Source organism: Neovison vison, chromosome 12 (assembly GCF_020171115.1).
Source record: "Neovison vison isolate M4711 chromosome 12, ASM_NN_V1, whole genome shotgun sequence".
NCBI classification, from domain to species: domain Eukaryota; kingdom Metazoa; phylum Chordata; class Mammalia; order Carnivora; family Mustelidae; genus Neogale; species Neogale vison.
The window spans coordinates 95,389,508-95,454,582 of record NC_058102.1 but is presented as its reverse complement, the minus strand read 5'-3'; the positions used below and the strand labels follow the sequence as shown (position 1 = coordinate 95,454,582).

At 43.9% G+C, this 65,075-nt stretch overlaps 2 protein-coding genes across 3 annotated transcripts; one reads left to right on the top strand and one right to left on the bottom strand.

Annotated features, from left to right (window-relative positions):
• Positions 1–4,900: 4,900 nt before the first annotated feature.
• C3AR1 (complement C3a receptor 1) lies at positions 4,901–11,583 on the top strand. Its single transcript, XM_044227078.1, has 2 exons — positions 4,901–4,952; positions 10,069–11,583. The coding sequence occupies exon 2, from the start codon at positions 10,081–10,083 to the stop codon at positions 11,527–11,529; it is 1,449 nt and encodes a 482-aa protein (XP_044083013.1). The 5' UTR covers positions 4,901–4,952; positions 10,069–10,080; the 3' UTR covers positions 11,530–11,583.
• Positions 11,584–14,103: 2,520 nt separating this feature from the next.
• Positions 14,104–34,510, bottom strand: FOXJ2 (forkhead box J2). 2 transcript variants are annotated; one of them, XM_044227076.1, is made up of 11 exons: positions 33,446–34,510; positions 26,732–27,078; positions 25,382–25,456; positions 24,171–24,239; positions 23,877–24,017; positions 23,229–23,427; positions 20,142–20,528; positions 19,685–19,786; positions 18,913–19,122; positions 18,193–18,291; positions 14,104–16,864 (listed from the first exon to the last, which is right to left on the bottom strand). In XM_044227076.1, the coding sequence occupies exons 2-11, from the start codon at positions 27,062–27,064 to the stop codon at positions 16,776–16,778; spliced, it is 1,704 nt and encodes a 567-aa protein (XP_044083011.1). In that variant the 5' UTR covers positions 27,065–27,078; positions 33,446–34,510; the 3' UTR covers positions 14,104–16,775. The 2 variants fall into 2 exon arrangements, with proteins under 2 accessions (XP_044083011.1, XP_044083012.1); XM_044227077.1 differs by lacking the exon at positions 33,446–34,510 and adding an exon at positions 26,358–26,571 and having other exon boundaries at positions 26,732–26,796.
• Between the last annotated feature and the right edge of the window lie 30,565 nt (positions 34,511–65,075).

Sequence of the window (65,075 nt, the reverse complement as noted above, 5' to 3'; positions counted from 1 at the left end):
AAAAGGCTCAAATACAATACAGAAAAACAGGTAAAAGAAAGACATCAAACAGCTATGAAAAAATAGTGTGTTGTTAACAGGATTTACTTCCTTCGTTTCTGCTTTTTGTTATCCAACTAAAATAGTTCCCTGTTCTCTAAAAATGAGAAAAGATAATTTTTGCTCTTAAAATATTTTTATTATAGCACAAATATTTATGGATTTAATTGCAAATTCTCTGTGAAAAGCTCTCATGGACTTTCAGTGATCTGTACTTAAATAATGTTAAGGGATTTATTATAAATTGAGTTGTGACTTGTTTAATGTAAACTACCAATGAGAAATCAGAAAAACATTACACTAATGTATTTACTTTATATACAGTGTTTTTTAAGAATAAAGGGGGAGAAATTTATAGATGGACGTAAGCCTCAAAGCTTCACACTAACCAGCCTAGTTTATTCAGATTTCCTTGGCTGTCTCGGCTGGTTCTATTATAAACCCCCAGGGAAGGGGCTGTGTCTGTTCACTGTCAGCACTCAACGAATAATAAATAGTACTATTAACAGCTGTAAAAAAAAAAGGAAGAAGAAGAAGAAGAATGCATCATTATCATACTGCTCACTTCACCCTATACTCCTTAGGAATCAGTATTTTGGGAAAAATAAACAAAAGTTTATAAAAGTAAAAAAAAAAAAAAGAAAGAAAGAAAGAAAGAGAAGCCCTCTGAACCTTTTATAATCCTGAATGTAATTGTAGTGATGCTGTTCAGACTCATTAAAGAAATTTTCCTTGGAAGAAACGTTGGTCAAAATTTCAGTTATACAAGTTCTGGGAGACTGAATATACAATAATGGGACTATAGTTAATAATATTGAGTATATACTTGAAATGTGCTAAGAAGATAAATCTTCAGTGTTCTACCATAATAAAAATAATGCTAATGGGTAGTAGGGGGATGGGCAAAATGTGTGAAGGATATTGGGAAATACAGGCTTCCAGTTATAGAATGAACAAGTCATGCAAAGGCTTGGCATAGGGAATACAGTTAATGATACTGTAATAGCATTGTATGGTGACAGCTGGTACCTACTCAAGTGGTGAGCATAGCATAATGTATAAAGAAGTTGAATCGCTATGTTGTACACCTGTTACTAAAGTAACATGTGTCAACAATATTCAGATTGTATAAAAATGTAATTATATGAAGTGATGTATTAAAAAAAAAAGAAACAAAGTCATGACCTCATAGGGCAGAGAAACAGATAAAATGTTATTTTTTCTGCACTACAAGGGCCTGTAAAATTTCTACTCATCTTTAAAGTCTAGCTTAAGGGGGCGCCTGGGTGGCTCAGTGGGTTAAGCCGCTCCTGGGTGGCTCAGTGGGTTAAGCCGCTGCTTTCGGCTCAGGTCATGATCTCAGGGTCCTGGGATCGAGCCCCGCATCGGGCTCTCTGCTCAGCGGGGAGCCTGCTTCCTCCTCTCTCTCTGCCTGCCTCTCTGCCTGCTTGTGATCTCGCTCTGTCAAATAAATAAATAAAATCTTTAAAAAAAAAAAAAAAGTCTAGCTTAAGTGCTACCTCTTCAGTGGTCTGTTTGCTTCAGTAAGAATTAGTATTTCTCTCATGTTTCTGGGCACATTGGGAACCTCCCAGCAGCCCCCCCCTTTTTTTACTGGATAAAATATTTTATTTTTCTATAGAAAGATTTTTAAAATATTTTTATTAACAGATAATGTATTATTGTTTCAGGGACACAAGTCTGTGATTCATCAGTCTTGCACAATTCACAGCACTCACCATAGCACATGCCCTCCCCAATGTCCATCACCCCGCCACTCCATCCCTCCAGTCCCCTCCACTACAGCAACCCTCAGCTTGTTTCCTAAGATTAAAAGTCTCTCATGGTTTGTCCCCCTCTCTGGTTTTGTCTTGTTTCACTTTTTTCCTCTCTTTCCTTATGATCCTCTGCCTTGTTTATCAAATTCCACATATGAGTGAGATTGTCTGATACTGTCTTTCTCTGATTGACTTACTTCATTTAGCATAATATCTTCTAGTTCCATCCACATCTTTGCAAATGACAAGATTTTGTTTTTGATGGCTGCATAATATTTCTCTCTCCTTGTGTGTGAGTGTGTGTGTGTGTGTGTACACATATATACACATCTTCTTCATCCATTCATCTGTTGATGGACATCTAGGCTCTTTCCAAAGTTTGGCTATTGTGGACATTGCTGCTGTAAACATTAGGGTGCACATGCCCCTTCAGATCGATACATTTGTATTTTGGGGGTAAATACCCAGTAGTGCAATTGCTGGGTTGTAGCTCCATTTTCAACCTTTTGAGGGACCTCCATACTGCTTTCCAGAGTGACCCAGCAGCCCTTCTTAGGTTATAATAATGTATATCTCTCGTTGTATCTGTATCTCCTACAGCACAAAGCATAGCGTCTGTGGTAGGAGCAGAGTACATGTTTATGATACTGAACTTAATGATAAAGACCTTACCTTTTGCAAGTGGAAAAGATGCTCTCAAAAAAAAAAGATATTCTCACCACTATCAGTGAAAGTATAAATTGATGGAATCTCTGTAGTAGGAAATTATATATCTTTCAAAAATATAAATGCACATACTCTTAGACTTAGCAGTTATAACTCTCGGAACCTATTCTACAAAAGTGTTCATGGATGTGTAAAATACAAAAGTAAGGTACTCATTGGAGCATTGTTTGTAACTGCTTTAAAAGTTGATTTTAAAAAATAGGGCACCTTGTGACTCAGTCATTGAGCATCTGATTCTTTGTTTCAACTCAGGTCATGATGTCAGGGTGGTAAGATCAAGAGCCAGTAGGACTCTGATCTCAACAGGGAGTCTGCTTGAGATTCTCTTTCCAACTCTCCCTTCCCCTTTGCCCCTCCCCCTGCTCATGTTTGAACTCTCTCTCTCTCTCTCTCTCTCTAAAATAAATAAATCTTTGAAAAAAAAGAGTTGATAAAAAACAGACTATTCATCAACAGAGGACTAACTGATTAAAAGGATAATATGGACCAATTTAAAAAATATTATGCGGGGGGCACCTGGGTGGTTCAGTGGGTTAGGCCTCTGCCTTCAGCTCAGATCATGATCCCAGGGTCCTGGGATCGAGCTCCGCATCAGGTTCTCTGCTCGGCAGGGAGCCCTCACCCCCCACTCCTGCCACCTGCTGCTCTGCCTACTTATGATCTCTGTCTGTCAAATTAATAAATAAAATCTTTTAAAAAATGATGTGGACTACTATGTCCAGATATGAAAAGGTAAATAGAAAAAGCATAAGACAATATATGTAGTGTAATTGCATTTATATTTATGAAAGAGTTTCCTCCAGGGAGTAGCAATAGGTAAAAGTCTTTAACAGTACAGCCAAAGGGCTGATATCCAAGGTCTATATCAACACACACAAAACAGATAATCATGCCAAAAAATGGGCAGAAGTCATAAACAGATACTTCTCCAATGAAGACATACAAATGGCTAACAGACACATGAAAAAATTGTTATCATCACTTGCCATCAGGGAGATTCAAATCAAAACCACATTGAGATACCACCTTACACCAGTTAGAATGGCCAAAATTAGCAAGACAGTAAACGACATGTTTTGGAAAGGATGTGGAGAAAGGGGAACCCTCTTACACTGTTGGTGGGAATGCAAGTTGGTGCAGCCACTTTGGAGAACAGTGTGGAGATTCCTCAAGAAATTAAAAATAGAGCTACCCTATGACCTTGCAATTGCACTACTGGGTATTTACCCCAAAGATACAGATGTAGTGAAAAGAAGGGCCATCTGTACCCCAATGTTTATAGCAGCAATGGCTACAATCACCAAACTGTGGAAAGAACCAAGGTGCCCTTCAACAGACGAATGGATAAAGAAGATGTGGTCCATATACACTATGGAGTATTATGCCTCCATCAGAAAGGATGAATACCCAACTTTTGTAGCAACATGGGCGGGACTGGAAGAGATGATGCTGAGTGAAATAAGTCAAGCAGAGAGAGTCAATTATCATATGGTTTCACTTATTTGTGGATCATAAGGAATAACACAGATGACATAGGGAAATGGAGAGGAGAAGGGAGTTGGGGGAAATTAGAGGAGGAGACGAACCATGAGAGACTGGACTCTGAGGAGCTAACTGAGGGTTTGGGAGGAGAGGGTGGGTGGGTGGTTGGGTAAGCCTGGTGGTGGGTATTAAGGAGGGCACATATTGCATGGAGCACTGGGTGTGGTGCATAAACAATGAATTCTGGGAAGAAATTTAAAAAATAAATAATTTTTTTTTTAAGTCTTTAAGGATCTACCCAGATCTTACTTCTACCTTAAGACTTTCCTAGATTGTCCCAGGCTAAACGGAGCCTTCCTGTTATGTTGTACTATTTTACTTCTACTGGCACTTCTGCCATCATAGTCTGGGTTGTATTGAAGGGGGATCTTGGGTGTGTATAGGTGCTTACTCCTACTAGATTGTGGACCTCTCAATATTAGAACATAGTTTAGTTAATCCAATTTTGGAATGGCATGTTTCTTTACACATAATAAGCATTCAGGAGATGTTATTTGAGGTTCTTATATCAGGATTATGCCGGTCACGCCTTCCAGCCACTCAGCAACCCCACCCTCACATAGCATAGGGTCATGTGTATGTGTTTCTAAAACACAAACAAAAACCTACCAAGTAAGAAGCTTATGTACTGAAATACTCTCTCTTTAGCCATATTCTGTGTTCTGCAGAAAACAATTATGCCTTCCCACTTCTGCTTTTTTTTTACTTTTCTTATCTGAAACATTGAGGAGTGACTCACTTCAAAACTCATCCTGTGAAGTCAGATAGTAGTCAAAAGTGTGGAGTTTCCTCTATCACCAGAAGCGAAGAGAGGGAAGAGGAAGTGCTCAGCAAATTTCCTAAACATTCTTCACAGCTTGATTGTGGGTAAGTGTGAGACCCACACCGGATTTGGGGGGACCTCCAGACCTGTGCTGAGGCCATCAGCTACTGTCTCAGGGTTTTGGTAAGAAAACCTACATTCACTGGACAACTTGTGCTGCTTCTGCTTATTACTGATAATGATTTGAGGGTCATTAACTCCTCTTCCCCCCATTCCTTCCCCAACTTTTCTTTCTTTTGTTTTATCTCCATATCCACCTTTCTTTTACTAAATATCCCATGTTCTAAATTATTTTCATTCTAGAACAAATAGTGAATTTTATGCCATTTTCCCTCTTAAATCGGCTGTGTGTCTCTTTCTGAATTTTGAGTCCAGCTTTTCACAATAGCTAATTCTTCAAGTCAGTTGCCTTTTTATATATATTTTTTTCTCACTCCTATTTCTTCTTTTTTTATTATTCTTTTGCTTATTCTTTATTTTAAGATTTTATTTATTTATTTGACAGACAGAGATCACAAGTTGGCAGAGAGGCAGGCGGGGGTTGGGGGGAAGCAGGCTCCCTGCTGAGCAGAGAGCCTGATGCGGGGCTTGATCCCAGGACCCTGAGATCATGACCTGAACCAAAAGCAAAGGCTTAACCCACTGAGCCACCCAGGCGCCCCTACTTGTTCTTTATTGTTACCAACTCTGTCTCCCTATCATTAGTATTTGATTCTGGAATCTACTTTCTTGTCCTGTTACAACTGAATTTTAGTTTCAGGAATGTCTTTATCCTTTTAACTACTTTTGGCCAATGTAGTATTGAAAACTAAAAAAGAAAGAAAGAAGGAAAGAGAAAGAAAGGGTTCTACCAGTCGCAAATGTAGAGGTATCTTTCAGCCAAACACTTGGAGAAATGTAAAAAGTGATCTTGTTCATTCTGAAAGATTTTTAAGACTGATTTATACATACTTTCAAGGCATATGTGATATTTAAAATATAGTTCATACCTATGGCTCTATTTATATGGAATCTTGCTCTTTTTAATCTTTTTTTGAAAGATTTATTTATTTATTTATTTATTTATTTTAGCAGGAAGAGAGAACAGAGGGGGAATGGGCAGGGGCACAGGGAGAGAATCTCCAGCAGACCCTGCCCAATGCGGGGCTCGATCCCATGACCCTAAGATCATGATCTGAGCCAAAATCAAGAGTCAGTTGCTTAACAGAATGACCCACCCAGATGACTTTCTCTTCAGTCTTTATTACTTCAGTTTGTGCAGCTCTCGGTAACTTTCCCATGTTATTGTTAATAATAACAATACTGAAGCCTTTTTAGTTCTGTGGTTCTTTGTAGTAGAAAGACTATTGGACTTAAGATCTTACAACCCTCCTCATTGTGAATATGTGACAGTCCCCTAATTTGCTGAGTTTCTGTGTCAAAAACCGCAAAATAAAACTAGAGACAAGGAAAAATAATTGCTATGTTTCTTTTCAGTCCTAGCTTTTCTGATTCTATCCTTCTCTCAATACTTCACAGATGTTGGCATGACTATATATACTGGAGCAGGACAGTGGACCAGGGTAGCTTCTGTGCCCAGCAAGGAAAGAAGGGGTCTTGATAAGACTTGAGTATTTGAGTGCATAAGGCTACAGAAAGGGAGAATGAGAATCACTTCTTTTCTATTATTTTGTTGTCTCGATTATTTTAACTTCTGCTAATCATGTAAGACCCTATGACAGCATTTGGTTAGCTCAGCAGAATTCCAAGTCATGAAAATATTTTGGGACTCTATGAAAGGAAACATAAAATGCTATTATAGCCAGTAAGAACTGGAAACTGGAAACCAAAAGGGAAGTTAGAAGAGACAGCATACTTAATGGATTAAGTGGACGATAATAAAAATTTTAAATTTAGTTGAAAAAGAAAATAAAGTAAACCCCAAACATGAACATCCATGCACTGAAGTCATCTTTGATCTTTATGTCATGGAATCCATTGTGCTAACTTTGATAGAACAAGCACTTAGGTAGAAGACTCATTTTTACCACTCTGAAATTTAAGGCCAGAATAATAGATAAGACAGCCATGACAATAATTATATTAAGGAGCGCCTGGGTGGCTCAGTCGCTAAGCGTCTGCCTTCGGGTCAGGTCATGATTCCAGAGTCCTGGGATCAAGCCCCGCATCGGGCTCCCTGCTCAGTGGAAAGTCTGCTTCTCCCTCTCCCACTCGCCCGCTTGTGTTCCCTCTCTCGCTGTGTCTCTCTCTGTCAAATAAATAAATAAAACCTTTTTAAAATAATAATTTTAATAATACAAGGCAAAATGCTTCACTGCACAGAGAATATGAAATGGAGATTCAACACATACACACACACACAAATTTAAGAGGTTGAAGAACTAATTTCTTTTTTTTTTTTAAGATTTTATCTATTTATTTGACAGAGGGAGAGAGAGAGAGAGATCACAAGTAGGCAGAGAGAGAGGCAGAGAGAGAGGAAGGGAAGCAGGCTCCCTGCCTAGCAGAGAGCCCGATGTGGGGCTCGATCCCAGGACCCCGGGATCATGACCCGAGCCGAAGGCAGAGGCTTTAACCCACTGAGCCACCCAGGTGCCCCGAAGAACTAATTTCTTATTGAGACTTTAAGAGGAGGTTTTGAAGAAGAATAACATTTGAGCTTATTTTGAGGAATGGCTAGAATTTCAACAGGTAGAGATTAAGGATGCAGGACAAAGGAGGTGAAGGTGAAGGACATAATTCCCGACAGAAGTAAACAGCATTAGCCAAAATAGTGAGTTGTTCAAAAAAGCTATAAAGTAGGGTATATTTATGGGAGTCTTTGGAATTAGGGAACGGTAATGTCAAGAGGCCAAGAGAATGGAGTTGTGGATAAAGACAGAGAAAACGATGTTTGGATTTGTTATCTAGAAATAATTTTAGAGGTAACTTTAGCCCAGTGATGGGTCAGAAGACAAATTACAAAGTGTTAAAAGATTACAAATTACAAAGGTTAAAAAGTGAGTGGTGAGAACAACAGACCCTGAGACAAGCTAGCATCCCTGACAAACTATGTTAAAAAAGGAGAGAGAGAGAGAGAGACTTAAACATAACATTTGGATGCAAAGTGTGATCCTAGATTGGCTATAACTGTGGATCAATCAGCTACAGAAGATGTTTCCGGACGGTGAGAAAAAAACTACGTCTAGAAAAAACTAGGCAAAGACTGAGTATTCCTTAAGGTAAAATATTACTGCATAATGTGGAGACTAGCTGAAAAAAGGAAATCAGTTTATACAACAGTATGCATGCCAGTTCATAGCAGCACTGTTCACAAGAGCTAAAAGATGAAAGCAATTCAGATGTCCATCAAGAGATGAGTGGGTAAGCAGAATGTGGGGTTTACATACGATGGAATATTATTTAGCCTTAAAAAGAAAGAAATTCTGACATATGCTACAACATGGATGAGCCTTGAGAACATTATGCCAAGGGAAATAAACCAGACACCAGAAGACAAATGCTGTACAATTCCATTTATATGAGATGTCTAGAGTAGTCAAATGCAAATAGTAACAGAAAGTAGCCCGGTGGTTTGCCAGCAGCTGGGGGAAGAGGGAAGTGGGGAACCATTGTCTAATAGAATTAGAGTTTCAGTTTTACAAGGTGAAAAAACCGTGGAGGTTAATTGTACAATAACGTGAATATACTTGATACTGCTGAACTTTTTTTTTAAAGATTTTATTTATTTATTTGACAGAGAGAAATCACAAGTAGATGGAGAGGCAGGCAGAGAGAGAGAGGGGGAAGCAGGCTCCCTGCTGAGCAGAGAGCCCCATGCGGGACTCGATCCCAGGACCCTGAGATCATAACCTGAGCCAAAGGCAGCGGCTTAACCCACTGAGCCACCCAGGCGCCCAATACTGCTGAACTTTATACTTAAAAAAATGGTTAGAATGGTAAATTTTGTGTTATGTGTATTTTCCCATAATTAAGGATTTTTAAATATGCACAGACTAATCAAGTTTTGTTAAATTTTAATTAAGAAAAATATGGTTATACATATACATATATGTATATATGCAAATATATGTGTATATATATTCATGAATAACATTTTTAAAAAACAAGAAAGAAATGATGGGTATTGAGGGAATCGATGCTGAAAGGGTAAACAACTCGTGAGAAATTTGAAAGCAAAAGGAAAAGATGAGGTTATATCTAAAGATGTAACTGGGGGCGGCACCTGGGTGGCTCAGTCGGTGAAGCAGCTGCCTTCAGCTCAGGTCATGAGAGAGTCCTGGGATTGAGCCCCACATCGGCTCCCCGCTCGGCGGGGAACCTGCTTCTCCCTCTTCTCCTTGCTCATGCTCTCTCTCTCGTTCTCTCTCGCTCTCTCTTTCAAATAAATAAATAATATTTTTTATCTTTTTATTAAAAAGTAAAGATACAACTGAGTCTACATTACCTTTTTTTGTGGTAGTGAGTCATTGAAAATCTGGTGGAGGGATTGGATGGCCTTTCTGCCCTCATAGAAATGGGAATATGCAACCTTAAAATCTTACACACTGTTCGAGGTGGTGATGGAGCTCCATAAAGCCCTCTTGTGGATCGAAAGCTGGGAACCTCTGGTCTAAAGTTATTGTTCATCCATTTCGCTTGCTTTTTTTTTTTTATTTTGACTTGTTTTGTTTTCTAAGATTATTTATTTATGTGACACACAAAGAGAGAGAGAGAGAGAGAGCAAGCACAAGCAGGGGGGAGTGGCAGGCAGAGGGAAAAGCACAATGTGGGGCTTGATCCCAGGGCCCAGGGATCATGACCTGAGTCGAGGGAAGACACTTAACCGACTGAGCCACCCAGGAGCCCTGCTTGTTTTTAGTAGGGAACACTGGGTAAGGAAAGGAACGACTGCAGAATGTGATATTGGAATTGCAAGAAAGAGGAGAAATGTACATTGACAGGGACTTCTAATGAAATTATGATTTCAGTACACATTTAAATTGATATGGTAGATTTTAATGATCATAGAATGTTTTCGTGTGGTCCAGGGTGAAGTTAAGGAATACAGACTAAAACAGGAGCCTCTGTAGTCTACAGTGTTATGTGGGAGGGTGGTAATTCTAAGGATATGCTTTTTAAGAAAAAGATAGTTTTTAATATTATTGCTTATATTTTTAGAGAAGTTCAGCAATGGAGCCTTCCTCTGCTGATAACAGTTCAACTGACCTACCCTCACAGCCCTGGTACGAACCCCAAGTCATTCTCTCCATGGGCATTCTCAGCCTCACTTTCTTGCTGGGGTTGCCAGGCAATGGGCTAGTGCTGTGGGTGGCTGGCCTAAAGATGCAGCGGACAGTGAACACCATTTGGTTTCTCCATCTCACACTGGCCGACTTCCTCTGCTGCCTCTCATTGCCCTTCTCCCTGGCTCACTTGGCGCTGCAAGGACACTGGCCCTATGGCTGGTTCATGTGCAAGCTCATCCCCTCCATCATCATCCTCAACATGTTTGCCAGTGTCTTCCTGCTGACTGCCATTAGCCTGGATCGTTGCCTTTTGGTCCTCAGGCCAATCTGGTGCCAGAATCACCGCAAGGTGGGGACAGCCTTCGCTATCTGCGGATGTATATGGGTGGTGGCTTTTGTAATGTGTATGCCCGTGTTCGTGTACCGGAAAACATTCGCTGTAGATGACCATTACGTGTGTGGCTACAGTTTTAGTCCCTACAGCTCCTTTGGTTATTCAAACTTCACCAGTGATCTACTGGAAAATAAGTCTCTTGACAACTCCACTGTGCACCTGCCTGGAGAAATGGATGAGGGATTAGAGTCTTTCTCTTTACAAGCAAATGATCTTCCTTGGACAGCCACCACTATCCTCTATTCTCAAACATTTCAAAGAACTTCTGGAGAGTCACCCCCTGTGGATTCAGCTAAATTGTCTAGTCAATATCCATATTATAATTTTCTTGCTAGTAAGGTCTCATCTATAAGCCCCAGTGGGTTTCCTATTGAAGATCACAGAACTAACCCACCAGATAACTCTGAGAGTTTTCTCTCTACCAATTTAGACCTTTACTCTGGTACTTCTAGCAACTCCTTATATGCACATGAGCTATTCCAAAATCTCCAGGATTATGATGTAGGCCAATTTTCATACAACAATCAAGTACTAACAGCCCTGATGGCAATAACCATCACTAGACTAGTGATGGGTTTCCTTCTGCCCTTTATGGTCATGATGACCTGTTATGGCCTCATTATCTTCCGAATGCGACGCAGCCGCTCCACCAAGTCTCGGACCAAAACCTTGCGAGTGGCCATGGCTGTGGTGGTTGTCTTCTGTGTCTGCTGGGCTCCATACCACATTATTGGAGTCCTATCATTGTTTTTTGACTCAGAAACTCCCTTAGGAAAAGCTCTGCTGTCTTGGGACTACGTGTCCGTTGCTCTAGCATCTGCCAATAGTTGCTTTAATCCCTTCCTCTATGCCCTCCTGGGAAAAGATTTCAGGAAGAAAGCCAAACAGTCCATGAAGGGCATTCTGGAGGCGGCTTTCATTGAAGACCTCGCACACCCTACCAGCTGTCCCCAAAGCAAAGTCTTTTTGGAAAGAAAGCGTATCAGTACACCTGTGTGAAGATACGGAGCTGTGGACCCAAGCCAAGGTTCTTAGGTATTCACGCAGTGAGACGTGTTTCTGAAGCAACGAGTGGTATTGTGAGCAGGGGATTCCAGAAGCCATCCAAGAATCAGTCCATAGGTTCTCAAAGTATGTTCTGAGACTAGAAGCATCTGCATTACCTGGTAACTTGTTAGAATCACCTAGAAACTTGCTGAATCGAAATCTCCGGGGGTGAGACCCAGCAAGTGTTTTAATGAACTCTCGTGTTTCTGATGAATGCTAAATTTGAGAATCATCCCCCAAATTAGTCTATTTCTATCCTAAACTAAGCCAGTGAGATCAGGGAGAACCTATTCTGTTTTAAAATGATTTTTCCATCATGAACTTTCTTCTTTGGGAGTGTCCAAATCCCCTCCCAGATGCAATTTAAAACCATTTTGTCTAATCTTACATGAGTGAACAATGATCGTCTCTTTTTGGCTTTGTTGTGGGGGTGGTGATGTCTTCAAATGAAAACAAGGTGCAAAAAGACAAAGCCCACGAAAACAAGCAGTTATGAGGCTCAGTCTGGAGCAGAGTACAATGTCAGATGCTTGCTATGTGCAATATTCCTGGATACGGGACATGGGAATTCCACGTTTCCATTACTACAACTGAATAGGCATCTACTATGTAAAGACAGGCTGCTAAGGCATCTGAAAACTTACTCCTAAAATGGCACGTAAGCTGTGGTTTGGGGAGTTTTCTATTTGTTTACTTAGTCTGCCTATTGATAGAACCATCTCTCTTCCATTCCTTCTTAACCTCCTTTATTCCCTTATTTCTCCCCTGCCTCTAAATCTTCTGTATTAGACTTTGTGCACCTAATAACCTCTAATTTCTTTCTTAAGATTCAAATTGCTCCCCTCCTCTTGCTTGAAACTAATATTCCCTGAGAAACTCATTTCCAGTGAGAAAAGGAGGAGGGTGGAGGATGGAACAGTGACCCTTGAATGCCCTGCACAGTGACTGACTACCCTCCAGGAATACCATCAAACTTCGCAAAGCACGGCTACGCTTGTGTATCATTCACCAGGTATATCTTTGGGTTTTTGAAATGAATTTTTATCTTTCCCAAAGTAATAGATGCACATAATTTAAAGAGAACCCAAGGCTTATAATGAAATATAAAGTTTCTTGCCCCTCTCTGCCCAGCCAATCCCTCCTCCCACTCCCATCTCCCAGAAATAACACTTGCAACAATTTTAGACATTTCTTCTGATATTTACCATGACAATCATGTGCTCATGCAGCTAGTTTTCATATACACGATAACATCACTTCTTGTCTTGAAAGATGAATTTTATCCACATTCATACTTTTTACTTATCATCATCCTAATATTCATTAATCACCATACTTCAGTTGGCTCCTGACCACACTTTCTTCTGCTCTGTGGATCCATCCCAACCTCACATACAGCTTTCCTTCCATTCTTTCATTCAAAAAAAAAAAAAAAAGTTACTTAACCCTATCACCTTCTCATTTGTCTGTGTATTTAAACTTTATTGTGTTAAACTTCTAAAATCTCAGGGTTTTTGTACTGTAATATAGCCTCCCCTGGGTGAAATATAATTATTTAGTCTAAAAAAAAGAGAAAATGAGATGTTTTAGACTTGCAAGGCACTGTTATTTGTTCAGTGATTGGGGTGAGGCTCTGGACTACAAATAAGTAATAACGTGCTATGCAGAAAAATTGCAAATCACTGAGAAGTCGTTCAGGTGTGAGGTAACAATGTGTGACATGATGTAAGATTTGCAATGCCGCCTTCCAATGTAATCTTCTTATGTATTTGATATGAATAAATGCTTGCTTGCTTGTGGTTCCTTGTGAGACTGGAATTCATGGATCCTCTTAACTGTTTGATACTCAGAATATGTCATAATCTCTATACATACAGCAAATCATAGTAGGCAGCTGGAGGCTTGCTATAATGGCAATTAGCTAGGATCCTGGAAGTCCCAATGCATCTTACAAGACCCGGATGTAAGTCCCAGACTTCTGCATTTACTGTACAGGATACTGGGGTGATGACATAGTTATAAGATTCCACAGTTGCTATTTCTGGATTCCCTTTGAGAGTTCCATCCCTGGGAAATGTATTCGGAAAACAAAATCTTACGATTGGAATTCCCTCATTTCTTATGAAAAACTCTGCTAAGTACCTGTGAGTATTTGCCAGGAAGTCCCAGATGGAGATCCAACTCCTCCCAAAATTGTAGTATCTCTGATCTTTGAAATATCCCAGAACACAGGCAAGGTGGCCTAGTCCACACACCGAGCTATAAGGGGTGACTGCCTCTCCCAACAATATTTCACTATATTTAATAGCATTTGGAGGGGGGAGCAATGTTAAATGCATGTTTTTTAATTCTTCTTTCCCAGCAATCTTACAAAACAATTCCAAGATCAACTGATTGGACCCAGAGGTGGGAGGCAGGGAAAGGGTACAAAGCCAGCTGAAGACAAATGCTTCCCCCTTCCTGCCTTCCTACCCTGGCAAAAAGAAATCTGAGACCAGCACCAGTAAGATTAAACCATAAACATTCTTCCTTTTTTTTTTTTTTTTATTAAGAAAGCATGCAAAACACAACAACTTGTGAGATCATACACCCCCTTGCCGGCCTGCACCAATGCAAAGCACTACAGGTGGTATGAAGGACTCACCAAACCAGAAACCGGGGGTCGAAGAGAGGAAAGTGAGGATGAGTGGATCTATACCACGTGACCGCTCCATCTGTCCCTCTCCTCCCATTTCTCCCTCATCTCCTCCTGGAGGCAGGAGCGCCTGCACTTTTGCACACATCACTCAATACGACAATGACTATACTTTGAGCCCAGCAATGCTAGACCAACAAGAAAAAGTAGTATTCTTTCCATTTCATGGAGGGGAGAGGAAACAGACCCAAAGAGTGTAAGTTTTGTCCTGTGCCATCTAGCAAGGCTGAGTTCAATGGAAGGGAGCTAAAATCCCAGGAGGCTTGATGGCCAGTCTCCATCCCTAGTCCCAAACTTTAGTTAGTCTGGCTGCCCACCAGAGTCTTCATGAGACTAATTTTCAGAAGACACAGATGAATTATAAACAAGGGACATTTACATGTACAATTTCGTCTACCCTCGTAAATCCTGTGTGGATCCGAGTAGAAAGGGGGTTTAGAAAAGAGAAATAATCATTTGTAAAGGGGGGAATCTTGGGGAGAACAGGAGAACAGATGGGAAGTTGTGTATATAGGAGGCACCTTGATTGGAAGGAATTCGAAAGAGATGCCTAGAACAAGGACACAGGGCAAAGGCATTTTGCCACCCTCTAAGAGAAATTCTCCTTTCCCCAATGGGAAATATTGTGTCATACTTCAACCCCATAGACTGCCCAAAAACGGGGGATTCAAGCCACTCATATCCCCATTTCTTACAAAGAACTTCACAGAAAATAAAGTGCTCTTTAGTTAACCGCCCTTTCTTGCCCGTATGCTTCAGCCTTCTTCAACAAACTCTCATATATAACCCCCTTACAAAGAAAGAAAGGGGTGGGTGAGGGAAAAGCAGAAGAGTGGAAAGCTAGATCTCCTGGAAGTCATGGGTAAATAAAAGAATACGAACAAGAAGCAGAAATCAGAGAGAGAGTGGCCTTGTCTGTTCCTTACATTTGTCCTGCAGCTTTCGGAAAGTGAACATTCAGTGAAATAAAAACAGAAGTAAAATTGCTCTTCCCTCTCGTAACTAGTATTCAACAATGAATGTGAAACACACTAAATACTTGGCAGCAGTAACTCATGGCCATTTCTCATTAAAGGATAGAAGTTGTCCCTATACCTTTTTTCTTTTTCTGGGGGGTCTCCCTTGGCCCTCACAAACTCTCCTCTCTAGATTATTTAATCCCCTCTACCAATTTCCTTCACCCCTTGAAAGTCAAATGGCAAAAGCTTCAGCCCCAGTGATTTGGATTCCAAGAGAAGCATTTGCTGACATAATTAAATAATTGAAATATTCCCTACCTATGCGTATGCCAGCTCCTTTTCCCTTTCCCCACGCCCCTACCACCAACGCTGTAGGTTTGGTTCTGCTATGATCAGTGGGAAAGAGGTTCCCATCTTGTCCTAGGACATGATGAAACTGAAAGAGTGATAATGGCTTACTTTTCTTTCTTGAGGGTTCCAGAAAATGGGGGCAAGAAGATAAAAGGGGAGGAAGAGTTGAGCCAGCAACTGAAAGAGGACAAAATAGTATTTGCTGAATGGGGAAGGGGGACTGAAGAAATAATTTGTAAATGCAAATATGAGCCACAGTTAATTTCCAGAGAAAACTATGTTTAAAAACCCAAAAGGGTTAAACTGAAACCATCTCCTAAAAGCTGAACCTACACTGAACAGGTATCCTCATCCCTACCACAGAAGCAAGACCAACTCTATCTCCAATAGACTAAGGGCTGGGAACAAGCCCATGGAAGTTTCTAGTAGCATATAGAAACCGACTGTTTTATATTCCATCACCCCTCTACACTGCTTGACCCCACCCAACCCATAAGTCTTATTCTTCTAGGATTTAATGGTCACCCTTCTGCACCACCACCATCATGCTTACCCTAGATGGGAAGTGAGGATCGGGAGAAGTAAGGATCGAAGATATAAGGGACAAGGAAGAGCTCAGAGGACAAAATTAGCACCATTGAGTAAAACCTGCAAATTCATGGCTGCCCATCGGTGTTCTAGATCCCTTTTTACTTGAGAATGTGGCTTCTCTAGTACTAGACTGAACTGACAGGAACAGAAAACAATTTAGGGTCGGAAGGTGAGCTGAGCATTGAGTTTCTCAAAGAGAAAGGTAAATCAAAATTTGAAACCTTTCTCTGCAGCCACCAAGGCCTCACCTTCTGGCCAGATGATTTTAAATTAGCAAGGGACAGACACGGTCTGTGAAGGAGGGCAGAAGACTGGGGACAGCATATAACCAATAATAATAATAACAATAATAATAATAATACCATAATAAGAATAATAATAAAAGAATTCGGAAAAAAACAAGAGGGAAGAGGAAGAAGGAGGCAGGAAAGAGAGGGGTTATCTTCGGCAGCATCTTGTGGTGGCTTTTCTGACAGAGCAAGAAAAAAGAGGATATATAAGTATATACAGCAAGGAGGAAGGGATGGGCTGGGGCTGCTCCTGCCCCACTGCCAGACTTTTCGCCACCCAGGCTTGGGCTCATGGCCACGCTCCATGAGGCCCTAAGTGATCAAGTCCCAGTCGAAGTCATCAGGGATCTCCTCGTTGGTACCCGGAGGGGGGACCGGTGGCCGAGGGACCATATGGTGTGCTGTCAGGAAGAGACAAAGAAATTAAAAGGAGAGTGGATGGGAAGTTATTCTATCCATCTAGATAGGCAGTGCTCAGCCCTGCATATGACCACGAGGAAGGGCTGGTGAAACTATGCTCCTTATCAGCCCAGAGTTGTTTCCGTTGCTAGTGCCACTCTAGTGGGTCCAGGAAATAAACCAGAGTAAACAGAGGGCACATGGCAATTTAACACTATGCAGCCCCCAAGAATTATACTTATGAAAACCATGTAGTAATGAAAAAAACATACACAACGTACTATTATATGAAATCACAGTATAGAAATTTGTAGACGTGTTACATGGATAAGGAAGATATGGACAAAGAGTCTGATGTCACCCAAAAAATTCGAAACCCTTGTGGTTAGGCAGGATAATAACAGCAATTTTTCTGAAATGTATTTAAAAGCAAATGATCTGTTCATTTTATATTATTTATGGCAAGTTAGGGTCTACCTCCACCCCCATCAGAGGTAGTTCAATACCAGACCCCTGATATAGGAGTCAGGTGACAGGAAAACATACATGGGCACAGAGCAGGTATGTCTGTATAACGTGCTCATTGTATCTGCCTAACCATACCTTCCATCTAGATTCCAAAGTTGGACATAAATGTTCAACATCTTTGGTCTATTTGCATGCTTTTACTGTCTTTTTTTTTTTTTTTTAAGATTTTATTTATCCGGGGGCGCCTGGGTGGCTCAGTGGGTTAAGCCGCTGCCTTCGGCTCAGGTCATGATCTCGGGGTCCTGGGATCGAGTCCCGCATCGGGCTCTCTGCTCAGCAGGGAGCCTGCTTCCTTCTCTCTCTCTGCCTGCCTGTGATCTCTCTCTGTCAAATAAATAAATAAAATCTTTAAAAAAAAAAAAAAAGATTTTATTTATCCATTTGGCTGGGGGGGAGAAAGAGCATGAGCAGGGGGAGAGGCAGACAGAGAGGGAGAAGCAGACTCCCAGCTGAGCGCAGAGCCCGATGTAGGGCTTGACCCCAGGACCCCAAGATCATGACCTGAGCCAAAGTCAGACATTCAACTGACTAAGCCACCCAGGCACCCCTGCTTTTACTCCCTTTTATTATTGCAGGCACAAGTTATGCTCAAAGTAAATCAGTCTTCTTTAGTCTTGCATGACATATACCTCCCTAGCAAGGGGCCCACCCTCCAGCCTTAGGAATCATGAAGGCTCACACACTCCCAGCAGGGGTGAGCAAGAGGGAAGAGAATGCAGGCTCAGAGCCAGAGGAAAGCAAACACAACTTGTCAGGGTATAGAGTGTTGGGCTGTGGGAGAAGCAAGCTTCCTGGCTCTTACCTGGGCGATTGTATCCTGCTGAATCCTGGGTAGAAATTGGGTACATTGGTGATGGGCCGGGGTATAGGTGGGGGGCTTGTGGGTGCACATAAGAGTTCACTGCCAAAGCAAGACAAGAGTTACTTGAGCAGACTTCATTATACTCAGTGAAGTAGGGCCCAATATAGAGGGGGAAAGAAGTACTCTTTCTCTCCTTGATGTCTCCTCCCTTCCTTGCTCTGTTCTATAGCTTCAGCAGGCTTAAAGGCTTTCTGGAGGAGCCATCAGTCCTCACCACTTAGGGCAAAAAGGGACCTTAATGGTCCCTAGAACTATGAAATATCATGGCTAGTCAAAGGATGACAAGTAGAGAAACATGATCATTGAACCTCTCTCATTACACTGGTCTGAAGATTGTGTAACTGTAGAGAATCACAGCCCCATCTGATATGATCTGGGTAGGGGTTACTGACACACACATCTGGAATGAGCACCTTCTCCTCCCTTTTCATAAGTAATTCTGATCTCCCAAATTAAGGTGGAAAAGGGACTCATACAGTTTCAGTACAGGACTTGACTGATGCACTAGATGTTCAGTCAACGTAGCAGACAAACCAGACCTGCTGCTCAGTCTGGGTCACTGCTCATCAGATGACTTTGCTCAATTCTCTTCTGCCCTTTTCCTCCCCCTCTCTTTTTGTCAAAGCCTCCACCTCCTTGGTAACTTGCTTGGTTCACTACCTTGGTTCATGGCTGGCTCTTGTTTGCCACTGGTAAGGGCACAGGAGTCAGCAATACGGGCAGAGGCTGGTGGCCGGTGGGAGGCCCCCTGGGGGGGCACATGACCAGTCTGGGTAAGGAAGTGGTTGAGAGAGTCACACAGATTGGCAATGTGATGCTGGTCGAGGCTCCAGTTCTTCTGCTCTGCCTGTCGCAGACTCTCCATCAGTTCTACAAACAGAGAAGCAAGAAGGGCTACCCTATGTGGAGGTCCCAAAGCCCCTACCATATCCGCCCCCATCTCACTGCTCCCACCACATCACAAATCAACACTATGGACTAGATTCATTGCCAAGAATAACTGACATCTCCTAGAGCTCTACATTTTCCAACTTTTCTTCTGTTGGTTCCTTCCTAAATTCTTGTTACAATTTCCATCTTGCTAGTAAAGAAAACAAAATTTCAAAGGGAGTGATTGAATTAGCCCATAAACAGTGACAAAACTACAAAATCGTGGTCCCAGTTTCTGAATTCCTGAGAGCCTTCCCACTCCAGGGACAAAACAGGGTAGGATAAAACACGGTCATATTTTGGGTGAGTTCAGGCAAAATTAATTAAAATTAATTTGCAAATAACATTGGCATCGTCTGCCTTGTGAGATATGGAGGGAAAACAATGGAAACCTCCCTCCTCAAAGCTCAATTCACCATCCCCTTCTGGTGCTGGTTTCTACTAGGCTTCCCACTCACCATGTCCTCCTCTCCCCTCTGGTCATCTTCCTCTCCTCACTCACCTGAGAACTGTGACTGCTCAATGCTGGACCAGTTGAGCCGATTCACCATCTTAAAGCTTTCCTTTAAGGAGTCGATGTTGGAGCACCAGTCGGGAGGAAAGGCTATAAAGGGGCGGTGAGGGTGGAAAATAAAGACAGTGATGTGGCAGCCGGCTGACTATGTGCAAGGTTGTCAATGACATCACCAGGATAATCTGAAAATCTCCCTCCCTGGAGATGGAGGACTAGTAAAGCGGATAGCTTTGGGGAGAGACAGCCTAGCTCCCAGGCAGGAGAATCCGTAAAGCAATCGCAGGTGGTCCAAGAATCCCAAAACAGGGAGCTCTGAGTGGCAACTTCCCGTGGGCTCAGAGGGGCTCCTGCTGGGGCTGGGGGTGGGGGGGGGGTAGGCTAGAGACCCACTGTTAACTACCTGGCCCACCCTCCTCCCAGAGCCCACCACACCCTCCGTACTCACCAAAGCCAGTACTGTTGATTGGAGCCTGGCCCTGTGCCTGCTGCTGAGCCGGCGGTGGTGGCTGCTGGGCAGGGTGGGGGTGGGGATGGTGCTGATGCGGGTGGTAGCCCCCGTGCTGCAGCGGGGGTGGGTGCATGGCCATCACAGAGGGAGGCCCGTAGCCTTCGGCCCCAGCTGGCTTCCCCCCGGGTGGGGTACACCCATCCGGGCTTGGGGTGTGCAGCGGAGGGGCACCCCCTACAGCGGAGGGGCCCTGGGCAGGAGCCGGCTGTGCCTGCGACTGCTGGGGGGGTGGCTGCGGCGGCGGCTGCTGCTGGGGCGGTGGCGGCTGCTGGTACATGTAGTAGTTGTTAGAGGGCGGCATGTCCCCCAGGAGAGACGAGAAGCCTGGAGGGTGGAAGGGGCAGCCAAGTGAATTGGGTATGCATTTTTCTTTCTTTTCTTTCTTTTTTTTAAAGGTTTATTTATTTGAGAGACAGCACTGCCAGCAGGGGGAGGGATAGAGAGAGTCTTCAAGCCGACTCCCCACTGAGCATGGAGCACCGTGTGGGGCATTTGATCCCAAAACCCTGAGATTATGACCTGAGCCAAAACCCCAAGTCAGGCGCTCAACCGACTAAGCCTACCGACACCCCAATGCATTTTTCACTGAACAGGACTTCCACAGGGATGAGATGGGAGGCATCAGACGGAAACCCCAGACTTAAGGGTGTCCTGAGAAGGCACGATCCTCTGGGCTCCCTCTGCCCTCCATGGCTCCCCCACCTCTATAGATACAAGGGACAGATGGAAGGCCTTCACAGAGCGACAACAGCTCGAATTCTAGCAAAAAGGTTAGCATGTACCTTTCATTCTATTCCTCAGGGATCTGGGGGTAGGCCTGGAGTCAGTGTCAAGAGCAGACAGATAATCAGGTGAAGTTTTAAAAGTAAATCACAGGGGCGCCTGGGTGGATCAGTCTGTTAACCATCTGCCTTTGGCTCGGTCATGATCCCAGGGTCCTAGGATGGAGCCCTGCCTCAGGCTCCCTGCTCAGCGGGGAGTCTACTTCTCCCTCTCTCCCCTGCTCATGCTCTCTCTCTCTCAAATAAATAAATAAAAGGTAAATTACTAATAAAATAAAGCCACTGGGTACCTACTCTTTCTTCTTCCTTACTGTGTCTACACTCGTCGCTGTTACTACCTAACTTGGATTCACCACCAACAAACGGAGCTGGGTGAGGCATAGAGTAAGGATGGATGAATTTCTGGCACACATTGGGCAGGGAAGAACTAGAGACTGAGGCTGGGCAGGGGCTTTCAGCCACCATGAAATCTGAGTGAACACTTGAATCCTCACTCACTCTAATTTTTCACTTTGTCTCTGACAGCCCCTCCCTGCTCCGCACTTCTGATCAATCAATCATCTAACCTGGATTCCTTACTCAAGGAAAGGCTACAATCTCAGAGCACAACTCCAGCTCTAAATCCCCCGAGATATAAAAGAAGAAATCCACGGCAGTTAATATAAATTTTCCGAAAGGTGGCTTCTAATCAGTTTTCATCATCCCGTTCAAACCCTGAGGCCTGTACACGGCAACTACACAGAGCAAGAGGTTCTGATGCCTCACCCGAAGTCGACCCCCACCTCTAATTTCTTTAAAACCACAAACAAGGGGCACCTGGGTGGCTCAGTGGTTAAGCATCTCTCTTTGGCTCGGGTCCTGATCCCAAGGTCCTGGGATCAAGTCCCATATCCCGCTCCCTGCTCAGCGGGGGCCTGCTTCTCCCTCTCCCTCTGCTTGCCACTCCCCCTGCTTGAGCTCTGTTTGTCAAATAAATAAATAAAATCTAAATAAATAAATAAAAACAGAAACAAACAGGAGTCGCAGAGGGCTGGACCAGGTGATCTCTCAAAGGAGCTTTCCAATATGAGCTTTACTCTCACACAGTAATACAGGAAATTTGAGTATGGACCAAATATAAATTCATATTAAGGAAGTATTATTGACTGTGTTAAGAATAATAATGGCAGTGGATAACCAAGTCTTTATCATTAAGACTTCACAATGAAGTAGTATCTATAGGTGGGATAGCATATCTGGGAATTGCATTAAATTATTCCCATTAAAAAAAAAAAGTGGGTGGTAAATGAAACGAGCTGAACAAAATATTGCCATGTATTAAAACTGGGCCATCTTAAAAGTTGGAAACCTAAGGGTTTATTATACTATTTTCTCTATTTTTGCATCTGTTTGAGATTTCTAACAAAAATTAACATGGGGGGGGCGCCTGGGTGGCTCAGTGGGTTGGGCCGCTGCCTTCGGCTTGGGTCATGATCTCGGGGTCCTGGGATCGAGTCCCGCATCGGGCTCTCTGCTCAGCAGGGAGCCTGCTTCCCACTCTCTCTCTGCCTGCCTCGCTGCCTGCTTGTGATCTCTCTCTGTCAAATAAATAAATAAAATCTTTAAAAAAAAAAATTAACATGGGGTGCCTGGGTGGCTTAGTTGGTTGAGTGTCTGACTCTTGATTTCAGCTCAGGTCATGATCTCATGATCTCAGGGTGATGAGATCGAGCCCCAGGGTGGGCTCTGCACTTAGTGGGGAGTCTTTTTGAAGATCTTCTCCCTCTACCCCCTCTCCCACTCGCTCACTCTCTCAAATAAATAAATAAATCTTTTTTAAAATATATGTGCTGCCGAAGTGAGCACAATTTTTTTTTTAAAGCAACTAGAAATATGCTAAAAAATTAAATTGTCTCACAATGAAAAGGATTCTGAGGGAAAGCAAACTACTGCTGTCCCCTAGTGGCCATCTTCTAAATGACGGGCTTGCAGCCATCAAGTCACTGCCCTTAGTTCTAGAAGGGGGAGCACTTGAACTCACTTTCTGAAGCTAATAACCCAGCCTGCCTCTCAGAACAGCTCCAAAACAGCTCCAAACTAAGCCAGAAGAGCTTGACTCCAAACAATTCTGGTTTCTTGAGATGCTTCCCCTAACCAGTGATCAGCCTCTCCTCATGTGAAAAGTAACACAGAAGGGAAAGAGAATGTACCACCGATCCAGGAGTGTAAGTATGTTCATGCCCTCATCCCAACAGCAGCTCACCATGCTGAGACGAGGAAGAGGATTTCTCCAGCATGGATTTGTAGAGGTTGCGAAAGGACCAGCTTAGGTCCTGAAAATTGATCTCTGAGTAGGAGAATTTGAAGTCATGGTTGGTGTTATACAGGGGAGGAGGACCCTCGACACCTTCTCGGCCAGGAGCCCCTGCTGCCACCGCTCCACCATCCACAGATCCTGTGCCCTGCAGAAAGGAGTAAGAGAGACTCAATCCATGTGCTACATCAGGAAAGGAGCCTTTCATGGTAACCAAGCTCTCTGGCTTGTCTTCATCCTGTCCTAAGTTTTCAATGAATGAACATCATTTCCCCGTCTGTCTCATTGATTCCTACCGTGATATGCCTCGAGCCATTTTCCCATGCTCCGTTCATCTTCCATTCTCATAACCTTTTGGGCTCCCCTTCTTCTCTTCTCACTACTTTTCATCCCCCTGATCTTTCTCAAAGTTCTGTTACATATCTCTCTCTCTCTCTCTCTCAGCTTCCCTTTTCTGCTTTCTCCTTCTTTCCCAATTGATCTGCCTACTACATCACAGATAACACAGTATTTCCAACTGGCAGATCTATGACTCTGTTCAACGACCTATCCACCCATCCATCCGTCCCCATGCACCCTGACACCCCTACTTCTTACCTGGCTGTAGCTTGTGATAGAAGTGGGGCTCTGAAGGGACATCTGAGGATTCCCCTCGGAAGGCAGTGAGGCTTCTCCACCCCCAGGAACGCCTCCCCGTGGGCTCTTGCTTGCCTCCTGTTCTGGTGAGTCTTGGGATAGCTGAGGGTTGAGAAAGAACAGAAATCTAGAAGCAGAAACTAAACATCCTCCTGAGACCCATGGTTTCAGCTCACTCTTTGCCCCAAACACAGGAAAGGACCAAAACTACAAGACAGGATGTGGCCCAAGCTGCTGGCTCAGGTGGGGACTTACATCATCATCTGGAGGGTGTCTTCTCTTTCGGGAGATGTCAGGGCAGGTGTCGATTGTCCAGTAAGAGCCCTGGAAGAAGAACCCAAACCCACAGAAAACAAAATCATTATATATGAAAATTCCCACCTTTGGAAAAGTAGATAGTTGGGAGGATTTTCACCCCCCAAAAAAAAATGTTATATTAAGAAAAATAACTGGAGAATCACACAGAGTTCCGAGGGTACTGGCTATTTTTGAGGAGTAAATTTGTCCTAAAAGTTCAATGAGTATGTCAGGGGCATAACTATAACTGGTGGTCCAAACACAGGCCTTGATTGTTCTGGTATCTCGTTCAAAGAGCTGGAAATGCCCACACACAACCATCCCCTTCTGTGTGATCTGTGACAAGGCTCTCTTGAACTCGAGCATCCACATCTTTCGAAAGAAGAAACTGATTTATCTCTTTTCCCTTTTGAAGATAAAAGTCATGGGATTTTTGTAGAGAAAAGTCCTTACAAAGGTTATTTAGCCTACCTTTCACATCTAAAAAGAGGGCCACACATAAGAAAGGGGGCATTAGGGCGCCTGGGTGGCTCAGTGGGTTAAGCTGCTGCCTTCGGCTCAGGTCATGATCTCAGGGTCCTGGGATCGAGTCCCGCATCGGGCTCTCTGCTCAGCAGGGAGCCTGCTTCCTCCTCTCTCTCTCTCTGCCTGCTTCTCTGCCTACTTGTAATCTCTCTCTGTCAAATAAATAAATAAAATCTTTAAAAAAAAAGGGGGGGGCATTAAAGTCAACTTTACCATATATAATTCTATTTAAAAAAAGGATTTCAGGGATGGCTGAGTGGCTCAGTTGTCTCCTGCCTTTGGCTTAGGTCATGATCCCTGGGTCTTGGGATCTAGTCCCACATCAGGCTCCTTGCTCAGCAGGGAGCCTACTTCTCCTCTCCCTGCTGCTACCCCTGTTCATGCCCTCTCTTTCATTCTCTCTCTGACAAATAAATAAATAAATCTTAAAAAAAAAAAAATTTCACAATCTTTCTTAGTCATTCATGCTAGTAGGGGCCCACAAGCATGATAGCCAAGCTCTTCCTTTGAGAAAAAATAAAGCTGCTTCTCTAATTAACATGATTTCCTCTTCTGGGTAATTAAAACAGCCACAGGACTCTAGGCTGTCAACTACTCCTCTCTCCTTCCTGCCCCTCCTTTCAATGCTTACAGGAGTGTCTCACCTTCCCGGGGTCATCCCGAGGTCTGGGCACCTTCCGGAAACACTTGTTGAGAGAAAGGTTGTGCCGAATTGAATTCTAGGGAAGCAGAGAAGCAAGTTAGGCTTCAGCATGGTGTAAAGCAGAAAATTTTCCAATAGGGCACAGAGGGACACAAAAGAACATAACATATCATAAAGTTCAAGTATCAGGCAAACTTAGGACCTCCTAACTATACTGATGGAGGACCTTACCTAGCAGATAACAAGAGCCCTGAGATGAGAAAATGCAGAAATTAAATGGATGGGAGGTAATGCCTATAAACTTGACTACCAGGTGCTTCTGGTATCTATATAAAAAACAACAACTATATAATCTTTCTGGTTTTATATATATATATATATATATCTGAAAAATTAAGACAGATACATATCTGCCTTAATTTATTTTAATCTCCCCTTTAAGACTGTTTATATAAATAAAAGCAAATATAAATTTGAAACAAAACAAAGGCACAAGGTCACCTTTGTTCTCTCAACAGCCCCCTGGAATGCTACATTTGGAGGAAAAAAAGAATGTTGCAGCTGTGTGCTGGCCGAGGCTGGGTGTTGTGGTAGCTAGCAGGGACAGGGTCATGGAGAAAAAGCTGAACGCTTCCAGTAGTCTCCAGCTCATCATCTGATCTGTATGTCAACCGGTGATTTACAGAGTGAAAGAACTACATTAAATCCCCACTCCTTCTCAACAACTGGCAAAGGAGTTGCTGCTCCAAAAGATGGGGAACAGCAGTCTTCCTTCTTTGCTTGGAAGAAGAGTTTCCTTCTTCCTTTACTGCCAGCCAAACAACTTATCCTCTTACTACTTGCTTGGCGGATGAGCTCTTGGTGAAGGACCTTATTATTATCATTATTACTATTATTGTTATTGTTACTGGTATACAATTTTTCAGAAGACGAGGACTACGTGTAATGAAGCTTTGGAAATCTGATGAGACTCCTACCTCTAGGTAGGAAGAAGCAATGCCATCCCTTGCACAGTGACTTGAACATAGTAGAGTGGCAATAAGTATTTGTGAAATGAATGAATCTCCTTTTCGAAGACTCAGAAGGTAAGAGGGTATGATGAGCAACAGCATCCTGCCATCCTCATAACTACACTTAGTGGCTCGATATCACTGGAGTTTCCCTGATATACCTTATGAAAGTTGTTCAACTCTGAAAAAGAGTAGGGGATGGGAGATATAAGATTTTAAGTTCACGCATCTCTGAAACAGGTCAGAGTGAACTGCACCAGGTTAGAGGAAGAAACAAAAAAGAGTAGAGAAAAAGGCTGTCAAAGGCTAAAAACAATCGCAGGTTACAGAAGTCCTCCCACCTTCCAACCGATGCCAGCGTTCTTGTAATAGGGGAAGTTATCACAGATCCAGCGGTAAATCTCACTGAGGGTCATCTTCTTGGCTGGAGAGGAGTTGATGGCGTAGGTGATCAGGGTGGCATAGCTGTATCGTGGCTTGCCATCCTGGTGCACTGCTGCCTCATCTTTGCTCAGGGTGGCATTTGGATCTGTGGGTGAGCCTGGGGGACACTTGCGGCTGCCACCTGGAGGCCCAGCCTGAGAGGCACTCCCAAGCTTCTCGATGGTAGCTCGAAGGGTCAGCTGGGGGAGCCAGTCTATGGAGGTGAGGCTACTCTCTAGGTCAGAAGCCATAGTAGTTCTAGGTTCTGCAGAAAAGAGAACAAAGGGGAGAGGAAACCAGAACAGGTGAGTGTGATGGCTGGTTACTAGTGGCAAATAATATTCAAATGTTAGTGCTCTAAGGGAAGTAGAGTTTCTTCCCACTGTAATCCCCATGGAAGACTATCGCAGAACAGCCCTCAACCAAGTGTTCCCAAAGCCCCCAGACAACATATCACCAATCATCTACTAGATGACAGACTGGTACTTACCAGTCTTACATCTTAATGTAGAACACAGCCAACAGGACTCTCCATTCGGCACTAAGAAGTCAGACCCCCACCCAACTGAGGTATCCCCTCAATCCTCCTTATGTGGAGCCCTACAACATAATATTTTAAACTACATAATTTTTTTAAAAACTTAATATACCAGGTAAAATCAGCCAAAGTCTACTCTCCAAATATGTGATGCTTGTTTTATATACAGAGACAGCACAAGTGAACATGTAAAGAAAAACAGTCCAAGTAAACACAAATATACAGCAAGGAAGCACACACCAACACTTTTACAGATGTTTCACAGTGGGTGAATTTGACCCCTCACCTTTTTATCCCATATATGTGCACATGAGGCATATTCAATTTACTCCAAGCATAAATTACCCACGACAACCAGCAAAGGACAGAGGCAAGACACACATGTAAACAGTGGCCCCCATACCCAGAGATCACAATGAGATATACGATGTACATTACCAGCAGAGCACAAAGTCACACACAGAGGTAACAGATCCTGAGTTAGAGCCGCCCTCACACCTTTAAAGCTGCCCCTGACCGGCTCCCGCCCACAGACACCAACACCAGGAAGAAGGCATCGGCAAGGACCTCCCACCTCCCAGCCCGCTGGGCTTCACTGAGCCAGGAGGTGGGGGACACCCAGCTGTGTGCACACCGTAACAATCAGATAGCCTAGCTAAAAATAGCCACTCTGGGGCTAAGAGCTGGCTCCCCTTCTCCCGCCCTCCTCCTCTCTCCTTCCTTCCCAGCCAGGCACGCACGCTTGCTGCACCTCCATGCAAACTCCTGGCGCTGCCAAACCGCCCACGCCTGATGTTTGCACACCCTGCCGCCACCCACACCCCCTGGGCGCTCTCGCTGGCAGATCGGTATAGCCAGAGTGACGTCTTGGTGGGGGGAGGTGAAGAGCGCCGGGTGCTCTCTGCTACTGCAGGGTCTAGAAAGGCTGGCAGGAAGCGCTTGGTAGCCATTTGGCGCTCCCAGAGAGCCCATGCCAGCAACCCCCTAAGCACTTGCCGCTTGGCAGGTTTGTGCCTGCTAGCCCGGGGAGGAGAGTCCAGCCAGTATTTCCTTCTCGAGGCACTGCTGACGGTCCCACCAGGGCTAGCGAGCCTCAGAATTCAGAATCCGGGACAGAAACACACCGCGTATGTAATTTCTTTTTTTTTTTTTTTTTTAATATTTATTCATTTGACAGAGGGATCACAAGTAGGCAGAAAGGCAGGCAGAGAGAGGGGGGAAAGCAGGCTCTCCACTGAGCGGGGAGCCCGACGTGGGGCTCGATCCCAGGACCCTGAGATCATGACCCGGCCGAAGGCAGAGGCTTAACCCACTGAGCCACCCAGGCGCCCCACGTATGTAATTTCTAAATGCGCACCTAGATAAAATGCACGAGCGGTATGGATTCGACTATACACAAATCCACATCCTTTGCCGTTAAAAACTCAATCCCAGGTACGACTGCCTATCCCCCTCTCCTGCCTTCAACACACCTTGCAAGCTGTCAGCTCACTCTGTAGCCCACAGCGGGGGCTCTCTTCCCCTTGAGATTTACCCTTTCTCTTAAGGGTCAGTGTTCTCACCCCTGTGTTCTCCCCCAAATTCCCCACCCACACAACCTCTACATGTACACACAAGTAGTCGGCACCCTGCTCCTCCCCAGCAACACACCCACTCCACAAGGCTGAGGGAAACACCTTATGCCTCAGGGCCTGAGCAGCTTGAGACCCAACTGAAACCCAAGAATCGCTTGACAAGAGAAAGAAAGAAACAAACAAAAAAAAGCTATGTTTATAAATAGTATCATGAAAGGGTTTCCCCTTTATGGGTAGCTTCTCTCCCCACCACCCTCTTTTACAGTCCCACCACCACCACCTTGCCTTATAATATCATGGAAACCTGGAAGCTAATAGGGACATCTAATCATTCCAGGAAGCCTCAAACCTCCCAGCGCATTACTGAATCAAAATGCCACAGCATCTGGAGTAAAGCAGGGCACTTTGGGCAGTGAATTGGTCCTATAGCTGGGTTATCCCAGCCGAACAGTATTGTGACAATAAGCAGGTTCTCAGTGACCAGGGTTTTCCTGGGTCCTCCTCAGAAGGGGAGGTCTATAAAGAATTCCCTATTATTGGGCGCCCGGTGGCTCAGTGGGTTGGGCCTCCGCCTTCGGCTGAGGTCATGATCTTGGAGTCCTGGGATCAAGTCCCCCTCTCTCTCTGCCTACCTCTCTGCATACTTGTGATCTCTCTCTGTCAAATAAATTAATAAAATCTTAAAAAAAAAAAAAGAATTCCCTATTATCTTCTGCTAAAGATCCCTAGGAAACCTCAAATGAATACAGAAGCCTTCCGTGGACCCTTCCTTTGAAAGTCTCCCAACACAAGACACAGACATGAGAGTAGATTTCAAGTGGTTTACAGAACCCATGCCAGTCGCTGTGAATTCCAGAAAGGGAAGCACTGCCAGCCTTTGCTAGTTGTTCCATGCTTTTCCCTACCCTTACCCCTGCACCAGGTTAAGAGAGGTTAAATTTAACCTTTCTCCAGCACCCTCCCTGTCAGCCCTCCAGATACCACCCAGCACTCAAAATATATCCTAATCTTACCAGCTACAAGAAGCTTGCAGCAGAAGGTCCTCCTGATCTTTTGGCACCATTCTCCTTTAACCCATCCCACTTCCTCACCCCTGTCACTTCCCCATTCTGGAAGGGCCGTCCAGTGCACAGAACTTCTGAGATGAGGTCCCTCCATTCTATTCCCAGCCTTGACACTGACTCACTAAATGTCCCTAGCCACCCCTTGCTCGCTGAAGTCTTGATGCCTCAGTTTCCCCCTTCAATAAAAGGGATGAAGTCATCAACACTGCCAAAGCTTCATCCCTGGAGGGAAGTGAATGAAGCTTAATGAGCTTGTGGCGGCCACACATTCCATGCTCCCCAAAATAATGGCACGAGGCTAATGTTCAGAGCTAATATTAGAAAGGCAAATAAGAGCTACTTCCATTTCTTAGTCCAACCAACCTAGTTACCCAGACCTCTCTCTCCAGGTGGGCCTTGTGCCACTGGGCTTGGGCAGAACCTGAGTCAGGCCACATTCTTCTCTGCATGCTGGAAGACTGAAAGGAAATACCCATAGAAACTGGGAAAGGCAGCCAAAGGGCAGGCTCCATCACATCCACAGGACATCTAATGAAGACTACAGTACCAGGAGAAAGGCAGAGAAAAACAGAAAGACATTCTGTTGGTGTGGAAGACTGATCCTGGATGAGATGTGTAAAATCCAAAATAATAGGCACGGTTTTCTTCCCACTTTATCTGAAAGGCCAGGAATTATTCTCTGTATGGTGCCAAGGTCAGGTATTAAGGAGTGATAACTTCCTGCTCTGGACAGAATGCCAACACTAAAAGAGCAGTGGCTGAGTTTACCACATTACCAATTACCAGTCAGGACACCTGGGTTTCAATCCTGGCTCCACTACTTACTGGCTGTGCAACCTCAGGCAAGTTACTTAACCTCTCTGTGTTGTCATTTCTTCCTCTACAAAATAGAGATGATAACTGCACCTGCACAGGGTTGTTGTAAGGATTGCCTCAAGTTAATATTTTTTTTTAAAGATTTTGTTTATTTATTTGACAGACAGAGATCACAAGTAGGCAGAGAGAGAGGGGAAAGCAGGCTCCCCGCTGAGCTGAGAGTCCGATGTAGGGCTCAATCCCAGGACCCTGGGATCATGACCTGAGCTGAAGGCAGAGGCTTTAACCCACTGAGCCACTCAGGTGCCCCTCAAGTTAATATTTTTAAGGCATTTAGTAAGTGTTAGGTAAGTGTAGCTATTATTATTTTTGAATGAGGCAAAACAGAGAATATTGGAAATGAGAAAGCAGACCATGGAGGTTAAGACTGAAAACAGCAAGACTGCCATGGTTTATGTTACAAAACCTGCACTGAATTTGCAATAGTTTTCGAGATGTCAGAAACTCCACCTTTTACTTTGGGGATAAGGTCACCCCACTACTGACCAATTCCAGGACCACGCAGACTTCAAAAATGAAGGAACAAGGGGATATCATCTCTATTTTTCAGCAGGGACCAGGTCTAGCCATAAGACATGATCTGGAAAAACACCACTCTTTAAAGCATAGTTAATCCAACCCAACAGCCATCTGCTTCCAGCAGATTCCACAGAATCAAGGAGAATTAGGGAAACTCCGTCCTAGTAAGGCCGGTTGCACTGTTGGGGGGCAGGAGGGGGGGCCCACCTGGAGCCACTGTGATACAGTTCCCTCTCAGTCTCTCAACAAGTTGCATTCCAGCATCTGGGAAAGCACTTTGGGAGAAATGGGTTGCTATTACACTAGAGTCGGCTCTTTTCACAAAGTGGGGGAGGGAGTTCTAGAGGTAAGAGCCAAGGAGCCTCATGCTTTTGAGACCAGAGATACCAGAAATAAAACTCTCTCGCTAGTTCTAGAAGAAGTGGCCACAGCCTAACACTGAGCAGCCTTACCACAAGAAAGGACTCTTGTGCAGCCATTCATGAGGGTTCCCAACTGGCCAGGGCAGGCCAGAGCCTTCCTCCCAGCAGGGCAGCCTTACCAACAACCTCTCCATGTCCTCCCGCAGGGGCACCTGCTTCGAGAGGCCTACCAAAAACACAGGATTCTGGGTAATTGGAGGCTTAGTCCGAAAAGTGCGATGCAACTGTCCCCACACACATACCCACTCGAAACAGAGTCGGAGCCCCATTCACCTGAATTAAGAGACATATATACGCCGCTCTCTAGCACAGCTGTGTGGACCTGGATTATACCCCTGCCTCATATACCACTAACAGGTAGTCTCCAGGGCCAAGTGGATGTATGTAGGGACTCACACAGCCCACCAAGGCCCAGACAGAGAAAGAAGAAGGAAACATAAAAACCCACGTAAGATGAAGCCTCCCACTTGGTTTTGCTGTGAGGTGCACACAGAATTTGAGGCAGGAAAGCGGGGGCCCAGCTAGTGGTCCCAGGTGGAAAGACACACTGCTAAACGCCCAGCATCCACTAGAAGGATTTCCTGGCACCCTTCTCCCGCCTTTTCTGATGATTCTGGGCTTTGATGATTCCTGCTCCATATCTCATGAAAGAAAACTTAAATACCAGATTCCAGAGACACAGAACCAAACAAGAAATGGGAAGGGAAAAGATTAAACTATTAGGTGCTTTTCTTAAAGGAGATTTATCACAGGTCAAATCTCCCGGTGGTGGGGGAAGGGGGCAACTTATTTCGATGGAAGACTGGAGGGAGGCTGAGCAGCAACACCCCTCTCTTCCTATCCAGGATCTGCTTTTCCCTGAGGAACTGTCAGTGAAGGACAGGAGCTGTGGACAGGAGCCGTGCAGGACATGAGGGCAGTGGTACAGGACCAGCACTAGGGAAGAACTTCAACCCAGGAGTTAGCGTTCCCCTGTATCCTCTCTTCTTGCCTTAGGAAGGGGGGATTTCCATTGTCCCTTTGGATTTTACTGACAGAGCCATGCTTCCATCCAGGAATAGGTAAGCCACAAGAGGAGGCCTCCTGGTGTCAGAGGAAGGGTGAGTGGGGACAGGCTGATTTTCTTGTCAAGGAGACAGTGAGTAGGAGAAAACAGCTCTGGTGGACATGAAGCTGAAGTAGGCTTACAAGGTAAGACAAGGTAGTATCACTGGAAGCCCTAGACAAGTGTAGGCCATGAAATGCCACGATCACTTTAGTGAGGTAAAAAAGCCCAAGAATGGAGAGCGCTCTGGGAGTCTGGTTGGGATGTGTCCATCCTTATTACACAGTACGGATGCAGTTCTGAAAATGCAGGCATTTGCTGATACCCCTTTGCCCTCAGCATGAAACCCTATGTGTCCCCAGGGACCTCAAAGGAATCCCATCCATCGAACCCTCAAACACTAAGAAATCCATTTCACAGAGCCTCTGCAGAAGGTGTAAGTCTGAAGCCAGGAGCTTCCTCAGAACACACTCCCCAGAGGATTCTCTGAGTTATTACTCTACCTTCCCCAGTGATAAAACCCAAGAGCCACCATCTCAGCCCCTACCCCCACTAGTACCTAAAGAGGACAGAGAGGTTAAAGAAAGCACTAACCTGTCTCCAAGCTTCCCCCAGCAAAGGGAGGGAACCACCTGGTACTGGAGTTTGGGGCTGGAGGGACTCCCCTCTTCAAAGGCAGATGAAGAGTTTCATCCTCAATGGCTCTTCCTGTACTTGGTTGAGCATCCCAAGCTGGGGTCGGGGGGAACTGGGTCCCCTGAGGATGAGGAGCGGAGGGAGGAGGAGGCGGAGGAGAAGGAGGTCCTACCTGGGGAAGGTGGCACACTCCCCACACCCTGCTTGTAACCCTGGGGAGGAGGGGAGGAGCCTCTCCGAACCTGGAGTTGTCTCCTCCCCCTTGGGGGAGTCCCCCTCCCCCCCAAACTGGATCTTTCGGGAGTGGAGGGCTCTTTCTGTCTGCTGGAGATCTGAGCGGAGGGGCTCTGCCCTGTTCCACTGTCTAGGTACAAGGAAGTTGAGAGGAGAGTCCTTCCCCTCTCCTGAAAGGCTGAAAGCCGGCTCCTCTTCTTTCCCTGGAATGTCCTCTGCTTCTGAATGTAAGGACTCCTCTCCCCTGTGAGTACTGGATAGGATGGAGGGCGCCTACTCCACAGGCATGTCCCCCCTTCTTTAGCCTCAAAAGTCCTGAACTGCTGAGAGTGTGCGTTTGGAGGGGTGGAGGCACGCTGGGGCGGGCTCACGCTGTCTGCTTCCTTTAGCAGGATCGCCCCTTTCTACTTCTGGAGGTCTATTCCCGGGCCAGGATGGGGGTTTTCCTCTTCCCTACAGGGGTCTCTTCTTCCCCTCGCCCGAGTGGCGGTAAGGGTCTCCGCTCCAGCGGCGAGAGAGGCTGCTCCCGTCCCCGCGCCCGCCTCCGCTCCGGGGGTGCCCCCGAGGGTGGGGTTTTCCTACTCCCCGCTCTCCCTGAGCTGGCCTGGGCAGCAGGGTCCGGGAGGCCGCGGCTGCCGACTCCGGTCCCTGGCTACTGTGGCCAGCGCCTCCTCTAGTCCCGTCCCGTCCGGTCCGCTCCCTTCGGCGCGTGAGGCCCCCGGCGCTGCCACCTCTCGGGCTCCGGCCAGTCCGGGCTCCGGGGGAGCCACAAGGCGGACGGACAGTGTCAGGGCTCGGCTCGGGCTCGGGCTCGGCTCGGCTCCGCTGCAGGCCCCGGCTCCTCCCCGGCCTCCGCGCCGCGCTCCACGCCCCTCCCCCTCCCCCGCCCGCCCGGCCGCCGCCGCCACCGCCTCCCGGCGCGGGTTAAGGAGGAGCGGGCGGCGCCGAGCCGCGGGCCGAGCCGCCGGGAGAGACGCGCGGCCCGGAGCCGGGGGATGGCGCGGGGTTGCGGTGGGGCGCCGCCGCCCGGCCACTGGGCCGCGCGAGCAGCTCGCCTGGGTGCGCGACGGCAGCCCCCTGCCCTCGGTCGGGACGGTCCCCCGCTCACGCCCGACGCCGTCCGCCGCGGCTGCACACGCGCCTTCGGGGGTGTTCTGCACCGCCGACCCGAGGTGTTCTCTCCCGAACGGCGTTGATGGGCTTCCCGCTCCCCGGAGACGGTGTATAAGGGGGTATGGCGTTGGGACCGGGTTAGTCTGTCATCCTGACCTCATCCTGGAGTTCAGTACGTGCTGTTGAAGGAGCGGATGTGTCAAGAGAGAAGGAGCGTGTCACGGAGAGAACTCTAGGCTAAACTCCGTATGAACTTGTACAAGGCCCCTCTTCCGCGGGGGCTGAGCGACGAGGGGACCTCGATACTCGCCCTGACTACCCTCTAGGCCTGTTGCAAGGACCACAGGAGATAACTGATGTGAAAATGCTTTTTAAACTGTACAGTATACAGAGGATGCAAAACATGACTTCTCGTTCAGTTTACTTGACGATCTTGTAACACCTTATTCTGAGTGATACACGGTAAAGAATGTTACTTTCTGCCCCTTCCGGAATCATTCCCATCCCGAGACAGAATATGCCACCCGGGAGCCCGCCTCTACTTTTCCTCCTCCAGTCATATTATTCCTCTAGAAACTCTTACATATTTCACCCTCCGACCTGTTTAAACTTTTCTCAAACTATTCTATCACATAAAATAATATGAAAGCAAAAAATATCATCCATGAAATATTTGAATTGCTCAAAAGAAAAGACTGCGTATTCAGGATTACAACTTGATGACTACATTTCACTTTTTTTTTTTTTTTTAAGATTTTATTTGTTTGTCAGAGAGAGAGGGATCAAGAGCTAGCACAGGCAGACAGAATGGCAGGCAGAGACAGAGGGAGAAGCAGGCTCCCTGCCGAGCAAGAAGCCTGATGTGGGACTCGATCCCAGGACGCTTGGATCATGACCCGAGCTGAAGGCAGCTTAACCAACTGAGCCACACAGGCGTCCATACATTTAACATTTAGATAGTAAAGTCTTTTATCTTCTGGCTAAATGTATGATACTGTTTAAGTTACACATGTATAAAATTGCATTATATTTACAATGTGCCAGGCATTGAGCTAAGAACTCTCCATGTGTTACCACATTTAATTCTTCTAGCAATCCCTTAAGGTACCATTATGGCACCCAAAAGGTACCATTTACGGATGAGAAAACTGACTTAGAGATTATGACTGTGTCTACATTCACATGATTATTAGGTAGCAAAACAGGACTTAAACTAACAAATCCAAGTAACTCCAAAGTCCCAACTCAACTTCTATTCCATTGTTGTGAACTGTCAGAATTAAAAAACATCCTTAAACTTGTTGTAATAGAGATGTATGGAAACAGATGGTAGCTACATTTATGATGAACGTAGCATAATGGATAAACTTGTCCAATCACTACAGTTGTATACCTGAAACTAATGTAACATTGTGGGCAACTATACTCAAAAAAGAAAATAGATGGCGTTTCCTTTACATAAATAGAAAGCAGAAAGGTCAATTGGTTGTTTGTGATTGATTGATCTATCTATATCACAAACATGTATATATGAAGAAAAATCCTTAAATTTATAGGAAATGAAGCCCAGTTGAGTCTTTTCTTTCTCTCCATCCTTCCACTATCCCAATTTAAGCTGTATCCCTTCCTTTAAAAAAAAAAAAATTATTTATTTATTTATTTATTTGAGAGAGAGTGAGAGAGGGCAAGAGAGGGGAGGTCAGAGGGAGAAGCAGACTCCCCATGGAGCTGGGAGCCCCATGCGGGACTCAATCCAAGGATTCAATCCAGGGACTCTGGGATCATGACATGAGCCACCCAGGCACCCTGTATTTTCCCCCCTTTGAAATATTAACTTGTTCTCCCACACACGGATAATTTGGCATCAAATGCTTGCTTCTTGCTACATGTTAGATGTTTTGTTATGTTTCATTTGTCAATCATTTTTGACATTTTTGTATGTATGTGGAACTTGAGAGGCATGGTACAGAAGTAGTACTAAAAATGAGAAAGCAAGGGAAGGATTAGACCATCCTTTAGTGGAGACAGAAAAATTAGAAACTCAAGAAATTATTTAATATATGCAAGATATTTGCTGCATTATTTGTGACTGTAGAAAATGAGAAAATTTTCTTAAATAACCATCATAGGGTAACTCTTAAATAAATAATGGTATGTCTATATAATAGATAGCTGATTTTCTTTTTATATCTTCTTTACCATTTAGATATTTTACAATAGGTGTACATTATTTTAAAAGAACCAATTTTTTCATATATCTGAATATATTCCAGTGAGAAAATCATGCTTTAAAAGTTTGTATAATAGAGGCATCTGGGTGGCTCAATCATTAAGCATCTGCCTTCCACTCAGGTCAAGATCCAGATTCCTGGGATTGAAGCCCACAAAAGGCTCCCTCCTCAATGGGAAGCCTGAGTCTCCCTCCCGCCCTCCTCCCTGCTTGTGTTCCAGAAAAGTTTGTATAATATAATCATGTAATTGCTTTTTAAAATATATACTTATCAGGCACCTGGGTGGCTCAGTTGGTTAAACGACTGTCTTTGGCTCAGGTCATGATCCCAGAGCCCTCGGATCGAGTCCTGTCTGGCACCTAGCTCCCTGGGGAGTCTGCTTTTCCCTCTGACCTTCTCCCCTCTTATGCTCAACCCCTCTCTCTCAAATAAATAAGTTAATTAATTAATTTAATTAAATATATACTTAAGTGTATGTATATATTCGAGTATACACACAGACACAAGTGGATATACACCAAAGATGTGAACTTGAAGATAATTTAATTTACCTCATTTTCTACTATATCTATAGTTAGTGTTCTTATGGGTTTTGCTTATGTAATTTTTAAATTAGAAAAAGTGATAAATAAACCTACGTTTGTTTTGTTTTCACCCTAAGACAGGGGGAAACATTTGCATTCATTCTCTGTATATTTGCATTAAGAAGGGTGATATGGAGTGGAATAAAAATACAGTCACTGAGAGGCATCTGACTGGTTCAGTTAGTAGAGAATATGCCACTCTTGATCTTGAAATCATGAGTTTGAGCCCCACCGTGGGTGTAGAGCTCACAAACACATAGCTCTAGAGAGAGAGAAAGAGAGAGGAGTCACTGAAACATGCAAGAAACCAAAATGTAAGGATTCAAACTTTTCTAAAATAGAACATACTACATAATTCACAAGTGTTAGTCTACCTTGAGCAAATCGTTTCTTCATACTATTGGTGACTAATATGTCACAATACCGTTTCAGGAGCATTTATTAAAGACTTACGTATTATATAAAACACAGTGAATATGATTTGTGTATCCAAATCCCAGCTTTGGTGCTCTATAACTGTGAGAACTTAAATCACTTAACTGTTACATTTCCTCAACAGTAGTAAACTGGGAATAATAATAGTACCTACTTCACAGTGTTGTGGAAAAACGAGATGACTTCATGCATGTAAAGCATTTAGGTAAGTGCACAGAGAAAGAGTCTGAAGCTTAAAGGGACTTAAAAATCATACCAAGCAAATGCAATGTATATGGATCAAGAGACATATCCATCAAATATAATATGTGGATATTTGGGCCGGGTGGAGGGAGATCCTGATTTGAACAAAGCAACTGGAAAAGATATTATAAAGCAGTCAGTAAAATTTCAATCTTGACTCTGGTGATATCAAGGAATTATTGTTATATTAGATGTGTTAATGGTACTGTGTTATTGTTTAAGGATCTCTATCTTTTAAAAATGCATACTGCAGTATTTAATCGTGGAATGCCTGAAATCCCCTTCAGAATAATCAAGTGATGGGAGGAAAGGTTTAGATGATAAAAGATCGACCGGGGTTGCTTATCACATGTTTTTTGTTTTTGTTTTTGTTTTTTAATAAACTATTCTCAGGGTACCTGGTTGAGTCGGTGGAGCATATGGACTCTTGATCTTGGGGTGGTGAGTTCGAGCCCTACCTTGGATGTAGAGGTGTTTAAAAATAAAATCTTTTGGGGGCGCCTGGGTGGCTCAGTCGTTAAGTGTCTGTCTTCAGCTCAGGTCATGATCCAGGGTCCCAGGATCTAGCCCTGCAGTGAGCTCCCTGCTCAGGAGCAAGCCTGCTCCTCCCTCTCCCACTCCCCCTGTTTCTGTTCCCTCTCTCCCTGTGTCTCTCTCTCTGTCAAATAAATAAATAAAATCTTTTTTTTAAAAATAAAATCTTTTAAAAATAAATAAATAAAATACTATGTCTCTACATTTGTACGTGTTTGAAATTTTACGAAATAGTTTTTTAAGGGGCACCTGGCTGGCTCAGTCAATAGAGCCTGCGACTCTTGATCTTGGGGGTCCCAGGTTAAAGCCCCATGTTAGGGGTAGAGTTTTTTTTAAAATATTGTTTTAAAAAGTGCTAGAAGATAGTAAGGATTATTCAAGTGTTTGCTGTTACTATATACTTTGTATTCATAATACTGTATTATCTATGCTTATACTTTTCAGGTTACAATGTTTTCATTAATGCTATGTCTATTAGCAGTGACAGTAAACCTAGGGAGTAGGTATTATCCCCATTTTACAAATGGGAAGATTTGACTAGAGCCAAGACTGCAAGGCTGTGCAACATACCACCTCCACTCTTCCAGTTTTTCAAGGGACCTGATGTTAGAAGGTGTAGGAAGTAAACCACAACTACCGAGCACAGGATTTTTGCTTCGCTTCGAGGCTGCACTCAGATATAGTGGATATAGGGTAAATGAACATACAAGCGATTCATTTGGAAATATTTATTAGACAAAATCGAGCTCACGTTTCCATATCAGAATAAATTCTAGCTGCTACTTAAAGGGTAATCTAGGGATAACAACACAGCAGAGCTAGAACACAGCAGAGATTAAATCACAAAGGAAAAATTCCATGGTGCGTATTTCCTTTCCATAACTTTATTATTTTAAGTTTTCGACGCTAACTTTATATCCTCTTCCTAACCTGCTTGTTCTCCCTAAAACGAAGCCTAGAAGTAAGGTTAGGGGACTAGAGATGAAAAACGGAGAAACGTGGTTGGAGGGCGGGAGGACGTCACATCCCGGTTGTTCTGAGGCCCAGCCTCCCAACAGCTCCGTTCCACCTTAAGAAGCTTTAGCCTCTCCCCGAGCCGGGCAGACACACAGCCCCTCCCACTCCCGTGTCAGCTCCGACCCGGGAACGTGGGGAAGGGAGGAGAGACGCACTGAATGGAAAGATTGGCGCCCGAGGCCGTAGGGTCCGTCCTTCCCCTCCTCTGCCCGCACGAGAGGAACGTGTAAAGCGCCGGCAACTGGGTTTGGTTCTTTTCCGCAGGATTCAGGATGGGGGCGTGCCAGTCTGAAATCAGAGGGCGGGGGGCTGAGGGGAATATATGTGAGGGGTGGGGCTCATTTGGGGTGGGGTCGAAGAGAACAGAACTGGGGCATTAGAGATAGACAGTACGCAGTGACTGTTGGTCGAAAACTGTAAGTTCAAGAAATCCGGACGCGCCTCTCCAAACCATTTCCAAAAGAGGGGGCAAGTTTTCCATTCTCCGCCCCAATTCCCCGTCTCCGTTTTAATTGATTGGGTTTAAGGTAGGCTGGGCGCAAGGTTGCTGGTTGATTGGCTGCGTCAGTAATCCATCAGGAGGACGCAAGCGAGGGGTGTGGCTATTTGGGGAGGAAGTGAAGATTATTTTGGTACCGCCTACCGCAACTACTGATTGGTTGAGGTTGGGAATGAGGTAAACGAGGCATAAAAATGTCCGCTAAAGGGAAGGGTTTATTGGCCATTCTCTCAGGGACGATGTCTAGGGTGGGACTGCGAAGAGTCAGCTGGACTCTCTTATTGTACTGACGGACCAAATTGATTAGAACCCGGAAATGAGTTTAGAAGGGAACTGAAGGAAAGAGGGAAAATCCGCGGCACTTTCGTTGCCCTCAAACAAGGTCATTTCCTGGATAGGATCGATAATTTCCTGTTTACTCAACGAAGTCAGCGTGTACCCTGGCTTTCTGGAATACATATGATAATTGAATTCTTACGAGCCTTTGGTGCCATTTAAGTGGGACCAAATTTAAAACTTCCCATTAATTACCCAAAAGAATGAGACAGGAAAGGAAAAACATGGGTTTAACCTTGCCTCTAGGAAAGGATCGAGAAACAGACTCTAAGAGAGAAAGCTAAGGATGGACGTGGGATTACAGTATCCAAGCAGGTGGGTTCCTAAAGAAATCATTCATAAAATAATGAAGAGAGTGGGTGGAGATGTAGAGAACTGAAACGATTGGTCTAAAGGAAGAGCATTCATCTATACAGAAACCTTGGGTAGGGAATATATTTTGTTCATCATTGTATCCCTCATACATGGTGGTGTCGGATACGTGGTCCAAGATCTGAACCAAGCAAAATGAAAAGATGTTTTAGAGCATAATGGACAAATTCTAAAGATGCCAAACCTTTAGAATATGTTTTTATTACAGTATCTATATCAAAATAGGGGCGTCTGGGTGACTCAGTCCCTTGAGTCTGCCTTTGGCTCCTTGAGCCTGCGTTTGGCTCACGTCATGATCCCGAGTCCTGGGATGGAGCCTCGTGGGGTGCTTCCTGCTCAGGGGGGAGCCTGCTTCTCCCTCTCCCTTTGCCCCATCCCTAACCCTCTCTCACACAATATAAATAAATAAATCTCTCTCTCAAATCTTTTTTTTTTTAAAGATTTATTTATTTATTTATTTGACACAGAGAGAGAGATCACAAGTAAGCAGAGAGGCAGGCAGAGAGAGGAAGGGAAGCAGGCTCCCTGCTGAGCAGAGAGCCCAACGTGGGACTCGATTCCAGGACCCCGAGATCGTGACCTGAGCCGAAGGCAGTGGCCCAACCCACTGAGCCACCCAGGCGCCCCATCTCTCTCAAATCTTTTAAAAAATATATGTATACACATATTTTAAAAATAAAGTATCTATGTCAATTTTATAATCCTGAAAAAATGTTTCACACTTACCACCTGGGTTAATCCAGCCATAAAATGAAAGGTAGATCTTTCATTTTTCATTCCCAAACCTACCATTTTCCTCTTAATACCCTGGGACCTTTAAAATTTGCAAGCAGATTGCCCCTTAACCTACATTCCTAGAAAAAAATTGAAAAGATAGATGGAATTAGTAAAAACAAAAATGACCTCTACAGGGGCGCCTGGGTGGCTCAGTGGGTTAAGCCTCTGCCTTCGGCTCAGGTCATGATCTCAGGGTCCTGGGATCGAGCCCCGCATCGGGCTCTCTGCTCAGCAGGAAGCCTGCTTCCCTCTCTCTCTCTCTCTCTGCCTCCCTCTCCATCTACTTGTGATTTCTCTCTGTCAAATAGATAAATAAAATCTTTAAAAAAAAAAATTACCTCTACATCCAATGAATGGAAAATAAGTTGTTTAACCTACAATCTGAGAGTCAAGGGTAGGAAGAACTTACTGAGAGTATTGAGAGATAACCAGAAATTATGGAATCGCTTGCTTTCCAGCAAGATTATAGCAAGATTTCACCCATGCTTTAACATGGTCTAAAAAGGCTCTGAAATTGAGGAAACAGTGCAAAAACTTCCCAAGAGTGTTATAACTATCCCACTGCAAGCAGGACACTGCACAGCCTGTCGGTCAAGATTCAAGTACCTTCTATTTATCCAGACCGAGTCCCTCTTTATAATTTTCTAGAATCTTCTAGGTCAGATAGTTTTTGAGAGTGTATCATACTGGTTCGTCAGTATAATTTGGACAGCAGTTTGAAATAAAGGGAAGAGCCGGGGGCAGTTCTATTGCAATAATAAAAGTACCATAGGAAAGTTATTTCTAAGCTACAGATAATTTTAGCATAGTAAGGTATACATTGCTTATACGCAAGTAGGTAAGGGAGATACTAAGAAAATTTTCAAAAACGGTATTTATCATTTTTTTCCTGGTAATATTATATGAATATGTGAAACCATGCAAAATGATTTTGGGGTCAATAATTCATACAGTGAGAGCACTGCACCTTTCCTTTTGATGATATCCAACAAATCAGAGTGGAAATTGTCTCTAAGGAGAAATAGAGCCTACCACTAAGTCTAAGGAAGAAAAAAACTGGCATTGTTCCTAATCAAAGATCCAAGCCCTCTAGCATGTAAAGATAAACCAGTGGCATCTTGATTGGTGAGAACATAAGACATTGAGTCAGAAAGAATCTTGGGCCCTAGGAAAATCTTCAACTTCCTCCAGCCTAAAAGCTGCCCCACTTCCCCAAACCTCTGCTCTGTGAAACACAGTAATCTTTTTTTCTTTCCTCTGGAGGCCCAGCAACAGCTAGAAGGCCTCTAAAGACCAAGGATGAAACCACCAGTTTATGCTGCACTTGGAATTTATGGAAAGAAGAGGAAAAGGGAAGGCAGGGGTTTGGAGGGGCTGGTAGAAGTACAGAAGGGACAAAGTACTATTGCTCAGTTGTGATCTGGTTATCTACAGGAAGCAGAAACCACTTTATTTTAAGCAGAAAAGGCCTTAATACAGGGACATGGGTACTTACAAACTTGTTGGAAGGACTTAGGAGGAGCGGGGCCTCTGCTATATCCCAGATATGGCTTCAAAAACAAGACTACTAAACTCACCCACTAGGGGAAGCTGCAGAAAGGGGAGGAATCAAGACTGTTCCTCTAACTGTTGAGTGCGAGAACATGGTGCCTTCCCTAAGATCCAGGCATCAGGAAGCTACAGTTGCTAACACTGACTGTCTCAGCAGCTTTCAGTGGCCAAGAAGCTTGTACGCGGTTCCTGGAACACTACAGAAACCCCACCCCACCCCACCCCCAAATCCCATGACCATGCCAGCCAGCAGCAACTACCAAAGTAGCCAGGAGATGGCCCCTGCCTCACTTTGACTTTTCAAGTCTCTTGGATGTGCAAATTTTTCATAGATAAAACTCACAACTAGAATCCTAGCTGCAAGAAAATCTAGGAAATTGAGGTTTTGGTTTTTCAGCCTCTGTAAGTAGAGGAAAGTATATAAAAAGGAGGGAGGGGGACCTGGGTGGCTCAGTGGGTTAAGTGGCTGCCTTTGGCTCAGGTCATGACCCCTGGGGTCCTGGAATCAAGTGTTGTGTCAGGTTCCCTGTTCAGAGGGGAGCTTGCTTCTCCCTCCCCATCTGCCCTTCCCTCACTTCGTGCTCTTCACCCCACCACAGGACTCAGTCTGTGGAGCAGTGACTCTTAATCACAGAGTTGTGAGTTCAAGCCCCACACTGGGTATAGAGATTACTTAAAAATAAAGTCTTTATTTTTATTTGTTCAAAGATTTTATTTATTTATTTGACAGAGAGCGCTAGTGAAAGAGGGAACACAAGCAGGGGGAGTGGGAGAGGGAGAAGCAGGCCTCCCACTGATGAGCAGGGAGCTCAATCCCAGAACTCTAGTCATGACCTGAGCCAAAGCCAGATGCTTAACCAACTGAGCCAGCCAGGCGCCCCGGAAATTAACATTTTTAATACCAAAAAGATGGGAAGGTTATACTCTCATAATTTAAGAATTGGATACATATCACTTCAAAAAAAAAAAAATACTGCCTTTTTTTTTCCCTTCCAAGGAAACACTTTATTCCAGCATGACATCGTTATGAATCCACTGATGTAGTGTAAGGTGACCACCGTAGCAAGAAAGAAACTCAGCTTCTTGTTCAGTCTGTTTCAGACTTGCCAAGTAGCCCTGGACAGGTCATTTTACCACTTGGCCTTCATTTACTGCTTCATTTAATTTATTAAAATTAGTATTCCAAAAAACTATTAACATTTAAGAAAAGAGAATAGAAGGTTTGGAAGAAACAGTTTGTAAAAGGAACATAGACTAGAAAAAGAAAACCTGTTTTTCAAAAATTTAAAAAGGCATTAGACTAGCAGAACTCTTAGTTCTCTTACAATTCTAAAAGTCTATTATTCATCTTTTTTTCTGGACTCCTAATAACCTCTCGACCTGGACTTTGGCTTGTAGAGTCTACTTATGTCAAATCATGCCCTTCAGTGGCCCAGATTTAATAAAGTACAGATTTTTTTTTATGTCACTTTTTGTTCAAGAGCATTCCATGGCAACCAATTGTCAATAAAACATAATCCAGACTATTCAGCTTGGCATTCAAGGCCCTTCTGAAGCTTATCCTAATCCCTACCTTATCTGCAATTCCCTGCCCTTCAAAAACCAACTGGTATCACCTGATAGGGAGCCTTTATTTGTTACCATTTCCCCCCATTTTATTTCAACAAATATTGAGCTTATTGAGCATCTTCTATGTGCCAGACTCTGTTAGAAACTTCAGGTTCAAAGATGAATCGGGGGCACCTCGGTGGTTCAGTCAATTAAGCATTCAACTCTTTTTTTTTTTTTAAGATTTTATTTATTTGACAGAGAGAGAGAGAGAGAGAACACAGGCGGAGGAGCCTCAGAGGGGGAGGGAGAAGCAGCAAGGTCCCTGCCACTCAGGGAACCAGAGGCAGGGCTCTATCCCAGGATCCTGGAATCATGACCTGAATGGAAGGCAGACGCTTAAGGACTGAGTCACCAGGCGCCCTAACATTCGCCTCTTGACTTTGGCTTAGGTCATGATCTCAGGGTCATGAAATCAAGCCCTGGTGGGGCTCCAAGCTCAATGGGGAATTTGCTTGAGGATTCTCTCTCTCCTCCCTCTGCTCCTCCCCACTTCTCAAGAAACAAAACAAAATAAGGGCAGGGGAGCCTGGGTAGTTCAGTCAGTTGAGCGTCTGCCTTGGGCTCAGGTCATGATCCCAGGGTCCTGGTATAGAGCCCCACATTGGGCTCTCAGCTCCGTGGGAAGCCTACTTCTCCCTCTTTCCACTATTTCTACTTGTGTTCGCTCTCTCGCTGTATCTCTCTCTGTCAAATAAATAAAATCTTTTAAAAAAATAAAATAAAAAAAGAAGAGGAAGAAACAAAATGAAAAATGAAAACAAAGATGAATCAGGCTCAGCCCCAGTTAGAGTGACTACCCATCCCAGGTTGACCACGACTATCCTGGGGAAACCCCTTAGTCCTGGGATAGCGGAGACAGTTGATCACCCTAGCACCTATTCACAAGAAATTATAGGATCTTAAGATCCCTCTAACTCAGGGGCCTGGGTGGCTCAGTGGATTAAAGCCTCTGCCTTCGACTCAGGTCATGATCTCAGGGTACTGGGATAGAGCCCCACATCACACTCTCTGGTCAGCGGGGAGCCTGCTTCCCCTTCTCTCTTTGCCTGACTCTCTGTCTACTTGCGGTCTCTCTGTCAAATAAATAAAATCTTAGGGGCACCTGGATGGCTCAGTGGGTTAAAGCCTCTGCCTTCAGCTGGGTCATGATCTCAGGGTACTGGGATCAAGCCCTTCATAGGGCTTTCTGCTCAGCAGGGAGCCTGCTTCCTCCTCCCTCTCTGCCTGCTTCTCTGCCTACTTGTGATCTCCGTCTGTCAAATAAATAAATAAAATCTTTTTTAAAAATAAATAAATAAATAAAATCTTAAAAAAAAAAAACCCTCTAACCCAGAAACTCTGCCTAGATGCATATACTTTTCTCCAACTTCTTCCAGAGTAAGTATTTTAATAGGATTTCCCTAACAATTAGCACATAATCAAAGACTATTCCCAGCAATGACTTGCTTATACCACTGCCAAGATTATGAAATACTGGAAGGCAGACACATCTTTCCAGGACTCCACAGTGCCTACTAGAGCCTTATAATGATCATAAAAGCGATGCAGGTTGAATTGAGCAGAGAAGTTGGACAAATTAATATGTCAGGCTTTTTTTGTTCTGAAAACTTTTTTTTTTTAAGGTTTTCTTTTTTTTTTTTTTTCAATTTATTTATTTTCAGAAAAACCGTATTCATTATTTTTTCACCACACCCAGTGCTCCATGCAAGCCGTGCCCTCTATAATACCCACCACCTGGTACCCCAACCTCCCACCCCCCCCCGCCACTTCAAACCCCTCAGATTGTTTTTCAGAGTCCATAGTCTCTCATGGTTCACCTCCCCTTCCAATTTACCCAAATTCCCTACTCCTCTCTAACACCCCTTGTCCTCCATGCTATTTGTTATGCTCCACAAATAAGTGAAACTTTTTAAGGTAAAACATACCAGGAAAATGTTTTATTGGATATTGGGGTTTTTTTCTTTTTGTTAAAGATTTTATTTATTTGACAGAAAGACAGCAAGAGAGAAGGCACACAAGCAGGGGTAGTGGGAGAGGGAGAAGCAGGCTTCCTGCTGAGCAGGGAGCCCCATTCGGTTCTCCATCCCAGGACTCTGGGATCATGACCTGAAGGGAAGGCAGATGCTGAATGACTGGCCGGCCACCCAGGCGCCCTTGGATGGTTGTTTTTATAAAGTTAACAGCACCCAGACCAAGTGACTAACAGACCCCAGAAGCCGTGCTGTCCTTTCTAGTCACAATCCCCTGAAAGGTAACCACAGTCTGGACTTATGACACCATATGCGAGTTTTGACCTTTATATAAATAGAATCTTTTAATATATTCTCTCTCTCTCTCTCTTTTTTAAAGAGTTTATTTATTTATTTGACAGACAAAGATCACAAGTAGGCAAAGAGTGGGGCGGGGAAGCAGGCTCCCCGCTGGGGGGGGGGCTCCATCACAGCACCCCAGGGTCATGACCCAAGCCGAAGGCAGAGGCCTCAACCCACCAAGCCACCCAGGCACCCCAACATATTCTCTTTTGCACCCTGGTTTCTTTCACTAAACTTTATGAGATTTATCCATATCGTTGCCATAATACATCACCATAATACATTTGCTCTAATTGCTGTATCCTATGTCGTTGGGTGAATATACTCACCACGTATTTATCCATTCTTCTCTCAATGGACATTTGGATTATTTCCAGTTTTGGAGCTATTATGAATACTGCAGAGATGAACATTCTAGTATCCATGTTTTGGTGAGCATGTATATGAATTTCTGTTGAAATCCGTTGGAATGAAATTGTTGGGTCACAGGGTAGGCCTATGTTCTGTTTCAATAAATATCGCTAGTTTCCCCCAATTGCACCAATTGATTGCACCAATTTATCAATGTATATCCCCAATTAACAGTGTATGAGAGTTCTGGGTACCCCATATCCCCTCCCACGTTTGGTATTCCTTCTTCCTTTCCTTTTCCTCCTTCATTTTAACCATTCTGGGGGGCGTGCAGTGGAATCTCATGTAGTTTTAATTTGGAGTTTCCTGAAGACCAATTCAACTGCATACCTTCTCGTGTGTTTATTGTTCACTGGGACAATCTCTTTGGAGAAGTTCAGTGTAGAGCCTCAAAACAACAGTAACAAAAACCATCCCTATTGCCTTGCAGCTTTATTAAAGGCCAAGCCATCTGGTGAGGCTCCAAATAATTCCAAGTTCGGTTTGGGGAAAAGCAGTCTCCCCCAAACACTTCTGTGTTCTCCTGGGCCCTCCCCTCTCCTGGAGAGCACCTACAGGGCAGCAGGGGAAGACTTCTTTTGGAAACTGGAAAGAGTCCTTTCTGGGAGGTGGAAAGAAAGACAGTTGGGCTTTTCATCAGAAAACAGCCACCGAGGCCAGAAGAACTACCAGGAATTGTTGCCCCCTTCCCCCCACGCCCCCTCCGCCTCCTCTGCACCCACTCCCGCCCGCCCCGCGGGGATATCTGGGGGCACCTTCTCGCGGGTGAGGGGGCGGTGAGGGGGACGGGTATCTCTTAAAGCAGAAATGTTAACACCCTCCTAACGGCGACTCTAAGGATGGTGGGGCCCAGCACAGTTTCCCCGTAAAGGGGAAACTTTTTTTTCCCAGCCGCCTCGGTCCGAAGACGCCGGTTAGGTCGTGCGCCGGCAGCCGTTGCTGGTCCGTTTGGTGTGAAGGTGAGCAGGAGGGTCGCGGGGGCCGCGGTGGCAGGGACTCGCGAGGGGGACCCCCGGCGCAGCCCGCGGGTGGGAGGGCTCGTCCTCCTTCCGCAGGGAGCCGGATAAACCAGTCACGTTTTACAACCGTATCAACGGATCCGTCAGAAAAGAATCCTTGACATTTGGCAGCAGCGCGGGGGGCCTAACGGCTGCTCAGCGAGCCCCGCGGAAGCGCAGTGGCGCCGTCACTGTCAGTACCGGGCGCAGCGGCCTGGGACCAGCGGAAAAGCCTGGGGGGGCCCCCGGAGATGCGCGGTTGAGCGGAGCCGCAGGGTCCAACTGGAGTTGCAGGGCCCGGGTGGTGGGCGCGCTGCGCTGTCCCAGTGGCCGGCAGGTGGGAGGACCAGCCCGCGATCGGGGTTCGGGTAAAGGTGGGTGGTGACCCAGAATTGGGTTGCGCCGAGGGAGGATGGGTTCCGCGGCTCTGGAGAAGCCAGCACGTAGCCTCTGAGTCTTGGAGAGAATATTGGTTATTTCCTGAGCACCTATTGTGTCTCAGCCCCTGCTTGAAATGCTGGGGGTTGTACCGTGTACCAGGTAGACAATGGCCCTGCCCTTTGGGAGCTTATATTCTAGCGAAGAGACAGACAAGAAAATCACATAGATACACAATAAAATGCCAGACGGCGATAAATCTTATGGAGATAATACACAATAAAAGATGGGGAGAGGACTGGTGTATTAACCTGGGCGAGGGAGAAGGGATGGTATATTAAAGCGGGGGGGGGGGTGTGAAGGGAAAGGGGATGAGGTGGTCCTTTCTGAGGAGGTGTCTTTTGACCCCGAGACCTGAAGGAAGTGAGGAAGGGCCGAAGAATGGTCCAGGCCATGGAACTTGAAAGATGTCTACCAGGAGTTTAACTGCTACTCAGATGAGATTGGTTTTGTAGGTTTTTGCAAGATGAAAACTGGAATTTTCTTAGAAAATTCATGATTCATTAAGTGCTTTATTCCTGAAGCATAAGAGAAGGGGAATAAGGCCCTTCAACAAGGCCCAACAATTTTATTGTTGTTGTTAATTTTATCCCAGTTTAATACATAGATTAAATTTAGGATTTCCATTTGTTTTCAAGAGAATTAACTCCATAAATAGCCAAATAGCATCTCCCTTTTTAAGAAAAGTATATTTACTCGAGTTTAAAGAGTTATGGGCTGTTTTTGTTGTTGTTGTTGTCTCTAGTTTTGTCCCCTCCCCCCATCCCCCACCCCTCCCTCCCAAATGAAGATGACCTAGAAGACAAGAAGCAGTAGACAGGAAAGGAAAGAGAGGAGACTGGGGTGAGAAGTTTGAAGAGAGAAATGGAAAGAAGTATCAAGGAGGCTGTGGAATAGTCAGAGGAATGGTCTGTCCTAATTCTCTGCCTCCTCCTGATAAACTCAGAAAGTAATACTTGTTCCTTGAACATACAACATCCCAGCCAATCCCCACAACCATGCATCCCCTTCAGGAGAAGAGGGAACAGACTCAGGACTTGATAACTGATTAAGCAGAATCGTGATTTCTGACTCCACTTTCAGCTCACTTTAGGCCACAGGTAGCTTATTTCCAAGATTTTAAATTTTATGTGGCAAAATAAGCCACATTAAGTCCCAGAATTTTGTAACAGCAAGATTTTCTAACCCCCTGCTTATTTCGCTAATGGGGAAACCACTAGTTGATGACAGAGCAAGGACTCAAAATATAGAGGTTCCATTTTCACCATATCCAGCTCTGTCCCTCTTCTCGCCCCAGACCCCTTAACTTGATAAAATTCTTCCCACTGGCTACTGAACAAGTGGAAGGAGCTTTGATGAAGACCCCGCAGAATTGAGTTAATCTAAGACATCATTAGATTTCTGTGGGTTTCACATCCTTCCACAAGTATTTCTTGGTGTCCCCAATGGTGGGCTAAGTCATACTTAAGCTCTCAAGGAGTTTAAGTAGATAGAACGAATAAATAACTAGCCAATTACAATTTACAGGAAGCAGTACCTTGAAAAGGAGTTGGAGGGAGAGTGAATTCTTAGAACAACAGAGACATGGAGAGCAACAAACAGGATGTGAGTATTAAGAATTTATGTCAGATTGGTATCAAACTGTTTTGTCGTGGCTGTGTTAATTGTAATATCTTTCATCTTCCTAAACTTTTGTTGCCTTAATCATGTATGACATTCATAAGTGGTGGTGGGAGAGACTATTACAGTCAATAGACTTGGTACATTTCTACATTCTCTCTTTTTAAATTAAATAGTATTTGCCCCTTGTGGTGTTTGTGCTGTAATATCAGAGTAATAAGAATGTTCAGCATTGTAATTGCAAACAAGTCTTGGTAAAATTATGACATAACTGGTTTGGGGGGAACATTCTGGAAAAGAAGCATGGCTGTGTAGGTGTGAAGAGTAATACAGAGGGATATATGAATGCATGATAGTAAGAACTCTTCTTATAGAGCAGGCTCTAGAGTGTAGCTGAGTCTCTATTACTTGTGAAGCCTTGTGATAAGAATCTCCGGAAAGGTGTTAAAACTTTGGAATGAGGTGGGGTGGGGTAGACATCATGGGGTGGCTAAAATCACATATTGCTCCAAGTCAGTGGTTTACCATGTGTGATCACATCTAGAAAGACTTTAAATAAGGTTGTTTCTGGGGTTTCATTGGTATCTTGAATGGCTGGCATCTCAGACTCCCTGATCTTTTCCTGAACTTTTTAATAAGGAAAGAAAAGCTGGGAGAGCAATTGCTTTTCCTTAGCATGTTTTCCTAAAGATGCACATTTTGGAAAAGTTTAAAAGTCAACACATTTTAAAAGATGATACATTTATATGACAGTGGCTAAGACTCTTTTGGAAAGACGTTAGAGGAAGCACTCTAAGAGCAAGATATGAAATTCAGATATTCAAGTGATTATTTTTTAAAAATATGTTCACTTCTCTGCCAATCAAGAGCAAAGCCACTGTGCCCTTGCCATCCCAGACCTCTATCTAGTCCCTGCTGCTGCATATATATTTAATAATTAGACTAGACCCTTTACTTTGTTTTCCATTTCAAAAATCACAGAATTGTCTACCTCTGTTATTTGTGGGCTTCTAATTGTGCCTTATCAATATTAAGATATCATATATCGTTGTTGTTTTATTTTAAAAGAAGTCTATGTCTATGAAACATCTCGATAATACAGAAATTAAAGGACAAAGTCTTCTGAATCGTGGTGGTAATTAAGGATAAATAAACATTGAAGATGGTTGTTGCTGTTGTTACTAACATTAAAAAGTTATTCTACTTTTGGGGCGCCTGGGTGGCTCAGTGGGTTAAGCCGCTGCCTTCGGCTCAGGTCATGATCTCAGGGTCCTGGGATCGAGTCCCGCATTGGGCTCTCTGCTCAGCAGGGAGCCTGCTTCCATCTCTCTCTCTCTCTGCCTGCCTCTCCATCTACTTGTGATCTCTCTCTCTCTCTATCAAATAAATAAATAAATAAATCTTAAAAAAAAAAAGTTATTCTACTTTTGACAAGGTCATTTTGACATAGCCAGATACAAATGACTGTGAAAGTTTGTTCTATTTCATATCTATTAGCCACACTATAATTAGCTCTTTGCATGACATCTCTCTTAGCCAGTTATTGTAACAATTAAATTGGATTGTATATTCTAAGCATTTGGCAACGTATTTGGCTATGTAGGGAAAAATCCAGTGATGTTTCCTACAGTGACTCTTTCCTTTGGGTCTCGTTTACAACTCACACAAAACACTTCAGTTCTGGTCACCAAATTTTGGAGGTTTTTCCTCACACCAAGCAATTTAATTGTCTTACAATTTAATTTAATTCGGACACCATCTACCTAGAAATAGGATCAGATTCCACAGGTTAGGGGCCCAGTCCTACTAGACTGACCCTCCCTCCAGCACTCACACACCTCAGACACCAGTTGCAAGCCCTGGTTCTACCTGCACTCCTGATCAGCTGGCTGTAGATCAGAGGTTCCAGCAACTCCCTCTTTGGGTTTGCTGGAGTGGCTCCCAGAACTCAGGAACACTTATCTGTATTTACCAGTTTATTATATGATAAAGGGTACAGATGAAGTCAGATGAAAAGACACATATGGGAAGTCTGGGGAGCTTCCCAAGTGGAGGAACTTCTATCCTCCTGGACTTGGGGTGAGGCACCCTCCCAGTGTGCACATGTTCACCAGCCTGAAAGCTCTCTGAAACCCTATGACTCAGATCAGTGGGATCAATTATTAACTCCCTTTCTAGCCCCTCACCCTGTGCTGGAGGATAAGGGGGTAGGGCTGAAAATTCCAAGGTTCTAACCATGGCTTGGTCTTCCCGGTGACCAGCACCCATCCAGGAGTCCTGTCATTAATGTAATGAGTCACTTCATTAGAACGAAAGATGCTCCTAGTGCCCTCATCACTTAGGAATTTATAAGGGTCTTAGGATCTCTGTGTCAGGGATGGGGTCAAAGACAAATATTAGAACAAGAGTTGCTCCTAGTGTTTTTGTCACTTAGGAAATCATAAGCATTTTAGGAACTATGTGCCAGAAACTAGGCATATAGAAAATATTAAATAATTGGAAACTTCCAATTATTTACATGCATTGATTTGTGAGGCAGATGTTATTATCTGAATTCAAAGTTTAAGATCTTGAGATAAATTTTCAAGGTCAGACAACTACAGCATGCTAGAGCTGCCCTGTGGTCAATGTCTTTATAGTGAAGCCCTCTTTCTTTTCTTTTGTTTAACACTGTTCTTTTAGTAGACAGATGAAGACGTTCAGAATTCAAAAACAATTGGGAGAAAGCAATCACGGGTAAAAAAGATAACCTACATTATTATTCACCCATTAGGTTCAAGAGGAGATCAGGAAGGAATATAGGGTTAGAAAACTAAATCTAAGAGCACCTGGGTGGCTCAGTTGGTTGAGCATCTGTCTTAGGCTCAGGTCATGATCCCAGGGTCTTGGGAATCGAACAGCATCGGAACTCTCTGCTCAGTGGGGAGCCTGCTTTCCCTCTGTCTGTTGCTCCCCCTATTTATGCTATCACTCTCTGACACATAAACAAATAAAATCTTTTAAAAAAAAAAAGAGGGACGCCTGGGTGGCTCAGTGGGTTGGGCCTCTCTGCCTTCAGCTCAAGTCATGATCTCAGGGTCCTGGAGTCAAGCTCTGCATCAGGCTCTCTGCTCAGCAGGGAGCCTGCTTTTCCCTCTCTCTGCCTGACTCTCTGCCTAGTTGTGATCTCTATCTGTCAAGTAAATAAATAAAATCTTAAAAAATAAAATAAAATAAAATAGGAAAGAAAAAGAAAAAGAAATCTAAAGATATCCAAACATCCTTGTCCTCTAATCCTCTGTAACTCCTTAGCTTGCTCTGTTAGGGAATCTCACAGAGGTACAATGACACATAAACATCACTTACACAAATTATAATGGGAATCAGATATATAGTTCTTTTATTCAAGCATTGCTCCCCTAATAAAATAATTTATGGGGGATGCCTGGGTGGCTCAGTTGGTTGAGCAGCTGCCTTCGGCTCAGGTCATGATCCCAGCGTCCTGGGATCGAGTCCCACATCGGGCTCCTTGCTCGGCGGGGAGCCTGCTTCTCCCTCTGCCTCTGCCTGCCATTCTGTCTGCCTGTGCTCATTCTCTCCCTCTCTCTCTCTGATGAATAAATAAAATCTTTAAAAAAAAATAATTATGGAATGAACAGTAGGATTATTTTTCTAAAAAATGGGATAGTTCTCTATGATTCATTTTTCATTCAAATATATATTAAGATTTTATTTATTTGTCAGAGAGAGCACAAGCAGGGTGAGCTGTAGGCAGAGCAGGCAAAGGGAGAAGCAGACTCCTAGCTGATCAGGGAGCCCAATGTGGGACTTGATTCCAGGACCCAGGGATCATGACCTGAGCGAAAGGCAGACACTTAACCACCCAGGCGTCCCCAAATATTTCAAATAGTAACTGTAGTAGGTACTCATGGTGCAAAGGACTACCCTCATATAGCTTATATTCTCGGAAAGGAAGTAATACATTCAAATGAAGAAAAATAAAGCAAGGTAAAGTCATAGATGTTGGGATAGGAAAGTAGGGTTACATAAATAATGTAGTCAGAGAAAGCCTATCCAGCATGAATTTGAGCAGGAACATTTGTGACAATAAGGAACCAGCCATGAGAAGATCTGAAGAAAGTGCTTCAGACAGAGAGAAGAATAGATGTAGAGGTGCTAGAGTTTAGCAGATTAGAGCAGAGAGTCCACAAAGTTTTCTATAAAGACCCAGATAGTGTTTTAGGCTTTGTAGGTTCTGTGTCTCTGTTAACAATTTTCAACTCTGCTGCCATATGTTGAAGCAGCTACAAACATGTAAACAAATGGGCATGGGTGTGTTATAGTGAAACTTTATTTATAAACACAGGAAGAGGCTTGACATCAAAAGCATAAACCATAAAGGAAAAAAAAAAAAGATAAATTGGGCCTCACCAAAATTAAAAGCTTTTGCACTGTAAAGACCCAGTGAAGATGGTGAAGAGACAGGCTACAGAGGAAATATTTACAAACCACATATTGACAAAAAGCCCTCTCAAAACTCAGCAGTAACTGTAGTCAAAACAGTGTGGTATTAGCATAAGGTTAGACATACAGATCAATAAAATAGAATTCATAGTCCTGAAATAAACTCTCATATGCCTGTGTTCAACTTTAAAAAAGGTGCCAGGACCATTCAGTGAGGGAAAAAATTGTCTTTTCAACAAATTGTGCAAGGACAACTGGATAGCCCACAAACAAAGGAGTGACGTTGGACCCTTACCTCACAAACAAAAATTAACTCAAAATGGATCACAGACCTAAAAGCATAAATTTTTTTAAAAGATTTTATTTATTTATTTGACAGACAGAGATCCAAGTAGGCAGAGAGGCAGGCAGAGAGAGAGAGGGGAGGAAGCAGGCTCCCTGCCGAGCAGAGAGCCCAACACAGGGCTAGATCCCAGGACCCTGGGATCATGACCTGAGCCGAAGGCAGAGGCTTTAACCCACTGAGCCACCCAAGTGCCCCAAACCATAAAATTTTTTTTAAAGATTTATTTATTTGAGAGAGAGAGATAGAGGTGGGGGGAGGAGGAGATGAAGAGGGAGAGAGATTTCCTCAAGCAAATTCCCAGCTGAAGGCAGATCCCAGGATCCTCAGATCAAGAGTGACACCTGGACCTGAGCCAAAATCAAGAGTTGGCTGCTCAATGGACTGAGCCACCCAGGCACCCAAACCATAACATTTTTAGAAGGAAACATATATGTAAACCTTTGTGATCTTGCATTATGCAATGGTTTCTTGGATGAGATATCAAAATCATGAATAACAAAGGAAAAAATAGATATATCAGACATAATCAGGGTTAAACACTTGTGCTTCAAAGACACCATCAAGAGAGTGAAAAGACGGGCGCCTGGGTGGCTCAGTGGGTTAAGCCGCTGCCTTCGGCTCAGGTCATGATCTCAGGGTCCTGGGATCGAGTCCCATGTCGGGCTCTCTGCTCAGCAGGGGGTCTGCTTCCCTTCCTCTCTCTCTGCCTGCCTCTCTGCCTACTTGTGATTTCTCTCTGTTAAATAAATAAATAAAATCTTAAAAAAAAAAAAAGAGAGTGAAAAGACAACCCACAGAATGGGAGATAATATTTGCAAATCATGTGTTTGGTAAAGGGACTTGTATCTAGATTATATAAAGACTAATTATAATTCCATAATAAAAAGACAAATAAACCAATTAAAAAATGACCAATGATCTGTGTGGACATTTCTCAGAAGATAAACAAATGACTAATAAGCACATGAAAAGATGCTCAATATCATTAGCCCTTCAGGAAATGCAAATCACAACCACAGTGAGATGGTATTTGACGCTCACCAGTTGTCTATAATAGAAAATAAAGACACTGAAAAGTGTTGGCAAGGCTATGAAGAAGTTGAACCCCTTTATACATTGCTGGTAGGAATATAAAATGGGAAAACTGCTTCGGAAAATAGGCTAGCAGTTCCTGAAAACATTAAACATAGGGGCACCTGGGTGGCTCAGTGGGTTAAAGCCTCTGCTTTCAGCTCAGGTCATGATCCTGGGGTCCTGGGATCAAGGCCCGCAAGGGGCTCCCAGCTCAGTGGGGAGCCTGCTTCCATCTTTCTCTCTGCCTGCCTCTCTGCCTACTTGTGATCTCTTTCTCTCAATCTGTCAAATAAATTAAATAATCTTTTAAAAAATTTAAACATAGAATTACCATATTGACCCAACAATGCCGCTCCTCGATTTATACCCAAGAGAAATGAAAACATAAGTTTAAACAAAAACTTACACTTGAGTGCTTATAGTAGCATTATGCATGATAATGGAAACAACCCATATGTCCATCAACTGATGGCTGGATAAATAAAATGTGTTATAACCATACAATGGAATATTATTTAATAGTAAAAGGAGACAGAGTGCTGATAATGTGCTACAATATGGATGAATCTTGAAAACATTGTACTGAGTTCATGAAGCCAGTGACCAAAGTCCACATATTATATAATTCCATTTATACGAAATGTCCAGAATAGGCAAATCTATGAAGGCAGAAAGTAGATTAGTGGTTGCCTAGGGCTTGGAATTTGGGGGAAATTGGAGAGTGACTGCAAATAGGTATGGAGTTTCTTTTTGGGTGATGAAGATGTTCCAAAATTGATTGTGGTGGTGGTTGTACAATTCTGCAAATATCCTAGAAACCACTGAATTATACACTTTGATGGTGAATTGTATAGTTTGTGAGTTTTATCTCAATAAAACTATTATTTAATAAACCTCAACACTTTTTTTAAAGAATGAGCAAAAGGGGGACCTGGCTGGCTCAGTTGATAGAGCATGTAACTCTCGATCGCGGGGTTGTGAGTTTGAGCCCAATGTTGGGCACATAAGAGATTACTTAAAAAAAAAAAGACAAATTATTGCTTGGATGGGTCTCAAGGGAATTTTACTGAGTGAAAGGAGACAATTTCAAAAGGTGACTTATTATATGATCTTATTATGGACTGAATGTTTGTATCCGCCCCCCAAATTCATTATATTTTAGAAATCTAATCCCCAGTGTGATGGTACTTGGATGTGGGGCCTATGTGAGGCTCTTGGGTTATTAGGGTGGAGCCCTCATGACTGGTATTAATACCTTTATAAGGAGAGGCCAGAGAGCTATTTTGTGTGTGCTCTCTCTGCCATGTGAGGATATGAGGAGAAGGCTGCTGTCTGGAAACCACGAAGAAGACCTTCACCAGAGCCCTGCCATGCTGGCACCCTAATCTCAGACTTCCAGCCTTCAGAACTGAGAAATAAACTGTTTAAGGCACCCAGTCTATGGTACTCTGTTAGAGCAGCCCAAACTAAAATAGGTCCCATTTATATAACATTTTTTAAATGCTAAAAATATAGAGATGGAGGAGAGACTAATGATTGCTACTGATTGGCATCAGGAGAGAGCTAACTGGCTATAGGTTGAATAGATAAATTAACATCAGTTCCCTGGTGATATTGAACAGTGTTATGCAGGATATTGCCTACAGGGGAAACTGAATAAAGAGTATATTTAGTATATTTAATACACAGAGACCTGTGTATTATTTCTTACAATTAGATGTGAATCTATAATTACCTCAAAAAGGCAATAAAACAGGGGACTCCTGGGTGGCTCAGTCGTTAGGTGTCTGCCTTCAGCTCAGGTCATGATCCCAGGGTCCTGGTGTCAACCCTGCATGGGGCTGTCTGCTCGGTGGGAAGCCTGCTTCTCCCTCTCCCACTTTCCCTGCTTGTGTTCCCTCTCTTGCTTTGTCTCTCTCTATCAAATAAATAAATAAAATAAAATTTAAAAAGGCAATAAAACAAACAAACTACAAAAAACAACAATGAAAAAAACAGATGATAGGCTACATTTGGCCCAAAGACCATTACAAGAACAGCAAGGGAGGAGGGTAGCACATCAAGAAGAATAAGAAATGAGATTGGGGAGGCAGGGCTGAATCACCTAGGGCCTGGCAGACCATGGTGAGATGTTTGATTTTTTTTTAATTTGATATCATGCCATTGGAAGGGTTTTGAACAGGGGAGAAATAAGAGTAGATTTATGTTTTTAAGAGGTCACTAAACCTGTCAGTTGGAGAATAAACTATGGCAAGTATAGAAGCAGGTAGGTCAGTGATTAGCATATTGGTAGAGATCATGTTGGGTTGGGTAAAAGTGGTAATAACAGGTAGGAAAAGTAGGGGTAGGAAAAGCAGTCAGTTCAGCAGGCAGGACCTGCTAATGAATCTGGCAGAGGGTGTGAATGTAGTACAGAACTTAATAGTAGTTCCTTTTTTTTTTTTTTAATGATTTTTTTATAGGTTATTTATTTGATAGAGAGAGATCACAAGTAGGCAGAGAGGCAGGCAGAGAGAAGGGGGAAGCAGGCTCCCTGCTGAGTAGAGAGCCCAACATGGGGCTCGATCCCAGGACCCTGAGATCATGACCTGAGCCGAAGGCAGAGGCTTAAACCACTGAGCCACCCAGGCGCCCAGCTTTTTTTTTTTTTTTTTTTTTTTTTTTAAGCTTAAGCAGTTGAGGTAGGAAAATTGGAGGAAGCACAAGTTAGGGGAGGAACAGACAGGAACCTGGAGCACTCCTGGGTTTGAGATTCCCATGTAGCCCTCCTTGTGGAGACATCCAGTTCTGTAGCTTAAGAAACCGGGTCCAAACTGGAGACTGAGATTCAATATAAATTATGTTTAAAGCCATGGGTCTAGGGATGCCTGGATGGCTCAGTGGGTTAGAGCCTCTGCCTTCAGCTCAGGTCATGATCCCAGGGTCCTGGGATCGAGCCCCATGTCAGGCTCTCTGCTCAGCGGGGAGCCTGCTTCCTCCTCTCTCTCTGCCTGCGTCTTTGTCTACTTGTGATCTCTCTCTGTCAAATAAATAAATAAAATCCTAAAAAAAAAAAAAAAAAAAGCCAGGGGTCTAAAGGTGACAAGCCAGGGTATGACTATATGTGGAAAAGGGTTTTAAGGATTAAACACTGGAGACAATCCAATGTTTAGAAATGGTGAACGGGGCACCTAGGTGGCTCAGTAGGTTAAAGCCTCTGCCTTCAGCTCAGGTCATGATCTCAGGGTCCTGGGATCGAGCCCCACATTGGGCTCTCTGCTCAGTGGGGATCCTGCTTCCTCTTCTCTCTCTGCCTGCCTCTCTGTCTACTTGCAGTCTCCTGTCAAATAAATAAATAAAATGTTAAAAAAAAGAAAAGAAAAGAAATGGTGAGAAAAGGCAGGAACTGGAAACCAAGACAGACTGATGTATCAAAAGCCAAGGGAGGAAATTTATTTGAGTGATTAGTTTTGTCAGAGATTTTTGAGTGGCTGGGTGGGAAAGATAGAGAATTGGCCGTTGGATTTGATAAGATGGAGTTTGTTGATGACCTTGACAGAGTAGTTCAGATACAGCAGGAGGGACAAAAGCCTACTGGAGCAGGTTTAATAAAGAGTGGTTTAAGGAATGGGAAGAATTTTACTTTAAAGGGAGCCCAGATATGGGGTGCTCATCTTGAGAGGAACTTATTTCCTTCCTAAAGAGAGAGAAGAATTATTTCCTTTCTATAAAGGAATATATGTGTTGTAAGAATTTTTTATGGATGGGGTATCTGGGTGGCTCAGTTATTAAATGTCTGCCTTCAGCTCAGGTCATGATCCGAAGGTCCTGGGATCAAGCCCTGCCTTGGGCTTCTTGCTCAGGGAGGCCTGCTTCTCCCTCTCTCAATCCCTCTGCTTGTGCTCCCTCTCTCTCTATCTCTTTATCAAATACCTAAATAAAATCTTTTTAAAAAAAAGAATTTTTTATGGCAAAAAATATATATATTTAGAATTAGCCAGCTGGACTCAGTTGAGATGATCCCAGTTTCTTTGGCAACATCCAAAGCATCCTAGTCAGGAGTCAGTTGAAAATGGACCTTCTCTCCATCAGACCTAATGTTGACTTTGACTATGTCAATGTCACAGAGCTTCCTCATACCCGTTTGGTCTGGTGCTTGTAGACTTTGACATCCACAGTGACTGGAAGAATGTTGTGGTCTTCCTTCTTCATGGCTGAGTCACTGGTCAGGGGAAATTGATGAAGACATAAGGTTCAAGCTTGTCTCTCCTGGGGGGTGCTCTTCTGAGGATGTTTGGGCTGCCTATGGAGCCGTAATGCGTGGACACCTTTTAGCACTGCTTTTTTGGCCTTTAAATCCTTTGTTTTTCACTTTGGGAGGATCAGGGGCTTTCTTCTTCACTTTCAGCATCATCTTTATTAAAAAGGCAAGAATTTTTTAAATGAACATCTTACACCCATCTCCCTGCTTAAGAATTAGAGTCTTATAGATAGTGTTAAGATTCTCCTCTAGCTTCTCACCATGCCTGAAGTCTCCACTTTTCTGAATTTTGTCTTTATCTATAAGGGAAAGCCTTGTTATGGGGCGCATGTAAGGCTCAGTGGGTTAAACATTTGCCTTCAGCTCAAGTCATGGTCAGGGTCCTGGAATCAAGCCCTGCGTTATTGGGCTCCCTGCTTGGTGGGGAGTATGCTTCTCTGACCCTTTCAGAAAGGGTCTTCCTCTGACCTTTCCCCCTGTTTGTGCTCTCGCTTATATGCTCGCTCTCTCTCTCTCAAATGAATAAATAAAAAAAATCTTTAAAAAGAATTCTTGAGTAAGACAAGAAGGAAAGGGATCCAGTTTTCTAGCGGAGAGGCTGGCCTTACCAGATGGGAGCAAGAGCCACATCACCCATTTTAACAGGAGGGAAGCTGAGTGTGTGGATACTGACATCGTCAAACTAGTAGATTTGGTAGTGAAGTAAGATAATGAGGAAATTCTCTTATCTAGGTTTCTAATGAAATTAGAAATGAGATTATTAATTGAGAGTGAAAAAGGAAGAAGAGATCTTAGAAATTTCAAGAGCAAGGAAAAGATATGAAATTGGTTTTTTGAAGAATAGAGAGTTAATTTATTTTGGAAAATAAAGCTTTGCAGAGCAGTGCTGAGAGCACTTGAGATAAATCATCTAAATTTAGTGTGGGACCAGTTAGCAGGGTTGTGGATTTCTTTCCTCACCTAAGTTTGCTTAGTTAGAGGAAGCAAGCAGAGTTAAGTAGCGTCAAAATTAACCAAGGGTTGGGATTTTACCAAGGAATACAACAGGAAGGGAGGAAGTGCCAGGGAGTTCCAAGTTTGTGCAGAAGAATGTGTAGAGAGTGATGACTGCAATAATTTAAGGTGGGTGATTTAGGAAGTAAAAACAGAAGAAGAGTGATGGGCAGTGAAAACTTGATAGGGCTGCTGGCTTAGAGATCTCATGTCTATTAAGAAACTGTTGCAGAGGAGGTGAGGGTCAGTGTGAGATGTGAGAAACAGGTTTTGGAAGGAATGTATTATTAATGACCTGGACTGTGGAGTCACCATGGGAGTAAGAGACTGAGGTGGGCTGGAAAACAAGATGACTGGAAATGAGTGGACAAGGAGTTGAGAGGCCAGCGCACTATTTCCATGGATGACAAAGTCACTAGGAATGATGATGGTAGGAGTGGTGTAAGCGAAGGAATGAATCAGGTCTTCAAATTTCCAGGGAAAGAGGGGAAGTAACCCAGGATCGTCAGCAGATGATTACAGTACCCTGATGGCATGTACCTCAAAGGATCTGAGGTTTGAGAAATAGTTTGGAAGAGGCAACGTGGAGCTCCGTAAAAATTACTAGGGAGATCCCGAATCAGTCGGTGGAACTCGAACGGGAGTGAGATACTCCTAATTCGGAAGCTCAGAAAAGAGATCATGGAGAAGTGGCATTTACTCTGGACTTGGGAAGGTGAGAGAGTTTTGAGAGAAATTTTTGGAAAGATCCTTCCAGGCAGAGAAAATGTTATGGCGAAAGGAGAGGGGGTTCTCGCTGTCTCTTGCGCCCACGACTGGTGCTTCTGCGCCTCCGACGTCAGCCTGGTTGCTATGCTGTTACTAGCGCCCTGGGGTCGCCAGCGCTCTTTCACAGTAGGTCGCCAGGTGGCAGTGTAGATCCTCGAGACGCCCTCCCTAGTCATGCGGCTCCGTGAGCCCCGGAAATGAAAATCGAGCGCAGGTCTAGCGGAGGTGAGGCAAGCGACAAGTGACAAGTGACGTGGGGCCTGGTGTATTTAGTAAGGCTTGAGATGTTGTCACGGTCCTAGCGATGAAGGGGCGAAGCTCTCAAGAGAAGAGAATAAACTTGAGAACGTTTAGGCAACAGATCAGGAAGAAGATGAAAGGAAGCTGTCTCAACATAAGGGTATGGTGCATATGCTGCAGAAGTAAAGGCCACGCTTTCTTACGCCTCACACAAACATCAACGCGATGGATCGATGTCTTGCATGTGAGACTTGAAGCCGTAACACTCCTGAAGGACAGCATAGGCAGTAATCTCTCTCACATCAGCCTTAGCCACATTTTCCTAGGCCAGGGAAACAAAAGCAAAAATGAACGATTGGGACTACACCAAAATAAAAAGATAGGCACAGAGAAGAAAATCATCCACAAAACAAGAAAGCAACCTACCGAATGGGAAAAGATATTTGCAAATGAAGATGTGTCTATATTATGAAATATTTGCAATAAAAAAGAATAAAATCTTGCCATTTGTGACAATGTGGAGGGAACTGGAGGGTATTATAGTAGGTGAAATAAGTCAGACAGGGAAGGGCAAATACTGAATGATTTCACTTGTATATGGAATCTACCGCACAAATGAACACACACACAAACCAAAAACAAAACAAAACAGAAACGGACTCATAAATGTAGAGAACACGCCTTTTTTTTTTTTTTTTTTTTTTTGCCAGAATGGAAGAAAATATGAGGATGGGCAGAATAGGTGAGGGAGAGTGGGAGATACAGGCTTCCAGGCATGGAATGAATAAGTCTGGGGATAGGGAATATACAGCATAGGGAATATAGCTGATGGTGTTCTAATAATGTTGTATGGTGACAGATGGTAACCAGAGCTGCTGTGAATGTAGCATGCCATACAAATTGTGGAAACACATGCTGTACACCTGAAACTAATGTTACATTGTGTGCCAAGTATACTTTTTTTTTAAGATTTTTTTTTTTAATTGATTATTTGACAGAGAAAGATCACAAGTAGGCAGAGAGGCAGGCCAGGGTGGGGGGAGGGCAGGCTCCCTATGGAGCAGAAATCCCATTGTGGGTCTCCATCCCAGGATCCTGAGACCATGACCCAAGCTGAAGGCAGAGGCTTAACCCACTGAGTCACCCAGGAGCCCCAAGTATACTTAAGAAGAAGTAAAGGCCAAAAGAAGGAACCGCAGAGAAAGGAAGAGGCTTGCAGACCTGTGGTATTGCAGTGGGAAGTGGGCACCAGAGCAATACTGAAAGAAGGACAGAAGCAGTGATCTTCTTCATTTTCTTCTTTTTTATTTACTCACAATTTTGAAAAACTATATACCTCCTCACACATTTTTAAGTTAACATCTAAAATAAAATTTTTAATGTCTAAATAGCTCACTGGGATTAATTTTCTGCACTCTAGTACGTGACGTATGTGCTTTGAGGGCCACTGCTACACTTCCCAGTGCCTCTGCGCAAATTTGGAAAAGATGTCCCCCAGGGAAAAAGCAGAATGAACAGGTTTTCCAGAGATAGTGCCCTTGTGCAAAGAAAAAGATGTCCCTCCTTTTGGCAGAAGAGCAGGGCCTGGCCGGTGGACTGCTGACTATGTTTCAGCTCCTGCCCTCCCTGGGAAGCTGCACAACCAGGTTTCAGCCTCCACTTCCCCCCTCAACCGCACAGACATACCCATAGGCCTTGTACATTTTTGTGTCTGGAAACCTTTAGATAGAGACATAGTTCATTGAGTTTGTAGAAATAAAAACCAAATGGCAAACAAGTAAGCCCATTTACACTTTCTGTCAAAAAAGTCTAAGGTTTTTTTTTTTATTTCAAGTAAAAATGTTAATGTATAGGGGTGCCTGGGTGGCCTAGTGGGTTAAGCCTCTGCCTTCAGCTCTGGTGATGATCTCAGGGTTTTGGTATCAAGCCCCACATCTGACTCTCTCTGCTCGGTGGGAAGCCTGCTTCCTCCTCTCTCCCTGCCTGCCTCTCTGCCTACTTGTGATCTCTCTTGTCAAATAAATAAATAAAATCTTTTTTAAAATGTTAATTTATATACCTGTGTCAACTATCTTCCTTCTTAATTCTAAGACAGACAAAAGCTATGGAACTTTGTAGAGGGCTTCTTTACCAGTTGATGCTTCTAAAACTTGAGCACACTGGGGCGC

What these genes read in the sequence shown, in the direction of transcription:
- C3AR1 (XM_044227078.1), top strand. Translation starts at nt 10,081, where the DNA reads ATGGAGCCTTCCTCTGCTGATAACAGTTCAACTGACCTACCCTCACAG.
- FOXJ2 (XM_044227076.1), bottom strand. Translation starts at nt 27,064, where the DNA reads ATGGCTTCTGACCTAGAGAGTAGCCTCACCTCCATAGACTGGCTCCCC. An exon ending in ACGCTGGCATCGGTTGGAAG is followed by an intron (nt 25,457 to 26,731) that starts GTGGGAGGACTT and finishes CTGCTTCCCTAG; the next exon opens with AATTCAATTCGGCACAACCT. An exon ending in CTCTTCCTCGTCTCAGCATG is followed by an intron (nt 20,529 to 23,228) that starts GTGAGCTGCTGT and finishes TCCACCCTCCAG; the next exon opens with GCTTCTCGTCTCTCCTGGGG.